This window comes from Bos indicus x Bos taurus, chromosome 7 (assembly GCF_003369695.1).
Source record: "Bos indicus x Bos taurus breed Angus x Brahman F1 hybrid chromosome 7, Bos_hybrid_MaternalHap_v2.0, whole genome shotgun sequence".
NCBI lineage: Eukaryota > Metazoa > Chordata > Mammalia > Artiodactyla > Bovidae > Bos > Bos indicus x Bos taurus.
In genome coordinates, this window is record NC_040082.1 from 48462893 (window position 1) to 48532863 (window position 69971).

At 50.0% G+C, this 69971-nt stretch overlaps 2 protein-coding genes and 1 long non-coding RNA gene across 10 annotated transcripts; 1 reads left to right on the plus strand and 2 right to left on the minus strand.

Annotated features, from left to right (window-relative positions):
• Positions 1–1347: 1347 nt before the first annotated feature.
• TNIP1 (TNFAIP3 interacting protein 1) lies at positions 1348–45669 on the plus strand. 8 transcript variants are annotated; one of them, XM_027545924.1, is made up of 19 exons: positions 1381–1515; positions 17061–17232; positions 18455–18589; positions 20000–20085; positions 21651–21731; positions 24690–24881; positions 27598–27692; positions 29197–29317; positions 31954–32013; positions 33122–33211; positions 34870–34935; positions 35097–35228; positions 37509–37637; positions 40054–40182; positions 41527–41652; positions 42188–42253; positions 42900–43091; positions 43874–43964; positions 45118–45669. In XM_027545924.1, exons 2-19 carry the CDS (start codon positions 17097–17099, stop codon positions 45123–45125), a joined length of 1935 nt encoding a protein of 644 aa, XP_027401725.1. In that variant the 5' UTR covers positions 1381–1515; positions 17061–17096; the 3' UTR covers positions 45126–45669. The 8 variants fall into 8 exon arrangements, with proteins under 8 accessions (XP_027401726.1, XP_027401729.1, XP_027401725.1 ...); XM_027545922.1 differs by having other exon boundaries at positions 45173–45669; XM_027545927.1 differs by having other exon boundaries at positions 43878–43964.
• On the minus strand, positions 41659–42917 carry LOC113895144. The gene is made up of 3 exons (XR_003511763.1): positions 42731–42917; positions 42296–42389; positions 41659–41854 (listed from the first exon to the last, which is right to left on the minus strand). It is a non-coding gene; the product is annotated as an uncharacterized LOC113895144 (long non-coding RNA).
• Positions 45670–46215: 546 nt separating the features above from the next.
• Positions 46216–54396, minus strand: GPX3 (glutathione peroxidase 3). Its single transcript, XM_027545930.1, has 5 exons — positions 54236–54396; positions 49557–49710; positions 48229–48346; positions 47683–47782; positions 46216–47259 (listed from the first exon to the last, which is right to left on the minus strand). Exons 1-5 carry the CDS (start codon positions 54320–54322, stop codon positions 47038–47040), a joined length of 681 nt encoding a protein of 226 aa, XP_027401731.1. The 5' UTR covers positions 54323–54396; the 3' UTR covers positions 46216–47037.
• Positions 54397–69971: the final 15575 nt, after the last annotated feature.

Genomic DNA, 69971 nt, shown 5'->3' on the forward strand with positions numbered 1-69971 from the left:
CTGTAAAATGAGGGCCTATATGGAATAGGTCCCCAGATCCTTTCCGAGGATGAGGGCCTGTCAATCACTAAATTTTCTATAGTTCCAGTGAAATGAATCTTTTAGAATAAGTTTTTCATAAAGCTGTATTACCTCAATTTAAAGAGCTGTTCTTTATTCCTGTTATAAAGCTGTTCTTTATCCAAGCTGTTCTTTATTACAAGGCCTTTCCACTTTTTTTTTTTTTTTTAATTTTACTTAAAAATTTTTTTTTTTGGCCAGTGTGTGAGATCTCAATTCCCCTACCAGGGATGGAACCTGTGCCCCCTGCAATGGAAGCTCTGAGTCTTAACCATTGGACTGCCAGGGAAGTCCAGGCCCTTCCACTTTTTGAAATTAAAATTTACCCTCTTTTCTTTTTTCTAATTTTATTTTATTTTTAAACTTTACATAATTGTATTAGTTTTGCCAAATATCAAAATGAATCCGCCACAGGTATACATGTGTTCCCCATCCTGAACCCTCCTCCCTCCTACCCTCTTTTAAATAAAATGATGGGCTTAAAAAAACAAGTGTTCCCAACCTTCACCATGTTACTGCTCCTGCCAGGTCTGGGGACTCTCACAACCTGTCTGCATGATCTGACCCAGGTATAGGTAGACGGTAGGAGGTGGGCTCCGGATTTGCCCACTTGGGTTTGAATTTTCGTTCAGCCACTTACTGAGGTCTTCTAATCTCCCTGTCCCTTGTATCTTAATTTATGGTTAAAAATAAAAGTGGGGGCTGGGGATAGAAAACCATCTCACTAGGGTGGCTGAGCAAATTAAATAAAGCTTACCAAGTCTGGAGCAGTAAGGGCGCAAAAAACGTCAACTGTGACAATAAGATTCTTTAAGGGTACTTTCAGCTCAGAATTTCCGTGAGCTCTGTAAGAAGTCTCGGGATCGCCCTGGACCGCACTCTAGGACCCGGAGCTCTAGCTTTGGCTCAGCTACAAATGCTTACTGCCTTTTGGCAAATCCCCTCCCCGCGCTCTGGTCCGCGTGCCCCTCGGCCCAAGGAAGGGGTGGGTGGTCTCTGCGGCTCCTCTCTGCTCTGAAATTCCGGCTTTCGGGGTGGCCCCTTTCTGGCGCCCGGAGTTTCCGCAGCTGGGAGTGCCGCGAGGGGTGGCCCGGAGGCTACCTAGGGGCCGGCCTGCGGGACGGGACTCTTTGCGGCCAATCTGCAGACTGTCTCCGGCCCCCTGACCTCCGGTGGCTGCTGTTTACTTCGCTGCGTCCCACCCCGGCGGCTGCGGGCCAGCCCAGACGGCGCCGCGTGATTGGGCAAGCGGCCTGTCAATCGCTGGGGACTTTCCCAGGGGTGGGGCGGCCCGGCCCCCAGCACTTCCTAGTCCCTGGCCAGGTCCCCCAGCCAGGAGCTGGGATCCTGCTGAGTGCTGTGAGGCCAGAGCCTGGCGCGGGCCTCTACCCTGTCCCTGGACTCGGGACTGGACGCCGAGAACGGGGCGCTGTCTCTCAGGGTCCCCACCCTCAGGTAAGCCGGTTGGGCGGAGCGGGAATGGAACGGAAGGGAACCCGAGACCCGGCCGTTCCGAGTCTCGGCAGTGACCGGGCGTGGCGCGGGGAGGTCAGGCCCGGCCTGGTGGCCTGGCTTCTTGGCTCAAGGGCTAGCCTCGAGGCACGCGGCGCCTCCGAGGGTGGCGAGGTCCGGCCGAGTGGGGAATCCCTGACCCGCGCGGAGGGTGGTGGGCGCGCGTGCGCACTGAGTGGGCGACCGTGTCTGGGACCAGCGTGCAGTCCGTGTGCAAGGCGTGCAGACCGTCGGGGTGTGTGTGTGCGGGCGTGGATCTGTTTACAGTATGGGAGACCAGTTTTGGAAGCAGTGTGCACACGTAATGAAGAGGAAAATAGCTCATTGGGCGCTTTCCAAGTGCTGATTTTAACTCGTTACATGTATTAAACTCATTTGTCACTGTCACCCTCAAAGTGAATTTGATTATTATTATCCGTATTTTACAGTTTAGGAAACTGAGGCATTTGGAGATTGGGGTCATACAGTTAGAGAGTTGCACAATTAGGATTTGAACTCTAGCGTTTGATTCCAGATTTCGTTCTGTACTTACTGTTTCTGTTGAAAATATTTTGCCCTCTGTTGGAGGCAACATTTGGGTGCATTTGCAGGGCAGCTGTAGTGAGTTTGGGGGAGGGATTTTTGGGTGTGGTGTTTCTACATGTGTGAGTTTTGCGCTGTAGAATATTTATCTGCAGGAGAGTGCGAGGTTGTGTGTACATGAAAGTGATTGTATTATACATTCATTAATTGTATGGGAATTTTGTGGTTGGGAATTTTGTGCGACTGCGTGAGACTGTTTTGGTTGAGGGGGGACTTTTATGGGTGATGCAGAAAAATCAGCAATGTTTATCCCCACCCCCTTGCAGAATGACAGTACAGAGAAATCTGTGGATTCCTAATGCATCATTTTTATTTCACAGTATTGTCAAAATGTAATTTAATCAGCTCTTACTCATTTTCCAAACAATGTGGTATGGTAGAGGGGAATTCAGCACCTGATGAGAGATCCGGAAAGAGAACTGTCTCTTTTTTTTTTCCCCCATTCCTGACAATGTATACTGCATTAGGAGGCTGGAATATTTATTAGCACAGGCTCATAGCAATCCTATGATGTATTAATATCCTTGTTTTACAGCAGAGAGAACTAAAGTAGTGAAAAACCAATAATGGTGATAGTAACAGCTTACATTTATCAGCACTTACCATGTGCCAGGCACAGTGCTTTACGTTTAGTATCTCTTTTAAGCTTTCAACAACCCTCGGAGAGAGTCACTCTTAGTAGCCTTAATTTTCAGATGAGGAAACGGAGTCCCCAAAAGGTTAAGACTTGCCCGATACTAGTAAGCCTTGAACCCTGAGCACTATTTCCTTTCCACTATCCTGGCTGTGTCCTGGAAAAATAATATGATCAGGGTCTGGCACTTCATGGAAGCACCTGATCATGTCCCTCTGGAGACAGCAGCCCTGAGTGTCCTGTGTTCTACATACTTAGGTGAATCTGTTTCCCCCACCCATGGGCATCCGTGGGTATGGCATGGGACTCCTGCTGAGGGTTGCTGCCTGCCCTTATTCCCACACCAGGGCCTTTGGGGCCCCAGGAAGCCATGGGGTCTGACTCATACCCTTACCCCCCAGTCCTGCCTGTGACTTGGGCCCGGATGTCCTGGGTTGGGTTGGCCGACCTGATTTGAACACCTCAGAATTGTAAGAGGTTGGCTATTGGCCTCCCTCTCTGGGTGCTCCTGGGTACTGTTTTACTCTCACACTCACTGTGATTTAACCACAGCAGCCTGCTTTTTTCTCCGCGTTCAACATGGCAAGTTTATTCTTGCTTGAGGCCTTTGTGGATATTGTTGCTTCTGCCTGGAACACCTTTCCCCAGCTCTTTCCACGCTGGTTCTTCCTTATCTGTCAAGTCTCGGCTCAAATGTCACCTCCTCAGAGGGGCCTTCCCTGACCTTTCTATGCAAAGTAACTCATTTTTTCACTTTCTGTCATATTACTATTATATATATTTTTGATACATTCATCATGCCTTGAAATGACCGTGCTTATCTGCAAATGAGAAAGTGTGTGTAGAGACACTGTATATGTCTGGGAAACAGTAATTTTTAGTGTTTGCTTGTTTGTTGTCTTTCTCTTTTCCTGGAGTGAAAGGGTGAGAGCAACGACCTCTTTAGTGTTCACATGTGCATTTCTGTTACTAGATAAGAGTGTCTGGGGTAAGACTGCTGGGTTTGTTCAAAGGATGAGTAGAGTAGAAGAAACTAGAATAATGGTGCATTTCACAGATAAGAAAATTGAGACCTAGAGATGGGAAGGAAGGCCCATGTCCCAGAGAATTAGTGGCAGAGTTGGGGTGAGAGCCAGAAGTTGCTTCCCACAACATTATTTTTCCCTCCTGATAGTCAGGAAACGGATCCTGCCAGTCCTCTGGTGTGGTGCTGTGTGGAGCGGCATGGTGCTCATGGTTCTCTGTCCTCCAGGAACATGTTGTAGACTGGGCAGAAATGTGCCCTGAGTGCTAGCTGGAAGGCATAGTGTGCCAGCAGTTGCCTGGCACTGAGTCTGGGTGGGGTGTGATGCAATTTTGGGGGTGCCAGGTGGTCAGGGGGCTTCTGTAGGGAAGTGACTTCAAGGCCAGGCCCAGCCAAGATGAGGAGGTACAGAGCTAGGCCTGAGCTCCTTCTGGAACTTAGGAAACTGGGCAGAGGATTTGGGGTAAGGCTCTCCTGGGTTGGGGGAGCTGACCAGCTGGGCTAGGAAAAACCCTAAAGTCTTGACTGCCAGGCAGAGAAGTGTCAGTTTTTCCCTGCTCCGTCGGCAACACTGGGAAGTGATCAGAGCAGCTGGTTGGTAAACCTGAGCATGCATCAGAATCCCCTGGGTGGCTTGTTAGACAGACTGCAGGGCTGCGTCCCCATAGCGGCTCAGCCAGCTGGTGGCAGCGGTGCTGGGGCCGCGAGACCAGCTGCTCTTTGAGAACCCATGGTGTGGCGTGCCTGATTTAGAGTTAGCACACCAGGACGGGGGCTGCGCCTGCTTCCTCATCTGTAAGATTCTGTGACGTAAGTGCTGCCTCCAGAGGGGTGCACATGAATGAGACAGTGCCTGTCAAGCACTCAGCGCAGGGCTGGCGTGGGGCTGGTGTGGTGTAAGTGACCCGTCGCTGCCGGCTGCTGAGCCTCATTCAGTCTTATTAACAATGCTGATCTTGAGGATGTTGAAGGGATTTCAGGAGGAGATGATGAGGAAGGTCAGATGTTCCAGGCTTGGGCATAACTTGCCCTTCATCCTCTGCCACCTCTGGACCATTCTGTGTCCTCTCTGGATGGATCGTCCTTTGTGGTATCTCAGACGTCCTTCCATCCCTGTTTGGAACAGTGGAACTGTATACGTGGGCGGGCCACAGGGATGAGCCAGCCTCCCCTGGACCGCAGCACAGCATCAGGGAGCGCTCTGTGGGCGGCCCCTTCCAGTGCTGTTACAGGTGGCTCGCTGCGGCAGGCCCACCTCCTCTCTTGCCCCCTTGTTTTCCTCTCTGCTCATGGCTCACTTGACCCCTTGGAGGGAGAGGAGGGAGCGGGGGAGAGGGAGGAGTAGGATGTATGGCAAAAAGAGTGGACAGCTGGCCAACAGAGGATCCGGGTTTCCTCGCCTCTCTGTCTCCACTGTCCCCTGCAGCCGTGGGCGAGTCTCCCTCCCTTGGCCGGCTTTGGTGTCCCAGCTGGAGAGCGAGGGACTTGCACTGACAGGTGTCTCAGGGCTGTGGCCCAGTGACCGGGCTGCCTTCTCTTCCCCGGCGATTTCTGAGTTCTGCTGCTGGGCCAGGCCTTTCTGTGCCCCACCTCCTGGCTTCTTGCTGCTGCCCCCCTGCCCTTCCCTCCTTTATCCTACTCCTCTTTGGAGAGTGTCAGCAGCTCTGTGAAGTGTTGCCAGAAGGAAGGTACAGCCACCACGGCCTGGCCGCTGGCAGGAAGTTTTTATCTGCGCTCCCCCCATGATCAGCCCAGGACAGTCAGTCACTCTTCTGATAGGAACGGATGACTGGGCTGAGGAACGGTGGCTTTTTGTCCAAGGGCTGTCCCCAGGCAGGGCTGAACTCTTGTCTTCCCAGGGACCTCACCCTGAGGCTGTTCCTTGTGTCCCTGAGCACCTGCTGGTGGACAGGCCGGTGGCCCAGGCAGGGGTGTGTGTGTGGGGGGGAGGGGGTAGTGAGGGAGGGCTGGGGATGCTATAGGAGTCATGTCACCCAAGGCGTCCTACTCAGCGGTCAGAGCTGGTATTTTTAGGGCGGGCGTGGGGGTGTCCCATGAGTCAGGGGCCCTTGGTTTGGTCTCCACCCACAGTGGAGGAGGCTTACACCACTCTTGGCTGGCTAGCAGACCATGATCCTGGTCAGCTTCATCTCTGTGGTCTGAGGAACGCTGGTCTTGCCACAGCCCCACTTCTGCCTCTGGGGTGCAGCCCCCCACCCTGATCCCAATCTCTGGGAAGAGGAACAGGGGTCTGAAGATGGCAGCATTAACTTTTAGAAAATGCAAAGGAATCTTTCAGACGCAGAGAGTAACATGCAGACACTTGGGAGAGCCACCATTCACATTAAGGAATAACATATTCTGTTCATTTGAAATTTCTCCCTGATCATCTCCTTCCCCACTCTTCCAGAAGTAGCAAGGGTTATAAATTTAGAGTTTATTCTCTTGTATTTCTCTACAGTTTTATTGATATTATAAATATATACATCCCTAAACAATATGTAATATTGTTTTGTATGTTTTAAGATGTTACTTAAATGTTTCCAACTGTGTTCTTCTGCAGCTTGCTTGTTTTGTTTCTTATTATGCCTGAGAGATTCATTCCTGTTTGGATCTCTAGCTCTGGCCTATTTGTTTCTCACAACTGTATAGTATTAATAGGGGCTTCCCTAGTGGCTCAGTGGGAAAGAATCTGCCTGTCAAACAGGAGATGTGGATTTGATCCCTGGGTTGGGAAGATACCTAGGAGAAGGAAATGGCACCCCACTCCAACATTCTTGCCTGAAAAGTCTCATGGACAGAGGAGCCTGGAAGACTAAAGTCCATGGGGTCACAAAGAGTCAGACACGACTTAGTGCCTAAACAGCATGGTACTAACATTCACTGGTATGAAGTGGCCCCGATGCCTTTATTCATTTTCTTCTTCGTTAGCTTATTTCCAGTCTTCACTGTTGAAACGGGACATCTATGGCTTTTATCTGGTTGGTGGTCCCTGGAAGCTATTCCCTTCCTAGCCATTGTGGCTCCTGTTGGGTTAGCCCTTCAAGGTCTTCAGGGAGATCTGGGGATCCTCGTTGGTCCTCACAGCATTTCCTTGGGGAGAAGAAACCAGGAAAGTGAGGTCTGCTCAGGGTCACTTGGTGAGGGAGCGGAACCAGGATCTGAACCCTGGTTTCACAGAAACCCTCTTTTCACCATATTTGGTATGAGGGGAATTCTCAAAAGTTGTCATTTTCCCCCATGGAGAAAAGTTACAGGGTTGGAGAAAGCCTTTGTTGGAACCAGCTTTGGGCATTTGGGGCACCAGTACATAGGAGGACAGTTGAGTCTCCCTTCCCTTTAGGCCCAGGGTTGGCCTAGTGCCCTTTGACCCTATAGCTGATAGGCGAGGGGCTCCTCCTGGGTCAATGGTGCCAGCTGCTGGGTTGGGGGGTGGGTGGGTGGGGAGGCCAGGCTTCTAGGCACGGCACAGGTGCACCAGTGGATCCCAGGAGCTGTGAGGAGGCGAAGGCTAGCAGGCTGGAGGTGCCTGGGCTGCCTTCTCAGCCCTTCTTAGGGGGCATTGGCAGTGGTGAATACAGGCTGGGGACTGATGATCAAGAGGGGGCATTCTGCTTGGTCCTTGGGAACTGGGCCACCTCGAGCCCAGCTCTGCACCTGTCTGGACTCGGCTTCCTCTCCAGCAAAGCAGGTATAAGGCCCCATGGGAGGGCCCACGGGCAGTGGATGGGAAGCTTCACCTTTGTTCCCACACCAAAGTCTGGTGCTTTTCCTCCCACCTTTGTCGCCTCAGACCCAGCCTTGACCTTCCTTAAGCTAGATCCTTTCTGGAAGGTTCCAGGTTGAAACAATCTACAGTTGCCAACTCTTCATCTGCAAAATTCCTTGACTAGAAAACTCAACCCTGGAGTTTACCTCTTGATTTTTTTTTTTAAACATTCTGTTCACTGCTTTTTAAGTCTTTATATGATAACTAGTCATCTACATTTTTTTCTCTATTAATTTCACTTGGGTCAAATATTTCCCAGAATGAAATTAGAGGACAGGAATTTCCTGCATATATGTAAATTATTTATCATGAAACAATATACATCACAGACTGTTAGAATTGAGAAAGACCATAGAAATATTGATTTTACTAATGAATAAGTTCTTTGGTTCAGGTGATGAAGTCCCTCCTGATTTGTGAACTAGTCCCTACAGCCTGTCTGTGCATAGGAAGCAGATTCATAATAAGGAGGCTCTCATCCCTGCCCTCTGCCAACCAGCCTCATTTGGTGCTAGAACAATAGCCCTTCCTTATTGTTCTGACTTTGTCAAGCAACTTAAAAACAAAGTCAACTCCCCCTTTAAAAGAGTTACAAAATAACATGTGCTCATTGGAGGAAAAAAACTCCAAAAACTCAAGGGATGCCAAAGGTATAAAGTAGAAAATGAAAGTTGTCTTTTTTTCTCCTTCTTCTCTTCCACCTGTTTTTTAAAATCAATTTTAAAAATAGAACAGGCTAGATTTCTCTTGTAAAGAGTTAAAAAATCTGTTTTAAAATAAAGGTTTCCTTTGATTCCAATCCCCTAGCCCAAGTCCTTCTCTAGAGCTGACTACTAGCGCGGTTTGGTGTGTATCTTTCCACCTTTTCTTATGCATATGTAAGATTTTATTGTATATGTATATGTTTATGCACACATACAGGGCTTCCCTTGGTGGATGAAATGGTGAAGCTCTCTGGCTGCAATGAAGGAGACCTGGTTTTGATCCCTGGGTCGGGAAGATCCCCCGGAGAAGGGAATAGCTACCCACTCCATTATTCTTGCCTGGGAAATACCATAGACAGAGGAGCCTGGCGGGCTACAGTCCATGGGTTTGCAAAGAGTCAGACTCGACTGAGCAACTAACACACACACACACACACACACATACACGCATACACTCACACACATAGTTGTGTGTGTACAAATGTGTGTAACAGGATAAATAATACCTTATTATACATCAATACTTTGCTTTTTTACTTAACAGTATTTTATGGGCACCTTTCTGTCATTGCAAAGCAGGCTGCCCATTCTTTTTGATGTCTGTGTACTATTCCATTGAATGAATGCACCACAGTTTATTAAACTAGCCCCGTCTTGATGAACGTTCAGGACATTTTTGCTATTAGAAACCGTGTGTCAGTGCGCATCTTTGTCCAGTCTCTGTACAGTGATACAGAGATTTCTAGCTTCTTAAATAGGTGGTCACTGAATGAGTTACCTCTGGCCCTTTAAATAATTGAAACTTCGTCAAGCATACTTTTTTACAAGATAACTTTCATCTCAGCCATACAAACCTGATTTTTTTAAATTAATTTTTATTGAAGTATACTTGCTTTACCGAGCCTGATTGTTGACATAATTGAGAAAGGACATTCTTTACCGTGGGTGACTCAGGTATAAGAAAAGCAAATGTTCACTACATCAGTAGAAACATAATACCTAAAAGGGTGGAGATGAAAGTTCCTCTGTTTGGTCAGGCAAGCCACATCTGGAGTGTTGTCCATTTTCAAGGTCAGATACAGATAGGGTGGGAGTGGAGGGGACGGGGTGGGGAGGGGTCCAGAAACCTGTCCCTGCGGAGAACAGTGCAGGGAACAAGGGCTAGTCTGCTTCTTGAGTGCTGCAGGTTCCGAATCTGCTCAGGGCTGAGATGGAGGAGAGGGGCATCTTGTTCCTTATTCTCAGGGACCCCAGAGGGCAGAGCAGGGGCAGTGGAAGCAGAACTGGGAGTAGCTTCACTGCAGTTAGTGCTGGCTGCCCGGGGGTGCTCCTTGGGGAGGAAGTTGGTCTGGGTCACTAAAGATGGTCAACCAGAGTCCCCCTGGCTCTCCTGCGGACTGGATAAGCATGGGTCTGAATCTCCCCTGAGCTTCCATTCAACCTGAGGCGCTAAGCCCTGGTGACTGCTGGCAGTCAAGGGCAGACTGACACCTGATCTCATGCAAAGTTAGTGACACACAGAGGCAGCGGCTGGGAACCTGGGCGTGTTTCAGGTAGTGGAACGACAGGACTGGTGTCCTCCCCCTGAGCTTCAGCCTGTGCCTCTCCGTCAGCGCAGGCCAGTGGAAAGGCACTGGTGTGGAGTCTGATAGAATGAGGTTGGGTTCTTTGTTCTGCCACTAACCAGCTGTGTTTCCTCAAGCAAGTGACTTATCTGAGTCTGCCTCCTCATCTGAAAAATAGAGATGATGCCATCCAGCCAAGAGGATTGGTTTCCTTGCTGGAAAATAGGGATAAGAATGTTCATCTCTGTGTGGTAAGAAGAAAATAAGGGAATCCTGTGCATAATGACGCAGCACAGTGCCTGGCATGTGGGAGCACAGAGCTGTCAGGGCCTATCCCAGCTTTAGTTAGATGCTCCTTGGTCCTCTTATGCAGTTTTCAGCCAACTAAGGGCCTGGTCCTCCCCACTGTACCTAGGCTGGTAGTGTAGAGCTTGGATCTTGGAGGCTAAGTAGGGACAGTGGGGCTCTTTCTGGGGGTGAGTCAGTGGATGGGAGTGGGGAGGGACATGGGAGATGCCAGCTGTGCTTGAGAGACATGACACTCAGGCTGACCTGGAGCCTGGATGCAGACCACGGAGGAGGGCAGGACCCGGGGAAGGGCTGCAGACATCGTCTGGGGGTTTCCAACTGCTCTTGGGAAGGCGACACACCCCTGAGAGCACTGCAGGAGGGTTCGTGAGGCAGGACATCCACTTGGGCATTGGGAGGGATGGGAGCTAGGGTGCATGTGTGTGCGTGCTCAGTCATGCCCTACTCTTTGCAACCCCATGGACTGTAACCCATCAGGCTCCTCTGTGCATGGGATTTTCCAGGCAAGAATACTGAAATGGGTTGCCATTTCCTACTCCAGCGATCGAATCCCTGTCTCCTGCATCTCCTGCATTGACAGGTGGATTCTTTACCACAGAACCACCTGGGAAGCTTCTGAGCTGGGGAGAGTAGCCTTTTTAAGATCAGAAGACTTTAGAAACAGATGGCAATATATTGTAAGTTCTGGAATGTTAGAACTAGAAGAGGCCTTAAAAATTGTCTAGTCTGCCCCCTTATATTGTATTATTGCTATTATCAACAACCCCTCCTTTTAGAAAACTGAGGCCAGGTGATGGAAAATGTTTGCCATGGTGTATCTAGACTAGAAGGCTTCCCTGGTGGGTCAGTGGTAAAGAATCTGCCTGCCAATGCAGGAGACGTGGGTTCGATCCCTGGGTTGGGAAGATCCCTTGGAGGAAATGACAACCCACTCCAGGATTCTTGCCTGGGAAATCCCATGGACAGAGGAGCCTGGAGGGCTATAGTCCATGGGTTCACAAAGAGTCAGACATGACTTAGCGACTACAACAGCAGCCTCCACTAGATCCCATGATTCCTGAGCCCCACCCATTCCTCATATTACACTGTGTGCCTGTAGCCTCTTTCTTACTGAATTGTTTGGAAAGACTGATTAAATCCTTGGCTTCTCACTGGTGAGATGCTGGGGTGGGCTCCTTGGGTACACCCTGTCTAAAGTAGGTGCAGTGTCTCTGCTGACAGTCATCAGGAGGACTCGGCCCGCTCTTTGATGGATGGACCTGGAGCCACAGTTTCCCTGATTGTGAAATGGGTGGAGTGGTCTGGAGGTCATCGTGAAGTGTGGAAGTGGGAAGATTTTTGTTTTAGTTTGCAAGATGTTTCATAATGCCTCACTTCCTGTCAGCCCTTGGGGGACTTGCAGGATATTCCCATTTACTGTTGAGGAAATTGAGGCTCAGATGATTCCTGATCTTTCGTGAATGTGGCCTTGGTCCAAGGGCTTCTCATAGCTTCAGTTTCACCAGCTATGGTGTTGTCCCAGTGTTCCTGCTTACAGTTACTTGCAATTCACAAGAACCAAGTGGATGCTACAACCCATCAGCTGGGCTGTTAGGGGCTGCCTCAGCCTTTTAGTAAGAACCTACTAAGTGCCAGGTACTTTGTGAGGTATTATAATTATTATCATTTAGGAAATCTTATTACAAAATGAATACATTTCTTTATTAAATAAATCAAATAATTAGGAAATAAGTGAGAACGCCCTTCCAATTGTACGCATATTGTTTCATTTAGTTTCTTTAATCTGACGTCCATGGCTTCTGGTTTTTTTTTCTGTTTTGCAGATGAGGTTCAGAAAAGGTGAGGGGATGGTCAGTGTCACCCAGCCTGCAGGGGTGGGCAAAGCTGGGACCAGGGCAAGGCCCTGGGGCAACGTGTGAGAAGGCTTCCGGCTCAGGGTCTCATCCTGCTCTTGGGCTCCCCCTTCTTTGTTGCACCCTGCCTGCCCCATCTGCTTCCGTCTCTGATCCTGCCCTGTTGGGACCCTTTCTTCCTGATCCAGGGCTGTACTATCTTCTGTGTGTGTGCTGGGTCCCCTCCTCTTTCTTGCCTTGTGGCTGGCTGCCAGAGTTTGGGTCTCCGTGGATCCTTAGGCCAGCATGAAGACGTCACCCAGTTTCTCTCTAGTCCAGGCTCCTCTTCTGTGCCCATGAGGGAGTTGAGGTCCACAGAATGGACAGCTTGCCCATGGCCATCAGAGTGTGCAGTAGAGTAGGTGCCAGGACTTCTGACTTTCTGTCCTTGCCTTCTTTCTGGAGACCCTTCCCTTTGCCACACTGTCCCCTGCACCCACCAGCATCCCTGGCAGCCCCTGCCGTTCCCTGGGGAGGTCGCTTGTGGCCGCTGTGTCCTCCCAGTTCCCAGTGCCAGAGATCTACTCAGGCTGTCTTCTCTGGGCTAGCGAGAACTTCACTTCCCCCAGAGCCGCAGGGTCTGGCTGGCCTCAGGATGCAGCCATTGCCCAGTGGCATTAGATCAGGCGAAGCTCCCAAGTGGGCCTTAGTTTCCTCACCTGTGGAACAGATGTCAGCCCTGCCTCCTTCCCAGGTTCTCGTGACAATCCAGTGGAAAAACATGCTTGAGAAATCATAGCGATTTTGCAAATGTTACTAAGCAAATTCATATCATTTGGGGACTCTGGGAGCCCCTACTCCTAGCAGCAGCACACAGCTAATTGAAAGACAGCCTCTAATGGGCTGAAGTGTCTCAGTGCAGAGGCTTCATTTTCAATTTAGTCTTTTTCAACCTTTGTCTTGGGTGGAGCTTACCATCTGGGCCCATGCTCCCTCACGTCTCCTCACCCACCCTCCCCACCCCGACTCCTTCCCATCCTCCCATCCCCACCCTCTGACCCCTACCCACCCCTCCCTCCTCACCCCACCTCCATCCCCTCGATGCTGTCTCCTCCTTCTCTTCTGGCTCCTTCAGTTTCAATAGCATCATCTCCATCTTTACACTCTGTGGTCACTGCCTGACCTGTCATCTGTCTGGGCCCTTTTCTGCCCGCAAACCAGGCCTTTCTGGTTCCAGTGGGTGCCCCCAGGTTTTTCGGGGTGGGCTGTGGGGACTTAAACCAGGATCTTGTTTTGGAAGAAGATCTGAGCTGCCTGTGTCTTCACCCCCAGCTGTTTCTGTTTTTGCACAGTGGGTTGGTAACTCCTGCTGGTGGGTCACCTGATCTGTAGCTGCTACACCCAGGCCCATGTGGACACAGAGTCCATGCTGGACTTGGCAAGAACCCGGAGAGGGGGGTCTGCAGTGCAGTGAGTAAGTGCAGGAGCAGAAATGGAGATGGGGCAGTGGCAGACTGGAGAGAGAGCAGGGGCCCTTCCAGCTCCATCCTGACATCGTGTGTGACCTTGGTCTTCATGCTCCAGGGCCTGCCTGCTGCCCTCACACCCTGAGTGAGGGTCAAATGAGCTCGTGTCCCAGGATGCCTAGGTGCTGAGCTCCAGTACTGCCCCAAATGAGGCGTGGGGGTGGGGTCAGTGCCTCTTTTCCCCTGTCCACACCCATCCCTTGGTCTGTGATGCAGGGAAATGTACCATCAGCGTGGGAGACAGGATGGTGACGCAGGCCCTCATTCCAGGAGCCTTGGGGCGCCTGGTAATGGACTTGGCCTCGTTGTCCTTGGAAATTCCTGTCCAGCTCTGTCATCCGGGGAATGAGTCCCCTCTCTAAGAAAGATCTCAGAACCACACAGACCAGGAGGAGAGTTCCCATCTGCCCGAAAGTCATCCTGAAACTGCCGCTGACCATCTGGGCATGAGGTCAGCGGGATATGGAAATTCCCTGTTCCCCTCTTTGTGTTTCTTGCCTCCAGAAGTCCAAGCCATCCTTTGGGTAGCTCTTCTGGTCTCCAGAGAGGACTTTCTCACAGTAGGCTATTTGGTCTGGGCTCCCGCAGCCTGTACTCTCCCCCTGCGCCCAGCTCTGCCGACCCAGGCTGGAGTCGAGAGAATAAGCCTGCTTGCCCCTCAGCTGCTTCCCCTGAGCCCCCTTCCCTGGAGGCTCCCCAGTGCTGAGGGAGAGCATGCATGGTTTGGAGAATGTGAAGGTGGGATTTCAGTTCCTGGGTCCTGCATCCTGCTCTGTTGCTTGGTGTTAGATCTGGGCATCTCCAAGGGAGCTTAGTTGTGCCAGGCTCACTTCTAGATGTGTATGGCTGTCCCGGTGTCTCTGGTCAGTGGATCACAGTTAGGCTCTCAGGATGTTTGCACATGGCTTCTCAGGAGGCAGGTGTAGGATTAAGGGTGCCTCTGGTCCTTTCCGTCTCTCTGCTCTGATTAGAGATTTCCTGGGGCTCTGTTTTGGACCACTCTGACAATACCTTGGTAGACCAGTTGGACTCAGCGCCTGCTCTCCTGGAGCTTCTAATCTATTGGGCAAGCCAGATGTGGAGTAAAAATATTCCCAAATTATCACCTATTGTCAACTGTGAGTTCCATGTAGGGTGAGTGTGGAGTGGTGAGCAGGAATCCAGACACCTGCTGTCACTTATCACCAGAGGTGCTTAGGGTTCCTTTCAGGTCTCAGTCTTCCCATCTGTGGACTCCATGCAGTGTCAGTCACCTCTCGCTTTCCAAGTGCCAGGCCTGCACTGGCACCACAGATGAGGAGAGCATGCTCCCGCCTCCAGGAGATTTTCAGTCAGATACATAAAGACTTACCCCAGTCATACGTATCCCATTCTGGGCGTAAGGGCCTGCTGGAGAGGCACACAGGAGAACAGGGAGTGCAGAAGTAGGAACCCCCCAACATCTGCCAACGTTTGGAGCTCCTTGCTCCATGCCAGTCACTGCCAGGTGCCTCACCCACACTGTCTTCTAATTCAGTGAACACTTCAGAGCTTTCTTTGCTCTGCTGTGTAATGTTGATCTTTTGAGTTAAAAATAAGTCTCCCATAAGCTGGTGACTTCTATGTTGGGTGTGTGAGCAGCTGTCCTGTGCCTCTAGGCTCAGTGGGTGTGGGTGGCTCGCAAATGTGTGTTTCTCTTGTCAGTCTTTGGGGGACGGGGGTCTCACTCACCAGAACTTTGTTTTTCTTTCTGGCTCGTGGCATCCCAGGGTAATGGGGACCCTGTGGCCAAAATCCTTGTTATGTCTTGTGCTGTAGGGCAAGGGAAACAGCCCAGAGTGACTGTAGATAGCTCCATGTTATCTTGCAAACAGGCTTGAACTTGCCTGTTGCCCCTCTGGCCTGAGTCTTGTTGGAGGGAGCTGTGTGAGAATAGCAGGCGTTCGACTCAGCTTTCTTAGGTGGAACTGGATCTGCATCTCGCCTCACTTGCTGGCTGTGTAATCCTGGCTGAGTTTCCTAACCTCACTGAGCCTCCATTATAAAGTGAGGATAATACTATGTATTTTCGGGCTGTTGTACAGCTTAACTGAGATAATGCAGCCGAAGGATTTAATGCAGTGCCTGGCAAGTAGGTTAATGAATGAGCTGTTATTATTAGTCTTTTTTTTTTTTTTATACTCTTTTAGCAAAGCACTTGTGGGTGCTCAAAGGATCTTTGAGGACTTGTGACTGGAATCATTTTGGCCCTGGGGGTGGTGATCTTGGGAGGGAGGTATCGGGGCTCCAAGTCCTTCTGGAGCCCCTGGTGGTGGAAACCTTTGGAGCTCTCCTGTGGTTGGTAAGCTCTTTGTAGGGCTGGAGGCTGAATCAGGTTTTCAGCCTCAGGGCCTTTGCACTTACTGTTCTCTCTGCCTGAAATGATATTCCCCCAGATATCTGCATGGCTAGTTCCCTTACCTCCTTCAGGTGAGCCCTGAAGGCGAGCCCTCCTTCCCTGTGAGCCCTTTCCTGACACCTTCATTTAAAATTAAGGCCCTACCTCATACTTCCTGCTTAATTTTTGTCCGTAGATATTTCCATTGCCCCTAATATTGTGCTCATCTCTCTCATTGTCTGGCTTCTTCCACCACTACCATGTAAGCTCCAAAAGGATTTTTTTTTTTTTTTTGGTCTGTTTTGTTTGCTGATAATTACCTAGCACCTAGACTAGCATCCAGCACAGAACAGATGCTCAACTAAGTCACAAAAGTCAGATTCCTGAAATCATTTTGCACAGAGGTTTCAGATGAAATAAAGCCAGTGAAATTGAACAGAGTAATGCAGAGCACTTGCTGCGCAAGCAGATGGTGCTTTGATGGAAAGTACATCTGTTCATTAGAACTGGAAGGAGGAAGGTGACAGTGTCAGTTTGTATATTAAATATTAGTCAGGGGGTTTTCTTTTTCTTCTTTCTTTTAGAAAGCTAGCGTACATATAAATGGAACTTCGGATTGGATGACTTGCTTATCCCTTTGGGCACAACATTTCACTTTAAAGATCACTGATTTAGTGTAAGACTTTCATTTCCCCTCCGCAGAGAGGGGAAGGGACTGCCCACGATCCCACAGTGAGTTAATAGTTAGACTATTTATTCATTTGATAAGTGTTTACTGGACATTCCCATCAGAGCTAATACCCTGCTGGGCGCTGGGGATGCAATGATTCAGGGTCCCGCTTCTTCTGGACCCCATCAGTAGGACATGAAGCTCATGTGTTTTGACTCCCAGGCCAGTGCTTTTTCTTATACTCTACATTGCACCTCACAGTTGACTGCTGTTCCAAATGAACTGGTGGCGCAATGAGGCTGCTAAAAGAAACTGACGGTGTTCTTAGGTCACATGCATAGAGGCAGAGTGTCCAGACCAAAGGAAGTGACTGTCCTGCCCTGCTGTACCATGGGCAGACCAGCCTGTGATGCTGTGTCCTCTTCTGGGTTCTGGGGACTGCCTTCCAGGGCTTTGATTGTCTAGGATGCTTCAGTGGCTCGGCCAGCCCCCTGACCTACTGCTGTTGTCCTTCCAGCCAGGCGGGTACCACGGCAGGGGCTGAGCCACACTCATGGAAGGGCGAGGACCATACCGGATCTACGACCCTGGGGGCGGCGTGCCTCTGGGAGAGGCGTCCTCAGCTTTTGAGCGCCTAGTGGAGGAGAATTCCCGACTGAAGGAAAAAATGCAAGGGATAAAGATGTTAGGTAAAGCAGACCCTGCCCTCTCCCTGCAGAGCTCCTCCCTCAGCCTGCAGTGCTGACTGGCGCATGCTTCTGCCCAGGCCCCCTCTCTCCTTCCCGGCCCAGCATCGGCTCCTGCCTTACAGCTGTGTCTCTGTGCACTCCTCTAGCAAGGTGGCAGTCTTCCCAGCCCTGCGTCCCCAGCACCCCAGGACCCTGATGACCAGACTCAGAACACTGTGAGGGACTGAGAAGGAGGCGTGGGGTGGCGGAGAGGGAGCCGGCAGGCTCAGTTGGCAGACAAGGGGAATAGCCATGAATAGGCCATCTACCAGAAGTACCAAAAGTGGGGAGAACTGGCATCACCAGGGCAACCACGGGCCAGTCCCCAAGTGTTAGAGCAGGGAGTCCAGCTTGGCTTGAAGCAGGGCAGGAGGAGACCCCTTGCTTCCTGGCTCTCACCCAAGCTGTCACCACTGCCCAGGACCAGCCCGCTTCCCTCCACATGGCTGACCGGTCCCCGTCTGTCAGCACCCAGCTCAGATGCTGACTCTTCCTCCATGCGAGATGTTCACTGATTTCCCCATGCAGAGGGGACCCTTTCCTCCAGATTCCTAAAGCTCTTCCTTCACCTCACTGTCCCCTTCTCTGGCCTTGGGCTTTGGGAGTTTAGTATAGCTCCCACTTTCCCAAATGCTTTCTCCCTGCTTGGCAGATCTCTCCTAGGAATGGCAGATCTCTCCTAGGAATGGCAGATTGGTGAAGGAGGGATGGTGTTTCCCTGTCTCCACTTATACAAGAAGGCAAACAAGGCCCAGAGGGGTGGTGGGTGGTTGATGTTATGGAAGGTCTCCTCTCTTCAGGGAGCCCCTGACTGCAGTCTGTAGGCTGTGGGTAGCCCCCCTTGGGACCATGATGGTGGGCCTGAAAGAGCCCCTGGCTTTGTGGAGTCCTCAGTCAGGTGTGGCAGGAATGGGGCAGGAAGAGGGTGCTGGAGGCCAGAAGTTTGTTCCAGATTCCCCTCTGCTCCTTTCCCCCTGGTTGCAGGGCCTCTTCCTTATCAGGCTATTTCTGGCCATGAGCTGGAATGATATGTGTCCCACTGAGCCCACGAGGTGATGTAGGGAGTGAAGCCCAGGACCTGGAGCACCAAACCCAGGCAGAAGCAGGCATAGGGGATCAGGGTGGGAGAGCCGGCATGCTTAACTGAGTAATATTGCTCCTCCTTCCCCCGTTGTCTCCCCAGGGGAACTTTTGGAAGAGTCCCAGATGGAAGCGTCCAGGCTGCGGCAGAAAGCAGAGGAGCTGGTCAAGGACAGTGAGCCACTGCCACCATCATCTCCCTCTTTGGCCTCCTTCAATGACCTGGCTGAGCTCGCAGGTACGAGGGGAGCCCAGGCAGTCCTCTGCCCATAACCTCACTCTCTAGGCCCTTAACCGAGCACTCCCTTCTGTGTCAGAAATCCGCCGCTCCTTCGTTTATCCTTAGGCTGCAGGCTGTCCTCCCAATCATGTTCTGGCTACAGCATCCCCCAGAAGGTCAGATTTGGAAAGGACCTCAAAATAATCTTGTCCAAAAATGGCTGGTGACTCAGCAGTCCTGAGACCCTGGCAGATATTAGAAATGGATAGCAACAATCTGCTCCTTCCAGGATGTGGGCTCAGGATCTTTATCAATATAACTTACTTAGCGCATATTTGATGAGCAGTTACTATATGCCAGGATCGCGCTCCAGGCAACACCTTCGGGTCTCTAGACTTGGCATCTGAGTCAGAAGCTTTCTGGTCTGCCTTGCCCCGCTTCCATTTTACAGGTGGGGAGGCTGAGGCAGAACCGGCTTTGCCTCTCGGCCTGCAGCAGCACCTTTCAGATGTCAGGTCCACAGACCACCTATAAGGGAAAGCGCCGACTGTGACTTAGGGTTAAAGTCCTGTGTGTGATCACGTGCATTCCTCCGGGATGTCTCTGTATCCAGGGCACGGTCTGAAATTAGGGAAGAAAAGGACTCAGATGGTTCCTGCTGCAGCCCAACCTGCGGCCTCAGCCCAGGCCAGTATGCCAACCTTCCGTTCTGCTGCTGGTGACATTTACTGAATGGACACGTGGAGGAGATGGTGATTTCAGAGTCGGCTGTGCTGCAGGCAGTGGGCATTGCCAGCTTCCACTTGTCCATTCAATAGTATTTTCTTTTTTTAAAAAATTATGAAAGTATGATAACACATTTACAGGAGACTAGGAAAATACAAAACAAGGTTACATATAATTCTACTATATTCAGTAGTATTTTCTGAGTCCTGGATGGATGCCAGGCTCACCTCAGGAAGGAACCATGCAGCTACCCTCAAGGGGCTCCCTGGGGCAAGAGCCCTAGGAATTCAGGGAGGGAGATCTCAGTTCTGCAGTTGCCAGCGGGGTCAATGGGTGACCTTTCTGTGCCTGTTTTCTTACCTTTAAAATGGGGATACAAAGCTGTCTTGAGAATTGGCCAGGATAGTAAATATAAAAACACTTTGTTAATTGTAAATTGTCATCTGTGTCATTATTGAGGTAGGTCCAAAGTAGCAAGGAGCAATGATCACCTTGGGATTTTCCCAGTGAGAGCAGGCAAGATGGTCTCTGCCCAGGTTCTGCCCTGTTGTTCCAGGGCCATCATCCCAGGACCACCTCCCATCTCCCCAGACTCATGGAAGGAACTCTGAGAACTCTCCGTGCCAAGGCCATTCTTAAGGGGGTGGCATCTGGGCTTTTCCTCTTTCTCTGCTTCTCACACATGTTTTCTCATTTCTCCAGGAAAAGACACAGCTGTCCCAGCAACTCCTGCTGACCCGGCACACCCAAGCGACAAGCCAGAGCCAGTCCCCAAACCTCCATCCAGTGTAAGTTGCATTTGGAGTCATGACAGAAAGTTGCATAGATCTCAAGTTCCCGTTGGCAGAATAGGAAGAGAGATGTTTGGGGTCAGGATACCTCCAACTTGCTGGGTGATATTGACGAGTTGATTTCAGTCTCTCTGGGGCCTTGGTTTCCTCATTTGCAAATGAAGGTCAGAGTTCAGTCTGACCAGGAAAACCCTGATATGCACAAGGAGTTCCTCCCATCTGCCTGGTTGTGTAATGTTAAGCACGTATCGACTGCACAGTGCTCGGAAAGTAGGCAGATGTGACAGGTAGCTCACCTTCTCAACAGGGGCTCCAAAACTGTCTTCTGCAGATTTGCCTTGAGAAGGTCGACTTGGTATCCTAGGACTGGAAGGCACTCAGGTGGTCATATCATTTAGAGTCTCCATCCCACAGAGGAGATTCAAAGAGAGAAGAATGTTTTCCTAGGTCATATAGGACAGCTGAGGAAGAGTAGAAGGGAAAGGGAAACTTTCTGGGGCAGTGCCGAGGCCCAGAAAGTTGGAGGCTGGGGGCTCAGCAGAAGCTGAGCACAGAGATCCCTCGATCCCTGCCCTTTCCTGGGACAAGGGAAGGCTGAATTAACCTTTGTTCAACCAGGTTTAGCAGCAGTCCCAGAGCCAGCTATTGGTCCAGCAGCCCATCGGTTGGTTGCACAACCAGTATCTGCTACTTGGAGTGGCTGAGAGACATGGCAAAGTCTGGAGTCCTGGTTCACCCTAGATTTGCATGTGTCCTGCAAAAGTCTCTCTAAGTTTGCCAGTTTCTCATAAGACTTACCTCCCCTGGGATCTCTGGAACTGGGTTGGCAAGGCGGGCACAGGACTGCTGTGGCCGTGGCCACGCTGACTGCTGCCTGTGTTTCCCAGATGACCAGTTGGAGACTCCCGGGTCTGGGACATGGCTCAGGTGCCATCACAGGGATGTTGGATTTGTGGTCCTTGAAATGCAGTCCTACTTTTGCATTTATTGGTGGGAGGCTCTCAATTTTCTCCTCTGTCCAATGGGGATATAAACTTCTGACCACTCTCGCAGGTTGCTTGGAGAAAAAATGGAGTTCATGAAAGAATTTTATTTTTATTCTTTTTTGGCTGTGCTGCACAGCATGTGGGATGTTAGTTCCCAAGAACCTGTGCCCCCTGCACAGAGTCCTGACCACTGGACCACCAGGGAAGTCATGAAAACACTTTATAAGTGCATGGCCATTTAAAAAAGATAAGATCCTAAAATGCTAAGTACTTTGAAGGTCAGCTAGCCCAGTATCCCTGTTTTACACATGAGGAAACTGGCCATGGAGGATGTGACCTCAAGTCACACAGTGGGCTGCCCAGCAGACTTGCTGGGATTTATTCCTGCTTCGTGGTTTGTAAGCTCAGCCTGGGCTGGCTCCTCCCACAAGGAGGGGCTGCCCAGAGGACTTGGATGTGAGAAGGGATTTTTGTCCCTCCATTCTCTGCCCCTTCCATAGTCTCAGCTATAAGGTCCATAGAGGAGGGGCGAGGGGTTTTCTCCCAGGCGTCCCCTGACTCCCTTTTTCTATACAGAACACCTCCTCTGAATTTGAAGTGGTCCCCACCGAGGGGCCTTTTTCACCGGAGAGCAGCGGCCACACCAGAAATACGATGGTGAGTGGATGGCAGGTCCCTGGGAACATCCCGCATCTCCTCTCTGTTTCAGTCACCTGGCCCCGGGTGAGAGGCACAGGACACGCTCACATCCCCTGGGCAACTCGGAGTCACTTGGGATAGGCTCGAGCGGCCAGCGCTGGGGGGTGTTTCTCGCTCACATATGCAAATACGTGACTGGTGACTTCCCCGTGGGCCACACGAGTACCAACCATTGTGAAAGTCCAGGCACGTTGCCAGCCCTGCTGCCTCCGCCAAGCGCCCAGCACCTCTGCACACTATGACTCAGCCTTTGGGCCTGTAGGCTTGTAGCCCGGGTAGAGTAGAAAGGGTCAGAGGAACCCAGAGCAGCTTGAGGCAGGTGATTGGCATTTTGTGCAGGCTCTTGGGTCCCCCCAGGCTCCCCTTTGGGGCATGTAGGTAGGAGGTTAAACCTTGCGCTCACACACACACAAGCATACACAGTCCACCAGCTCTGAGGTGTCTACCTGGTCCCCACTTTACCCTACTTTGCTGCCTTTATTCCAACTATGTCGCCCTGCTCTCTCTCAAAATGGCAGACTTACTGGAGAACCATTGAGAAAGGCATGGAACATTCTTTAGAAATCTTCCACTTCTCACCCTCTCCTCCTTCTCCCTCCCTCCTCCCTTGGAGATATTTTGATTGTTACACAGGCAGCAGGTCGTCTAACCCTTCACTGATGCCTTGGTTTCCGCTGCCTTATTTTGGGCACGAATGTTGCTCTTTAAAGTGAAAGGCTTTGGGAAGTGGGAACTGGAGAGCGGAGGGAAGTGAGGCAGAAACTACGGTTCCCATTACAAACCTTGGAGAACAATGTGACTCTTTAAGCTGTGAACAGTTGATTAAAATGTTAAAATTTCAAGTTAAATGCCGGAAAATACATTAACATATAAAAATTAAAAATATTGAATTAGCAAGGCAAGATACAAAAAGGTTGCTCTTTGGTTCACTGATTGTCTCTTGTATGTGTCAGTCCCCGGGGTGAGGTCTCCATCAGGCCCACACAGCTTACACTAGCGAGGCTTTGGGGACACAGGGCAGCTCTGGGTCTCGGGAAGGTTCTGTGTTTCATCCTCTGGGAATGTCAGCCCCTGGTCCTGTTGTGTCCCTGAGGGTTCTGAAAAGCTGGCCAAGGAGGCACGATTCCCCTGCCCCTACCCCGCCCCCTACCGCCTGCTCTGGAAGCATTTCACTCTATGACCCTGAACTTCATCTCCTCAGTAGGTTCGTCCTTCGCCCCACCGTGAGCTTAGTCTGTGCTGAGCAAAGACAAGACAGCCTCCCTGTCCTCTGGGAGCTTGCAGGCTAGTCGGAGAGGTCTGAGAGATAACACAGGTCACCAGCTTTAAAAAGAGTACCATTGGCCGCCTCAGACCCTGTGTGGAAAGAGGCAGTGCGGGAATGAAGGCAGAATTGAAGCAGCAGCAGCACCTGTTAGAGTGAGGTGCTGACGGTATGAGGGAGCCATTCACTGGACACCGTGCTGTGGCCCTCAGGGCATTTCCACTGCTGCAGAGTTCAGACGAGGGAAGTCACTGCAGATGGAGTATCAGGAAGCCCACGGTCTGGCCCTGGCTCTGCCACTGACTCATGAGCAGCCTTCTTTGGGCAGCCTTCTTCTCCCCACACTTTGGTTTCTAGACCCGAACCTTGAGGCTTCATGTAGCTCTGACGTCCTGTGACTCGCATCAGTGTGATGGAGGGCCTGCTAGAGCCGCTTACAGCAGGCAGGGCCAGGAAGGATGAACAGAGGGGACACCAGGGGAATGAAGGCTGAGGAGACGTGGGGCCTGGGGGCTCAGGCAGGGGAAGGTGGGCACTCAGGTGCCTGGCTGGGGAGCTGGGAGCTTAAGACACTCAGCTGTCAGGTACCCCTGTGGATCCTTGGACATGGTGTTGGCATAGCTAAGGCAGTCTGTGTTCTAGACAGAGGAGAGAGAGAGAGTGACCGGTTCTGAGAATGGACTATCTTGCCCATAGTTTCCTTCCTATCTTAATTCTCTCCTAGACTGGGTATCTTTGAACTATATAGAGCTATGATTCTCTCTTTTTTAAATTAATTAATAATTTTTGGCTGTGCTGGGTCTTTGTCGCTGTGCATGGGCTTTTCTAGTTGTGGTTAGCAGGAACTAAGCGCTTGTTGTGGTGCTAAGCGCTTGTTGTGGTGCACAGACTTCTTATTGCTGTAGCTTCTCGTTGCACAGCATGGGCTGTCAGCATGCAGTCTTCAATAGATGCGGCTAATGGGGTCTAGAGTATGGGCTCAGATGGATTTAGTTGCCCTGCAACGTGTGGGGTCTTCCCAGACCAGGGACCAAACCTGAGTCCTGTGTATTGGCAGATGGGCTCTTAACCACTGGACCACCAGGGAGGTTCTAGAGCTATGCTTCTTAGTGTGTTTTGAGTCTCGGGTCCTTTGAGAAGTTGGTGAATGCTTGGACCATTGCCCAGAAGACGCTGGTACAGACATGACGGACAGTCTCGATGTCTGCTGGCCAAGCCTTACTGAGTGGAAGCAGCAGTGCTGTAGACAGAGGGATATTGTTCCCTGGGCTTGCTGCTTTCATGTGTCAGTCAGTTCACCTCCAGGGGACCCTGTGGGGCAGAAGGGGAGAAAGGGTGTGTGTGCGTGCAGGAGATGAGGATTCTGAGGCCCCATAAACACGTGACTGACCCAGAGGCCCTTGGCGAGGCCAGAGTGTGGGAGGAAGGTGGCTCCATTACTGGTGAGACAGCCAGTGGCCCGGGAGTCCTGGGGCCTGCCCTGTGAGTCAGCCCCAGACAGGGAACCTGGGTAACTGGAGAATTTCCCTAGGCTGAGCTGGGATCAGAGGGGGAAACTGAGTCATGAGGAATGGGGAAGCAGAGGGAGAAAGGCTGGAGAGGCCTGCTCAGACCGTGGTGAAGAGCGGTCCGCCCCCACCCTCCACCCCCAGGAGCTGGGCCCCCTGCCCCAGGAGGACAGCACCCTGATGCTGCACCTGCAGCGCCTGGAGACCACCCTCAGCGTGTGTGCCGAGGAGCCCGACCACAGCCAGCTCTTCACGCACCTGGGCCGCATGGCCCTCGAGTTCAACCGGCTGGCCTCCAAGGTGCACAAGAACGAGCAGCGCACCTCCATCCTGCAGGTGAGGCCGGGCCCGGGGCGGGCGGCCCGGGATTGGCCGTGTGGTCCCCCTCTGCTTCCTCCAGCTCTCCTGGGGCATCCAGGGGACCACAGGGACTTCCGAGGGCATGGCTGGGGACCCGTCTCGGGCTTCTTGTTCAAGGTGGTGAGCGGGGTAAGGAACTTGTGTGAGGGGACGAGGAAGGAAATTGGGAAATGGTGGGGTGGGTGATGCACATTTCATGGTGGGGGTGACTGTGGAGGCGGTGGATGCGGCAGGTTGGCAGCATCCTTGCTTTTGTTCTTCACGTACAGGTGTGGACAGGGAGGGGACGGGCCCCTTGTATGTTACTGCCCTGCCCCCTGAAGCAGGAGCATCATTATCCCCACCTCACAGGGCGGGCTGTAGCCCTTGAGAGGTGATTTTTTTTTTTTTTTTGCCTAAGATCCCCCAGTTAGTAGATGGTACAGCTAGAATTTGAACCTCTATGTCTTATTCCAAAGTCCATGCTCTTAACTACCATCCCAGCCTGCCTCCCCAGTGGAGGAGGCTTCCCCTTCATAACCTTCCCTGTGCTGTGAGAATGAAGTTATATTTCCTTCCTAGGCCAGGTGTACAGCAGAGTGATTGTCACACACACAGACCCACACACATATTCTTTTTCAGATTTTTTTTTGGCCATGCTGTGCGGCATGCAGGATCTTAGTTCCCCGACCAGTTATCAAACCCATGCCCCTGCGCTGGAAGCACAGAGTCTTACTCACTGGGCCTCCAGGAAGCCCCATCCCTTATTTTCCTGTCAGGTTCCTGTTTGTTTCCTTCTTAGCTCTTAGCATAGTTTGTAATAGTTTTATTAAGTGGTTTCTTTGTATTTGTTTTCCCTATGCTCCCTGCTAGAATGTAGGCCTCACAAAAGGGGCAGCGCCTTGGATATGTCCACCACTGCTCCTGTCTGGCACTTCCTGGTGCAGGATGTGCATTTGGTAAATGAATGAATGAACGAACAGATGGACTCGCACATGAGCTCTCTTAGCCACTTTGAGGGAAGATAGTGACCTTCATGATGACCTCTCTCGATCTTCTTTGTGCCCAGGGTATTTGCCTCTTGCCCAGAAGGATAGCACGTGAGGCCTCGTCCTGACCTCTTAGTGCCCAAAGCAGGATGTTCTGTTCCCTGGAGGCCCCACCCAGGGCCGTGGCATCCTGTGTATTTTCCCAGCCTGTGGGTGGAGGTAGATTAATCAGGTCCCTCCTCATTCTTTCATTGATTCGTTTCTTGGTTCCCTCAGCATTTCCAAGGCCAGGCATGGCATGAGGCCTCTGCTGGGCATTGCAGTCAGGCATAATGGTTTTCTGCTCCTTCACGTCTGATCACCGTCGAGTTCCAGGCTGTCACAGGGGCTGGATTTGGCTGTGGAAACAAGCAGCTCTGAAATCTCCCTGCACACTATAAACATTTTCCCTCCTGTTCTGTGTGGCAGGGGCTTGTTTCTGCTTTGTAAGCTGAATTGTGTAGCTTTGGGAAAGCTGTGAGGCTCCACTGAGGTGGTGAGTGGCAGAGCACCCCACTGTGTATGGGTCACAGGTTAGGTGCTCACTAGATATCTGTTGAAAGATTGAGTCGTTTCATCCTGACCTGGTGTGTCACCGTTACTCGTTAGCCACTCCCTTCCTTCCGTCTGTGAGGCCCTGAATCTGGCTGCCTGTCTTCCACGTCCCCCACCTCACAGCACTTCAAACACGCATCCTCAAAGGTTATCGAGGGCCTGGCAGCTGACGAGGCTGTTGTGTTCTCCCAGTCTTGTAGGTCCTCATAGCAGCCCTGTAAGGGAGGCAGGAGAGGTGCAGTTTCTCCACTTTGTAAGGGAAGGAAATGTGCCTCAAAAGTGAGGGAATCCTGAGCCACACTGGAAATTGGTGAGGTCTTGACCCGATACCCTGTCTTCCCACTTGCCAGCTGACAACCTCACAACCGGCCCCCCTCTGATGCCTCATTCATTCTCCAAATCGCCTAAGCTCTAGGTCTCTTAGGACTCAGATCTTCACGGTCCTTCATTAATTTGGCAGTTCAGTCATTCGGTTGTATGTTCCTTCAGCGGGATTGAGTGTTGAGCTGAGCTGGACCCTGGGCTAGGTGGGTGTCCTGCAGGGGACAAGAGAGTGGTGAGGGGACCCCAGCCTTCTGGAAGCTTGTGGACTAGTAGGGGTGGGGTGGGTGGACACAAAGAAAGTAGTGACACTGATGATTCTGTGGCTGTAATTGTCACAGGTACCAGGAGGGTGAGGGCAGGAGACTGTGGGCAAGGATAACGGAGGTGACCTGGCTTACCTGAGATGTGGGAGTCAAGGAGGACTTCTCGGAGGAGGTTTGACATCTAGGCCAAGGCCGGAAGCAGGAGTAGAAGTCAGCCAGGGGACAGCTGGTGTGGAAGAGCATTTTAGGCTGTGGGAACAGAGGGGGAGGGATGACCTTGGAGGACCAGAAGGCCTTGTGGCTGACTCTTGGTCAGGCCTCCTCATGGCTGGCTCCTGAGGGAGCTGATGCCAAGAGGAGCCTGGGTGGGACTTTGGCTTGACTCCTGCTGTCCCAAGAGGAATTGGGTGAGGCCATGCAATGGGGATATCGTGTTGGGACGTGGTGTGGTTATAGTGCCTCCCCCGACCTCCAGCATCATTCTGCATTTGGGGTGCACTCCTTCCCTTACTTTGCCCCCATCTCCCTCTCTCTGCCTTGCAGACGCTCTGTGAGCAGCTTCGGAAAGAGAACGAGGCCCTGAAGTCCAAGCTGGATAAGGGCCTGGAACAGCGGGATCAGGCTGCTGAGAGGCTGCGGTAAGTCCAGGCCCCACAGAGAAGGTGTGAGGAGCTGGGTGGGAGAGGCGGGCAGTGGTGTGTGGAACTGATTTCTGGGTTGAGAGCGCTGAGCCCTGTGCCCAGCTCTGCTTTGGATGTCAGGTGTCTTGGTCCTCCTCGTCAAGTATTTCCTCTCTGGTCCATTTAATACCGTGAGTAGTGTTTGTGTATAAAGTGCCTTCAGAGCTTCAGAAGGTCTGGACGAAAGTGCACTCCTACCTTGGGAACCTGCCTGTTAGCAACAGCTTGCTGGCTGTTGGAGACGGAGCTCTGGACTTTGCTGCCCTCTGCTGGTCACCATCCTGTCCTGCTCTGTTTCCTGAGAACTGTCAGGGAATGCTCTTCTGGGCTGGCTCCTGGTCTCAGACTTAGTTGTGCGTCAGAATCACCAAGGGTCAGGAAAGGCATTGAAAGTTTGCACTCTCCACCCTCTCTCCTGTGCTGAGATTCTGATTCAGTGGGTCTGGGGCGAGACCTAGGTGTCTGCATTTTCCAGTGGGCCCATAAGCACATTTTCTGTAGTTGGAGTATATAAGTGGGTCAAGGATCACCCCAGAGAAACACTGGTCTTGACCATCAGAGCTCAGCCCTTTGAGATCATGTGGGCCAAACCCCTCACCCTGCAGAGGGAAACTGAGGCTATTTTCACATGAAACCCAGCTGGCAAACAGAATACGAAGAAATCCATATTTCAGTCATGCGTGAATCCACATCACCGTTTGTCTTGTATCTTTTATCACCTACTTTATTATTTACTTAATAATTTAATTTGCATCATGTTTTTACTGAAGATTATTATAAAGAAAACTTACACTAGAGTAACTGGAAAACAACATTACTTGGAATAAATAGAAGATGCCTCCAACAATAAATACAACAAAAATGGAAAGATGATTAATTCTGGTGAATTGCCCACTAAAGGCTCTGAACCTTGAAGGCTGCTCTTTCTCAGTCAACACGGGACATTTGCAAGCGCTGGAGAGGCGCTCAGGACCTGAGCACCAAACTGAGACTTACCCTGTGCAGGATGTCTGAGGATAATTGGAAAGGGTGGAAGTTTCTCAGGGAGTGTGATCCAGAATTATTTCTTTATTTGGCCACACCATGCAGCATGCAGGATCTTAAGTTCCTTGACCAGGGATCAAGCCCACACCCCGCAGTGGAAGCCTGGAGTCTTAACCACTGGACCACCAGGATGTCCCAGTCCAGGGTTATTTAATGCAGTGTGGGTGTATCCTGAAGATCTCACGTATACAGACATCCCATAGTTGGGGATGGATTGTTGGTGACGATCAGAGAATTCCAGAGAGGTCCTGCAGAGTGGCGTGAGGATGCCATTTGTAGTTCCACCTGAGGGCAGGTCTCAAGGACTCTCCTTACTCCCCAGGACTCAGCTTCAATTCAGACAAGTGAGATGTCTGAGACGCCCTGTCTCCTCTACCTGGGGCCGGCAGTATGACCTCTCTGTTTGCCTCCAACCCAGGGAGGAAAACCTGGAACTTAGGAAGTTGTTGATGAGCAGCAGTAAAGACGGTGCCTCCGGGCGGCCAGGCTCACCAAAGATGGAAGGCGCAGGCAAGAAGGGGGCGGCGGCACCGCAGCAGGTATGTGGTCAGAAACTCCTTCCCCAGAGCCCGATGGCCAGTGCCCAGCCTCCGGGGCAGCGAGCCAGTCCCACTGCTGGAAGGTTCTAGTTGTTAGACAGCATTTCCTTGGCTTGTTCTGACAGTCCACCTCCCTGGAGCTTCCACTTCTCAGCCCATATTCTGCTGCCAGCCACAGGGAGCGTCCCATTCCCTGGAACATACGCTTGGCCTGTGGGCTGTGACTGTGGTTCTGTGGGGTCCCCATACCTTCTCCAGGCTGAATAGCTGCAACTCCTTCAGTCATTTGTGCTGTCTGGGCATCTCCCCTAAACTCATTCCAGTTTGTCAGTCTCTCTTATAGGGTGGCTCCCAGAATCAGTTTAATGTCTCAGATACTCCTAGTGGAATTAGGAGGTTAGGTTGAGAGACCCCCTGAGGGGACTGTGTTAAGCTCCTGTGGTCGTGCTCCGGGAGCCTCTGACATGCAGAGAAGAGGGTGTGGGCTGACTCAACAAGGCCTTCAAATACCCTGGGCCCACTTGCCTCCTCCCCACTGCTGCTCCCAGTGCTGGGTCACATCCAGTTCCTGCATGGGAGCTGGCTGGCCCCTCGCCTGGTCTGTGTCTTCCTGCAGAGCTGAGTAGCAGCTTTTTACTGACATATTTTTCTTCTCTAATGAGGTTTAATGGCTGCACAGCCATCAGTGTCTTTAACAATCCCCACACTTGTATAATAGCAATAATTATCCTAATAACTTAATTCCTTATTACTATGTGACAAGGTAGAATTAACCCAGGATTTGCAAATTCATTATCTGGTTTGGACTTCCTCTCTACATGTCAGGGAGGCAAGGCAGGGACTCTTAATCCATGAGACTGCCATGGCTGTTTATGGCAGGAGGTTTGGAGAGGCCGTGTGACATCACACTGTCCAGATTCCTGTATCCACCTGCTGCTATCAGGCAGACGTGGGGTGACAGGATGACATGCTGATGAATGAATGGCCTTCTGATTCACAGCTCATGAAGCCCCTCTCTTCTTCTGCTTATGCCTCACATCAGGGCCTGCCTTGTCTGTCCTCCTGTGGGAGTGCCTTGTGGATTCTCCTGATCTCCTCTGTATTCACAGTGGTGTATAGGCAGCCCTCTTCACTTTTCCAAAGCCCTTGACATCACTGGTGTCTAGGAAGGCCAGATGCTCTTACTGCCTTGCCAGGGAGGAAGGTACCATAAGAGGCTTGCATAGCAGGTGTTGGTGAAGCCTGTGCCTTGCAGTTACATGTGGGTTAAATGCAGGTTCAACCCACCTCTTGTCAGCGCTGCCACCTTGGACAGGTTACATGAACTTTCTGACCTCGGTTTCCTCCTCTGTGAGATGGAGATAATAACACCTACCTCAGAGGATGATTGGAGAGTTCAGTGATGTGATGCCTGTGAAGTAGATTTAGCACTTGGCAAGTGGTAAACTGAACACTGACGGTCACTTTTAGTGACAGATTTGGTCTCTCTTCTCTGTGGACAGGGGCTTCCCTGGTGGCTCAGCTAGTAAAGAATCCACCTCCAATGCCAGAGACCTGGGTTTGACCCCTGGGTTGGGGAGATCCCCTGGAGAAGGGGACCCACACAGTATTCTGGCCTGGAGTCCAGTCCATGATGTCACAAAGAGTCGGACACGACAGAGCGACTTTCATTCACACTCACTCATTCTCTGTGTAGCTTAAGGGTGCATCTCCAGGAGCACCCCCCTCTTCTTCCTTCCCCGGTAATGTTAAGCACAGCTCCCCTCCAGGAGGCATCAGGCTTCTAGGGGCAGGCCCATCTCTCACTTTTCTTAAAGGAGGTGGCGTTCCTGGAGGACTCCCCTAGCCCTCTCCCCTTCCTTCTGGGTTCTGTGGTGTACTTATAGACCTTAGCCTGCAGGAGCGCTTGAGCCTCACCAGTTCATTCGGGACAACCCTGCCAAGTCACAGGGGAGTGTGTGTGTGTGTGTGTGTGTGTGCGTGTGTGTGTGATGGGGGGCAGTGGGAGGGCAAGGAGTGGAGAGAATGTGGACAGTGACTCCAGGACAAATGCTGTCAGGCCTACAGGATGTCAGAGGTTGGGGCCTGTCCTGTTTGATCTTGTACTGAGAGTGTGGACCTTGGCCTACATCATGCAGGGCCTTAGAGGTAGAACTGCTGTTCAGTTTCTTTCCTTTTCTTTTTTTTTGGTGTTCAATTTCTGAATTGATGACATCCTCCTGCTGTTTCACCTCAACGCTTCATATTTTTAAAAAGTTTTTTTTTAAACTTTTTATTTTGGTGTAACTGTAGATGTGCAGAAGAGTAGCAGAATAGTGCAGAGAGTGCCCATCTCCCGATTGCCTTGACATCTTACGTACCCATGGTTCAGTGATCAACACCAGGAAATGACCATTGCCATGATACTATTAGCTAAACTGCAGACTTGGTTCAGATTTCACCTGTTTCTCATTCGTGCCCTTTTTCTGTACTAGGATCAAATCCAGGATCTCACATTGTATTTAGTTGTACCAACTCTTCAGTCTCCTCTGCCTGTGACAGCTCCAGTGGTTCTTGTCTTTCATGAGCTTGAGGCTTTCAGCTATTTTGTAGAATGTCCCTCAATTTGGGCTCCTCTGGTGTTTTCTTATAATTAGACTGATGTTGTGGATTTGGACAAGAAGACCACAGGAGTGACATCTTGTAACACGTCAAGGGTACGTGACATCAGTATGTCCATTTACACCCAGTCTTGACCATTTGGCTGAGGGTCTGTCTGTCAGGTTTCTCCATAATAAAGAGACTAATTTTTCTTTTGTAATTAATATTTATTTTCCAGGGTATACTTGAGACTGCAAATGGCGCTGTTTCTCTTTATACTTATTTTAGTAAACACTGGCAGATCTTGACTGCCGTGATTATCACTACAGCCTTCTTATGGTGATTTTGGATTTCCCTCATTCCTTCTCTGTTTACTAATTGGAATTCTTCTTGTCCCTTCTCCCCCATTTATTTTTTTATTCATCTGTTTCTATTAATGTGGACTCAAGGATATTTTATCCTTTGGCTTATAACCCAACACCGCCGTGATTTATTTTCTTGTTCAAATTCTTCCTGCTTTGGTCATAGGAAGTTCTTCCAAGTTGTCTCCTATGCCCATTTGACATGCCTTTCTTCTTCTTCTGATGATTGAAAACTTCCTTACTTTCTATAGTGTCACAAGTTGCTCCATACTCACCTTATATTTTCTCTGCCCCAGCCATGACGTTAACCACTTCTCCAAGGAGCCCTGTTTATTTTTGTTGGAGAATGCTATTTAGAAACCAAGATCTGTGCTCATTGTTACCTGAGTGACACTGCTTTAGGCCCTCAGAGGCCAGAGCAAGGAAATACATGTACTGATCACACATGCACACGTGTTTTTACTTGTATATTTTTTAATAAAACATTTTAAAAATAAACACTTTATAAAGTATTTTTAAAAATAGTTAACTCTTGCCTTCAGAGGACTTTTGGCTGATGCGTGGAGGAGGGGAGGGCAGCTGGCAGTGCCATAGAGATAGAGCCTGAACAGGGAAAGAAGTGTCTATGGGGAGGAGGGTGGGGGTAAAAAGGGCCTCGGAGCCACTGAGGATTGGGGAAGGGGAATAATGGTCTGTGTGGATGTAAGAGGCTCAGTTATGGTTGGGACTGGTGGGTGAGAGGGTAGAGGGGCAGGAGACAGGAGGCTGGGTCTCAGGGGTGAGTAGCCTTGGAGGAGCACTGAGTGGGCGAGAGAATTGCTGTGTGAGGCTCTGCTGTAGGCCCCTCTGTGTTCCTCCTCAGGCTGGTGTGACGACAAGTAAAATCCCAGAGGTGGGGTCCCTGGGTGCGGCTGAGAAGAAGGTGAGGATGCTGGAGCAGCAGCGCACAGAGGTAAGTGGCTGGAGGGGGTGGTGGGGGTCAGGGAAGATCCTTTCCCCCTTCCGGGGCCAGCAGGACAAAGGCCCTTCCTGGCCCCTGGCTCTGACTGGTCTCTGTGATGAGCTGTCATGGTGACCACTGAACCATCTGCCCAAGGATGAGACATGCTGCCTTGCTCTGGGCTCTTGTCTCGTAATCAGTCCCCCTGCCCATAGGAGTCGCTCTGAGCACATGGCATTCAGGGCATGGCCTATCATTGTTGAAGGGGGCTTAGTTTAGAAAGGCTCCCATGGTGAACCTTGAGTGGTGGCGAGAGGTTGTGATAGGAGGCAAGTGCAGCATCAGGAATGGGGAGCCTGTCACCTGTCACCATGCAGCTGGTTCAGGAAGGGTCTGTCACAGAAGGAGAGACCCCTTACCTGCTTGTAGCACTGCTCCCAATCAGCCGAGAGTCTCCAGAAATGGAGGCTCTTCCTTGTGTCTCATGCGTGTTCCGCCCTGATGTCTCTGGACCAGAGGTGGGAGCCTGATCTTCTCCGTTGACTGAGCCTCTCCTTTCCACGCAGTTCAGGCCCTTGTCTCAATCCCTGGGCCTCTCTGCCCTCCCTTGTCCTCCAGCACATTTGAAAGTTAGGCTCCACTGGTCTTTTGTTTAGGCGCATATTCATTTTAGTTTTCTTTCTGTATTGCTGTAAGATATATATATTTTTTATTACAAAGATAATATAAAAAAATACTCATTATGAAAAGATGGAGTGTCTCACCTCCTGGAAATGACCACAGTTGATAACAGTTCTTTGCATATTCCTGAATTTTGTCTGTGTACTTACTGATGTATGATGTTTTTAAAAATGATATCAAAATACCACATTGCAGATTGCTTTTTTCCTTTCTTAAAATTAGCTGTATCTTTGAGGGTATTTATTATATTTATATATAAAAGTATACTCTGTGATTCTCTAATTCTGAGTACTTTTTATCATATTTTAATGTTTTTGGAATTGGAAGGATGCCCTTTCCATTGTTTTATTAATTTAATGATGGATTGTTTTCCTTCACTGAAGAATTGTTGATATATCAAAATTATGGCAAGTAATTAGTGTCATCTCAGAACATAGGCAATGTATCAGGCACCCAGCTTTCTGAGTAGCTGTGCTGTGCTCCATTTTCTGTTTAATTCTACCATTTCCTTAGCCTACTTCCCATGCTCAGGTTTGCCTCGATCTTTTTTTTTGCAATATAAATGCTGTTGAGATGATCACTAATACACATATTTTTTACACACTTGAGCAAGTGCTTCTCTTGGCTACCTCTTTCAGAGTGGAATTATGTGGCTAAAGAGAACTTGAAGTTAATACATAGTCCCGAATTGCCCTCTGCATGGGTGTGGGTCCCACACCCATGGTATAATTCTGGTATAATTCTAAACCAGAATTATGTACTGTTTCTGTGTCTTGGTGTTAGTCTTGCTTTCCTGGTGAGGGTAAAATGTGGCAGTTGATAAAGCTGACTCACTTTGAGGAAAAGTTGTGAGAAGCACAGGATCAAGGCAGCATGTGGACCCACCACCCACACACGCTGCACGATGTGCCTGCAAAGCTGGTGGTGGTGGCGTTGGCTCTCTTTGGTCCTCTGCTAATCTCCTGATAACCCCAGTCTCTCCCCCACAGCTGCTGGAAGTGAACAAGCAATGGGACCAGCATTTCCGGTCCATGAAGCAGCAGTACGAGCAGAAGGTATTGTGAGGGTGATGGGAACTCCAGGCCGCACCCCTGCTTCTCCACTGGTCTCTCAGGGCATCCTCAGCGCCACGCATGCTGCTGCCTCGCCACAGCCTTGGTCTGTATGTGTCCACCCTGGCCCTCATACCCTCCCTCTCTCCTGCCTCTGCTCCCAGATCACGGAGTTGCGACAGAAGCTGGCGGACCTGCAGAAGCAGGTGACTGACCTGGAGGCTGAGCGGGAGCAGAAGCAGCGTGACTTTGACCGCAAGCTGCTCCTGGCCAAGTCCAAGATAGAAATGGAGGAGGCAAGTATGACTGTGGGTCTCGCAAACTCAGCTCCAGAGGCCTGCTCTCCTCCCCATCAGCCAGGAGCTGGGGGTGGGGGTTGGGAGACCCAGTTCCCTCTCTGACTCTGGTACTCAAGGACTGTGTGGCCTGAGGCAAAAGCGCTTTCCTGAGCTCTGCCTCAGTTTCCCATCTGAAAATTGAGATTGGATTAGGTATGTTTTTCATTTTTTTATTTTTTCATACGGAGAGCTTTTTGTTAAAGTCTCATGGTCTAGGGAACTGTACAGGGAAGCACAAAACGTGAAAAGATTCCCCAGGCCTGCTAGTACACTCGATGGGGGTGGGTGCCGTGGAACCTGCACAGTGGTGATGGCTGTTGTCGGGGAGGGGCTCCAGCATTAGAGCTTCCTTTAGTCCTTCATCCGGTCACTATTCAACAGCGACGCGCCAGGCGCAGCTGGGTAAACGGAGTCAGCAGTGAACGGCCAACCCCGCCCCTGGGGGAAGAGACGTAGAACATCTAATTACAGAAGTGAATGAGTAAACGTGTGTTAAGTACAACACAGAAGGTACAGGGAGAGAACATGAAGGGAGATCAGGTTCATTCGGGGGGTGTGTGCTGGGGAGCAGGAACAGTCCCCTGAAGAAGGAGCATCTGACCCGTGTGTGTGTGACTGACACCAGCCAAGGCCTTGATCCTAGGGCATCTTCAAGAGGAAAGGCCATTTGACACCCAGGCTCCTTGGAGATTTTGTATCACCATGTTTTCAACTTCATGAGAACTAGGCAGAGGCTGCTTTTGCCTGACTTAGAAATGGCCATTTCCAACATGGTTTGCATTTCAGAGTTCTCTCCCATCAGCAGGGGCCTTCTCCAAGCAGTCAGCCTGCCCTGGTGACCGCCCTGTCCCTGGGGATGTGTGTTATGGGGGACACTGCCAGTCTTTTCTCATGAGAGCACAGTCACAGCTGGGGCAGTCGGCCTGGCCCTGGCTCCCGTCAGTGGGTGGGCTAAGTTCCTGGCATCTGATGCTCTTCCTGGTCAGCTGGGGGAAAGGTGGAATTTTCAGAACAAAGCTTCTGTGGCCCTGTGGATAGGGACACGGGGCCATACAGGCCATGTGGACCCAGAGCCTCTTACATGGGAGCCTGTAACAGTTCCCACAAGACCCAGCCAAGGCTGGTCTCTGTCATTGCCGGCTGAAAGCATCTCACCAGCTAGTTTGTAGAATATTGGCATGTTCACACAACAGTTATAGTTGGGCGTTTCCCCAGACCATCTGTCCTTACCACCCCACCCCCAATTCCAGGCCCTCCCCAGTGGTCATCACTGTTTCCACTTAGGTGTATTTTTCCAGGCCTCTTAGTACACATAAACACAGAGAAATAGTTTCATGTGGGTATGCCTGGCCTTTGCTCCATACTGCCTTCTTCTATTTTAAACCCTCCCCTTGGCTTGCAAGGGGATGAAGAACACCAGAATTAGGAGACCTGGATTCTTGTCTAGCTCTAGCTCAGTGTAGTCTTGGGTAAGTCCCCTCTGGATAGTCCTATAAAGGAGCTAGGACTTGCTCTCTGAGGGCCTTTCCAGCTGTGACTGTTTGTGGTAAAGAACCTGGATTGTTCCATAGTATGTATGGAAGCAGGGCTTCTACCTTAAAGCCTTCCCTGGTTTCTTTTCGGCAGGAGTGTTCTTTCTTTAACCTCACAGAACTTTATTTCTCTGTGGAGGACGCCTTTCCGCCTCATGCTGTATTTATCTCTTTGAGGGTCTTTTCTCCACTAGACTTAGAGACTGTAAGAGCTGAGAGGTCCTTTGGAGACTCTGAATCACATCACTTTCTGTGCGTTGTGGAAGACCCCTGTGTGAGCCTGGTAGAAACTGTGGCTTTTCTCTCTATAAATTGAAGTCAAAATTTTGCACTCAGTGTGGGGGCTCATGGACCTCCTGAAGCCCATCTGTGACTCCTGTTATGAACCCCTTATCCATGGTGGATAGATGAGCTTAGACCAGAGAAGGCTGTGACAATGCCCAAGGGTTCACCTCGCTGTTGGAGGAGGTAGTGATGGAACCCGGGGCCTTCCACTCAACTGGGCTGCTCTATCCTTGAGGACAGGACCATGTGGACATTACTACTCTCACAGGGGTGTCTTGCACAGGGCTTGTGCATGAGCATCGTGGGGCTGTGGAGTGAGAGCGAGGGAGGGAGGTGCGGTCACCCGGGGACGAGGCAGGCAGTCAGGGGGTCCGGGCCTCCTGCAGAGGCTCCCTGCTCACCAGCCCTGTGTCCCCTGCAGACCGACAGGGAGCATCTGACAGCAGAGGCCAAGGAGCTGCGCCAGAAGGTCAAGTACCTGCAGGACCAGCTGAGCCCACTCACCCGGCAGCGGGAGTACCAGGAAAAGGAGATCCAGCGGCTCAACAAGGTGGGTGCAGCCAAGGTCCGGGGGTGGGCAGGGCTTCCCGGAGCCCTGCTGCAGAGCCCACCCCATGGCCGGTACCCTCAATCCTCAGCTCAGGAGGGGTGACTCCTGGGTCAGGGTAAGGGTGCTGAGGGCCTAGGTGCTGCCCCAGGGTTTCTACTGCCTCTGCCCCACTCCCCGCATGCTGAGTGCCCTGCTGGATGAGCTGGGCAGGCCCTGGGATGTGCTGACTGCTCACACAGTGCACTCACTCATCGTTCAGGTTTAGCTCTAACACTGCTTCCCAGGAAGGCCTTCCCGAGTCTCCTTCGAGTTTCCCTGTTCTATAGCTAAAGCCTTTGGAGTTTCTCTGTTCTATAGCTAAAGCACCAGCAGCTTCTTTCAAACCCTTCTGGCATTTTCTTGTGATTACTTACTGACAGCCACCCTCCTATCCAGTGTTGGGAGGTGTGCGTCTTCACCAGGGCACATACCCCCAGCACCTGGCACCAAACATGTGTTCAGGAAAAACTCACTGAAGGGAGTGAGCTCTGGCCTGAGTTCCTACCCTCGAGAAGGGGGATCCAGGGAGATGCGGCCTGGGGCAGGGGTTGGGCTAGGGCTAGGGGAGCCCAGGTAAAGGGATCCCTCTGCTCTGAGCCAAGGTGAGGGGCAGTGGCCTGGGCTGGGGGATGGTTCTAGTCCCAGTTATAGCCCCTGTAACCTATCCGAGTCTCAGTTTTGCCATCTGAACCCTGGCTGGAATCATGCTAGCCCTGTCCACCTTCTAGTGCAGGAGTTAAAGGAGTGAGCTGATGGAGAGGCTTTGAAAGGAAACTTTCTCGAAGGCTCAGATTTTCCTCCTGTTCTGTCTGCCTGCTCTTTCTGCTCACAGTAGACTCTGTTGTGAGTTTGTATTCACTGGGTCTCAGCCCTGCTGGGGTGACTCTACTTGGTTTTGGTGTTGGATAAGCATTGATGATGCCAAGTGTGGGGCTTTGGGACTTGCTCTCATTAAAAAGAATGATCTAGCCCAAGCTGGGGGACTTGGGGCTCTAAATCCAGGCAGAATGTTATATGTGGTACTGGTTGTAGAGATGACCCAGGCAGGATCACTGCCCTCCAGGTTTTTGTGCGGTAGCTGGGGACAGAAACTTGTAAGGATGACTAACGCAAGGCTCTCCCTGTCCCTGGACCTCAGTCTGCTCATCTGAAAAATGGGACAGATGGAGGAGGAGGTGCAGTCATAGCCTTCCCTCGAGCATTCTGAATTTACGCTTTAAATACATGTACGTCAATTTTATTTTCTTTGCCTGCATGTCTTAGTTGCAGCATGTGGGATCTTTAGTTGTGGCATATGAACTCTGAGTTGCAGCATGTGGGATCTAGTTTCCTGACTAGGGATCGAACCCAGGCCCCCTGCATTGGGAGCTTGGAGTCTTGGCTGCTGGACCAGGAAAGTCCCTTGAATTTACTCCTAGCTTTGCAATTTCCTCTTGTTTCTGGGGGGAGTCAAGGAGACAAAGAGGGGCCTGAGTCCAAGTTGGGCAAGGTTTCCCCAGGGTCCAGGGAGGCGCTGTGAGCAGTGCTGTCACATGGCCAACAGAGGCCCTGCTGTCCAGGGCGCTAAAGTCTAGCCTGTGATGAGGATGGCCAGTCTTGAGAGGTGTTCCAAAGTTCTCAAGCAACATGTTAACAGGGTGGAAGGAGAAAACCAGTTAATGCGTAACTTTCAAGAGAATGTGAGCACACTGTTTATGCAAGGAAAAGTATTCTGTGAAGGTAGTAAAACAGGGCTTTTACAAAAAAAATCTCAAAATATTATTTGGTGATGTTTCAGCCCATTTTCAGGGTTGGAAAGGTAAAATATTAGTTACATCAAAATTAAAATCCAGGCTAATCTAACTACAGAAGACTTGGGGATGGAGGAATTGGCTTGGTGGGAATGGGTTATGGAAGCTGGAGAATCTCTGGGCAGGTCCAGGAGATTGAGCTTCTTCCCCTAAAGGACTTCGTGTTCTTTCTAGGTCTGGGTGCTAAGAATTGAGCCACTTAACCTCAGGGAAAGAGAGATTTCTCCCTTCTACATAAAGACCACAGTTTAGGCTGCTGGTTAAGAGCACATACTGGCTTTGAATACCTGCTTTGCCACTTACTAGCTGTCTGATTTTGGACAAATCCCTTCAAGTCTCTGAACCTCAGTTTTCACATCCATGAAATGAGGGTGAAGGTCACAATTTTTCTTCATAGGACTATGGAGAGGATTCAGTAAAATGTGTGTATAGTGTTCATCTATAAGATGGCATTTATTAAATAGTGGTGGTTATTATTATTATCCTTATCATGATCGGGGTCTTTCAGTGGGGCCTGACCCTTTCAATGGGACCTGACTTCCCAGGGCTTTTGCTGATGGACCCATCTCCTTTCTTCCTGATTCCAGGCCCTGGAGGAAGCACTGAGCATTCAGGCCTCCCCGTCCTCTCCAACAGCATTCGGGAGCCCAGAAGGAGCTGGAGGCCTGCTAAGGAAACAGGAGCTGCTCACGCAGAACGAATTGCTGAAACAGCAGGTGAGGTTGAGCGGAACGGGTTTGGTAGGTGGTGCCCAGTTGGAGCTGGGGAGTTGGAGAATCCCTGAGGGCCTAGGACGGACCTTGAGTCACGCAAGCTGTAATCTGCAGGCCCCTGTCTGGCCGTTGGCCAGGACTCCTGTCTGCTATAGGTTTATCCTTGCCAGCAGTGTATCCCTATCTAGGTCATTCCTCTACCACTGTCATGATTGAAACGTTTCTATGCCCCAGCTCTGCTATTATTTCCCCAATATTTTGAAAACAAAATTTTTAAATTTATGTTTTAAAAATGAACTGTTACTGGACTATATTTGATTTACTATATTCTGTTAATTTCTGTTGTACAGAAAAGTGAATCAGTTATACATATATCCACTCTTTTTCAGGTTCTTTTCCATATAGGTCATTGTGTAGTATTGAGTAGAGTTCCCTGTGCTGTACAGTAGATCCTTATTAGTTATCTCTTTATGTACAATAGTGTGTATGTCATGAAAGCATATGTTTAAATAAACTCAATAAACATATTTAAAAGGGAACTTTAGATTTCTCCTGCAAATGGGAAAACCATTTTTTATTTGTCATAATTAGAAAGTAACTATAAGCAATCAATACAGTAAAGGCAAAACTGTGTTGTTAAACTTTAGCTAGATACTTCTGCCTGATCATGGCTTTGTGCTTGAGTCCTCTGTCCCTTTATTTAAGGGAAATTAATACTAATTAATACTAAAGAACGTTGAGAAGGCTTTGGTTCTCGCACATGCTTCTGTGCTATTTGCTGTCGTGCTTCGGATCCTTCTAAAGCGTCCCGAGCCTGGTCAGCTTCTCACTGATGTGCAGTGAGGATGTGACACTGCAGAGACAGGGCCCCGCACGCCCCTGCCCTGCCAGGGTGCCAGCTCCCACCCCAGAGCCTCGGGAGACGTTTGTAGGCCCCCTGCTCTTGGCACCAGGAGGCCTGAACTCCACTCCTCCACTCAGACTGTTTCTGTGGCCTCCACCTCTCTATGGGTCTCGGCAGAATGGAAGGATGGGACTAGTTTTGATGGCCGTTGACCAGTTTTGTGTTTTTTAGCCATGGGTCCTTTTTTCAAATAAAGCCCTAGGTTGAAGCCCAAAATATAAGATCGAGGGACCCAGAACTATACTCTGTTTGTAGTTGGGGTTGGGGCCAGAGGTACACCTTTTCCTCTCCCCATAGGCATTTTCAAGACAGGGTAAAACCAGCTCTGATGTCTGACTCCTATCAGAGGCCCAGGATTCTGGGTCTGAGCAGGTCTGAGCCCCCACTCAGAGCTGTCCCTCCTCCCTCACCCCCTCCTCCCTTCCCTTCCACCTCCCCTCTAGGTGAAGATCTTTGAGGAGGACTTCCAGAGGGAGCGTAGTGACCGGGAGCGCATGAATGAAGAGAAGGAAGAGCTGAAGAAGCAGGTGGAGAAACTGCAAGCCCAGGTCACCCTGTCCCATGCCCAGGTGAGAAGAGTGGGACCCAGGAGAGGGCAGCTGGCTGTGCCCATGGGGAGGGTGCATGGGTTGGAGGGCCCTGGCGACTCTGGCTGGCAGGACACTCACCGATTCTCCTTCCAGCTCTGCTGATACATTTCTGTGGCCCTCAGAAAGTCCTCTCCCTTCTCTACTTCTCCTAGCCCTGATTTTCCACAATCAGTTTTGATGCCTGTAAAGAGCATAAGTAGGAATTAGCTCTGAGCCATGCACTCTTTGCCACACTGAAGCTAAAAGGTGTGAATGCCGAAGCACAGCAGCGGTGAGGCTTCTGCCGCCGTCCTGACCTGTGTTCAGACCACCCATGGTGAGCAGGCCTCACCCGCGGTCCCTGTCCTGGGCCACGCTCTGCCCCCTAGGGCCCTTTCCCACCGCTGGGCCAGGCAGGACGACCCAGAGTGGCAGCCTCATGTGTTGGCCAGTCCACCCTGCTTAGGCCCTGGATCCAGGCCTGGCCAGGAAGCACCTCTGCTGACAGACTTCTCTCCCTCCCTCTTTCTCTCAGCTAAAAGCCTTCAAAGATGAGGAAAAGGCGAAAGATGCCCTGAGACAGCAGAAGAGGAAAGCAAAGGTGAGCAGGCTTGAGGGAGGAGGCAGTACTTATACATTTTACCTCCTTCAGGGAGCCGCAGTCTGACACGGGAGGCATTGGTTGCTCAGGTGTCCAGCTAACGAGGCCCCAGGTGGCACAGTGGGGAAGAATCTGTCTGCCAATGCAGGAGACACAAGAGACTCGGGATCGATCCCTGGGTCGGGAAGATCCCCTGGAGAAGGAAATGGCAACCTGATCCAGTATTCTTGCCTGGAAAATTCCGTGGACAGAGGAGGCTGGGCCACAGTCCATGGGGTCACAAAAAGTCGGACATGATTGAGTGACTGAGCACACACACACCCAGCAAATAACAGAATGAATTATGAGCTCGACTACACGTTAGGTCCTCTGTCCCTTTATTTAGGGCGTGGTGCTAAGTGCTTTACAAACAAAACAAAAAACGCAACTAGAGCATTTAGAACAGTATATGGCAGAGAACAAGTGCTCAGGGCATACCAGCTGTCATGATAGGTGATATTCTGGGCCCAAGTGTAGCCTTCCATGGCCACGTGCCAGTCTTCAGAGAGCTGAGACTCTAAGTAGAGAATGGGGGATGGGATGAATGTCACTGAGGTGGCCCATGCAGCCTGCCACAGACCAGAGCCAGATGCCACCTTTCTTGCAGACCTCGGCAGACCGCTACCACCTGGAGCCACACCCGGAGCACCTCTGTGGGGCCTGCCCCTATGCCTACCCACCCATGCCCCCCATTGGGCCACCCCCTGGCTTTGAGGACTGGTCCCAGATCCGCTACCCACCACCCCCCACGGCCATGGAGCACCCGCCCCCACTTCCCAACTCACGCCTCTTCCGTCTGGTGAGTCTGTGCCTCCTCCCTCACTCCAGGACACACACACAGGCCAGCCAGACACATGCCAAGGGCAAGGTCAACAGAGAGGGTCAGAAGCTGCATCCTTGGCCCCTTGAGAACAGACTGATGTGCAGCCTGCCATCCCCGGGGCAGGACCTTCCAGCTCAGGGTTGCTCAAGGGCCCCAGTATGGGACAGAAAAGGCTGGGTAAGGAAGCAGGGCCAGCAGGAGGGCTCTCTCCTGCCAGCCAGGCCAGAAGTTTGACCTTTTTCATGACCTCCACATGTCAGCAGGTATAAAGTCTTCACCATGCTTTCTCTCCCTTCGCTTTTTCTTCTCTTTTCCTTCTCAGTTTACCTTTTCTGTTTTCCTCCTTTTTTTTCCTTATCATTCTGTCTCCAGAGTTGCTGACTGCTTTCTCATTCTCTGCAGTGCCCCTGCCACAGCCCCTCAGGCATCCCTCCCTCAACCTGGTCAGTGCCAGCTGCCCCCTATCCCACGCACTTCTCCCCCATGACCATTCCTTACATGCATCTTTAAACCCTGGAGTGTACTGTGGGACTGTAGAGCCTTGGATTCAAATCAAAGCTTGACCACTTGCCAAGATGGATGACCTTTGACAAGGTACTCCACCCCTTTGAGCCTCAGTTTGCCAACCTGTAAAATGGAGTTGGTAACCTGGGTTGTTGTAAGGATTCAGTTACAGTTGATTAATATGAACTTAGTACTATTCTGGCACAGTAGCTGCTACTATGGTTATTGATTACTAAGCACCAGTTTTGTTGCAGCCAGAATACACCTGGCGGCTGCCCTGTGGAGGGGTACGTAATCAGAGCTCCCAAGTGATGGACTTACCTACTGCCAGGCCTACGGAACCAGGTAAGTGTGACTCCTGGTAATGGGTCTTGATTTATAAAAAGATAATTTTTTAATCTGCCAGGATTGTCCCAGTTTGGGGGCAGTCTTGCTACCTGCTGATCTCAGTGGAGGAGAGGCCCAAGTTTCTCCAATAGTGTTGTGAAGAAAGGGGTGGTGACTGCATCATGAAGGAGTTGAAACCATTCCTTCCATTGATTATAGTTTAATGTTCTAAGTGCCATGCTCTGTGTAAGATGCTGGGGAGGCCAAGACAAGTGCAAAGGCCTTGGTGGGAGGGAGTGAAGAACTGTGGCTGACTTGAGGATCGACAGAAGTCTGGCTTGGCTAGAGCCAGGAACAAGATGGAAAAGGGAGGCAGGCAAGGCAAGGTCAGCAAGGTTGGTAGGTCCCACCACAAGGGCCTTGTAAGCCCCAGCAGGAGGGCTGGTCTTTATCCTAAGGATAGCCTGCAGGCCTTGGACATTTTAAAATGGTCTGTTTGCTGGTTGCCAAAGGACTCTGGGCCCTTAGTCTCTCCCTTGCTTTCTGTGAGGCTTTCTTGGGATCTTGCCTGTGGGGGCTTCTGGGAATAGAATCGCAACTAGTGGGAGCCATGGGGAGGCCAAGTCCATCTCAGCACAAAGGGGAGTTTTCTAAAGGTCGCAGCTGTGCAGAAATGGAGCCTGCCATGCCTGGTGGTCGAGGGCCCCCCTGCAATAGTGTGGGCAGAGGCTGCAGGGCAACTCGGAGGGAGTGTGGTTTGGAGGATCTCGTGGTTGGGAGGAGGAGGCGTTGAGCTGGTCAGTCACTTTCTCATGTTTTCCCGTGGAGCCCTAGGGGTTCTGTGGAGCCATAGGAGTCTGTTTTGATGAGGGCAGAGGGTGGCCAAATGGACAGGACTGTCCCTTCTCCCAGAACTACTCCATTTCTGGGATCTGGAACCAGACTGACTGGGTGCCAACACTTCCTAGACCTGGGACCTTGAGCAAGTTTTTAAAAACTCCCCTGTGCCCCATTTCTCTCCCCCATAAAGGGGTAATAATCTGCCTGCTTCCTAGGTCTGGGCAAGGATTGAATGACAAATATACTTAAGGTGCTTCGACCATGGCCTGGCACTCATTAACACCCAACAACCCTGGTTTTTTCCCCACTCTCACTGTATTTGTTTCTATAGGACTTTGAAACCTACTGAACCACCTCATCTTTAAGTCCTAAATTTGTTTATTTAGAGTCCACCAAAAATGACCGTGAAGGACCTCAGTGAAACCAGTCCCTTGGCTCCACCTCGTCTCACAGAGCCAGCTGACTTCAGATGACTGGAAAGCTAGAGGCCACAGGCTCTGTGTGGCCAGAGCTGCAGCCACTCGGGAGGCTGAGATGGATGGCCAGCTTGAGCCCTGGCCCAAACCTGGACAGTCTGCAAACTGGAGAGGCTCCATCCAGAAGGCGTCCATCTGGGCCTCTCCTTTGGAGTGACTGGGAAAAGCCTACTACTGTGCCCTCAAGTGGAGAGAGGTGCCATCGGCCTGGACCTGCCATCCTCTGCGGACACTGCTGGCAGATGCCGATCTCCAGTTGAGAGACGCCCATCGGCCGAGGGGCCCCAGCCTGGAGCCGCCAGGCCCTCAGCTGGAGCCTTGTGGTGTGGAGGCCTGGACTGGGGTGGCTCTTGATCCCTGGACAGCTGTTTGCACGAATCTTGGACATAAATCCAAGCTAGAGATGAGCATTTTGTGACCGGATTTCTTTTATGCCCTGGCTAATGTGCTCCTCCTTGTCAACCAGAGTGCTGCTTTCCTGGCCCCCCTTCCGTCTGTGCCCTTTGCCTCCCAGACGCAACCCCCCATCCGCCCCCACAAGAGCACCACCATTACTCTTGGCAGGTATCCCCTGGGATCCTGCTCAGAGCTTCTATGAGGGTGGAGCATCCAGGAGCTGGGGGTCAGGTGACCTGAGTTTACACTCCAGTCCTGCCCCTCACTTGTCAGGAGACACTGGGCAAGGCCTGGCCCTTCCGTGAGCCTTAGTTTCCTCATCTGTCAAATGGAACAGCTCATCTCAGCGCTAGCTGCCTTAGAGAGAACTGTGGGGTGACCGTAGATGTGAGCTGGTTTTATAGACTCCAGATGCTGAGTGAGGCACCAGAGCGGGCCTAGGTGGAAACCAAAAAGCAAGGACCTGAAGCCCTCAGTTCATTCCTTCCTCCCACCTCCAGCTTTCCTGCCCCCGTGCTGGGGCAGCCCCATGGAAGAAGCATGACAGTAGGCTCAGCTGCTGCAGAAAGGCCTTTACTAGGCAGACAGGGGTGAGTCTCATGCCAGTGGGTCAGGGTGAGGGGAGAGGACACACCCCCCGAGGGAGTGGGGTGGCATCCCTGGCCGGGGGCCTCAGCCTGAATGCACTAAAGGCTGGCCCCTCAGACAGGCTCAAGGGAGGCCCGCCCACGCGGGCTTCGGGCCCCTCCTTCATGGCGATGCCGCCCCCTCACATGGGGAACGTGGCCCCTGCTCTCACATCTGCCTTGGCGACTCTCAGGGAACGCTGTGGGGGTGGTGGGGTGGGGGGCAGGGGAGGGCCCTCAGGAAGGAGCGAGGCTGTGTGGTGGAGAAGGAGGGGGTCAGGCAGTGCGGCGGACCCAGAAACTTCCAGGCACTTCTGGGTGGTGTTTGGAGGCAGTAAGAGATGCCAGCCCGGTAGGGTGAGGTCCTGGTTAAAGCAGAACAATTGAATCTAGAGCTGGTTTTTCAGTTTGGACTCAGCTGAAAGTGGATGGTTATCACTGGAACAGAGAACTAGAAGGAAAGGGAAGTTCCTCTCTGGCATTCTTCACGGCACACAGCTGTTGCCACATATACACTTGTGCAGGTTGACACATGTGGCCCTGTACTCGTGTGTACACACGCCTGTAGGCATGTGTGCAAACGCCCATGTGCAGAGCAGTACGGACACAAACGTTCATCTCAGGCTGGGGCCTTGTGTAACAGTAAAGGGTCTAGCATGGGAGTGTGGTGTAGTTGGAGAAATGGGTTCCTTCCTGAACAGAGTCCTCCCTAGCCCGTGTGGTGGACTTGGGGGGAGGGGCGGTGGGCCTCAGTTACTTCCCCTTGGCCTCCCAGACCGCCCGCCGCCGCATGTAGGTCAGGATGTCCATCTTGACAGAGTTGACCGTGGTGCGGTGGTACCAGCGCATGATGGGGATGCCGTCTGGCCCCACCAGGAACTTCTCAAAGTTCCACCGGATGTCATGGACCTTCATGGGTTCCCAGAAAAGGCGGTCAGGTGAGCCTAGGAGCTCCGAGGTAGGAGGACAGGAGTTCTGGAGCACAGACGAGAGAAGTGTCAACTCTGCCTGGGGCCCTTCCCACCCTCTTATCCCTCCTCCTTCCCAGGACTTCTCGGGGGAAGGAGAATAGCCGGGCATTGAGAAAAGAGCACCAGGTTGGGAGTTAGAAAACTGAATCCCAGCACCAGCTTTGGTTCTAGCAGTTTGTGAGACCCTAAGCTTGTCCCTTCTGGGGCCTATCTGTAAAATGAGTTGGTGAGCCCCTAGGGTCTACAAAGCCCTCTAGTTGGAATAATAATCAGATGCCAGGAAACTCCGCAAGAGCCCAGGAATAAAGGAGGGTGGCACGGGCCTAGTCTACGTGGCCTGGGGCCAGGAGCGGCTGCAGCCCCGTCCGGAGCCAGCATCAGCCAGGGAGAGAGGCTCTTCAGGAATGTGGCTTGGCTGTGTACTCACCTTCAGGAACGTGTAGAACTTCTGCTCTTTCTCCCCATTCACATCGCCTTTCTCAAACAGTTGGAAATTGGGGGTGAAGCCCCCACCTGGTCGAACATACCTAAGAGGAATATTTTTGTGTGGGTCCCAGATACATGGGCTCAGAAATAAGACGAGGGGACAGAACTGGGGAAGGGGGGTTGGGAATCTGGATTTTATGCTATAATGGGCAGTGGGAGCCAGTGACTGTTAAATGGGCACAGGTATAATGTGGGTCAGCAGTCTTCCTTCAATTTGGTAACTGCTCAATAACCGCTGCCCTCAACCTGTCCTTCCCTTACCCCAACATGGCTGACAGCCACCATCCCTGACCCTGTCTCTCTCCTGGTACCTCTTCCACTTGTTCCACTAAACAGAGTTCCTGGAAGGAGAGAGTAGTTCTTGGTGGCTGATGAATATCCATCGTGAGTAGGGGCCAGCATAAAAGATGCCTGGAGCCTGGGCTGGGGCACAGGGTGGGAGGGATGTGTTAGAGGAGCTTTCTCAGGACACTGAGTCAGCACTCACTTGAGGGTGGCTAGGATCTCCGAGTTCTCTCCTGGTTCTTGTTTTCCAAATTGGTTGCAGGGGAAGCCCAGAATGACCAGACCAAATGGTTCAAGCTCTTCCTGCAGTGCATTCAGTTCTGGAACAGGGAGAGAGCAGAGATGGAGATAGCCCTGGTGAGGAGTCCCACCTCCTGTGTACCATCCACCTCCCCACCCCATTGTATAGCTGAAATCACTGAGGCCTGATGGGAAGGGACTTGCCCAAGATAATTCATTGAGTGTGGCATTGCTGGCATTCAAGCCCCGTCCTATGGAGTCCAACCTGGATGGGTTGGAGGTCTGGGGGAGAAGAGAGCAATGTGCTTTCTCAAATTAGTAAACAGACACCCACTGCCTAAACCCACCACCTGGGCCTGTAGGCTGTGGGCTCCTTCAGGACTCTCAGGACTGAGTTTCCTGGAGTGAGAACCATCCATCCCTGGGCAGAAGGCAGATGACTTCCCTGGGGTGGGATCGAGCCCTCACACCCCTCCTATACTTTGGGTATTCAGGGGCCCAGGGGAAAGCCTGGCCCAGCTCTCACTCCTCTCGGTGCCTCCTGGTCTCTTGTGCAGCATCCATGGTCAGCCCACCTCTTGCCCAAATGCACTGTGCTCTATTCCAAGGGCTACATGGAAGCATTCTAGACAGAGCACTCACTACCCACTGGGCCATCCAGTTCACTGTCATTGCACTTCCAGGAATCTGCCCTGACTCTCAGGCAGAACATTCTAAGTTAGATTGTCCTTGCCTCCCTCCCACACCCCCAAAGCATTTTCTGGTGGGTGTTGTCAGATGCCTTTGGCTTGCCTGTGCCCTGGCTTTTGACTCTGACCCAGCTAAGGAGAAAGAAGTAGGGGGTACCAGGGATCATGAAACCAGTTCTGTCACTAACACACAAACTCTGGGGACTCAGGCCAGGGGCCAAGAGAAGCACTGAGGCAGATGGGCTGAGGACAGGGGAGAATTTCTCAGCAAGAGGAAGCTACTGTTTCTTACTCCAATGAAAGGAAGTTCCAGGCACAAACCCAGTCTCCTCCATCCTTCTTCTTTTAGGGCAGTTGAGATACCCAGGGATGAAGGACAACTGAGAATCTTCTAGAACGTGTTTATAGGGGGTCAGACCTCAGGTTATATAATTATTTTCACAGAACCACAGAACACAGTAGGATTCAGGTACAGGGTTTGAAATCTCATGATGACCATCACCCCCATTCTCCTTGCACCAGAAAAGCTCCTGTGATTGGAATGTGCCCAACTGGCAAAAACATCCCCAAACACATCAGGGGAAGAGCGGGTGGCTCTTACCAACGTACTGGCCCGTCAGGCCTCAGTAGCTGGCCACGTTGACGAAGAGGATGTATTTGCCAGCGTACTGCTTAAAGGGGATGTACTCCTCCCCATCGATGGTGAGGGCCCCGTACTCATAGATGGTGCCACCCACACCAGCGTGGCAGTCCGTCTGCAAGAAAAGACCAGCACCAGGGAGCGGTTAGAGCCTGAAGGGAACTTGGACTCCACCATTTTCAAGATACCAGGGAGTGGCGGAACACATTTGCCCACGTGGTCTTGACTTGCCCAAGAATTCAAACTGGACTAGAACTGAAGTCTCCTAATGCATTGCACAAGATAATAATATTAAAAGCATTGAACAAGCTGGTGAGTGCTATGGAAACTTGGAGAAATAACTATGGTCATTACTTCTGCATCACTTGTCAGTTTAGACAGCCACCAGGCAGGCTGTGAGGGAGACTACCGCCATGCCGGTGTTACTGGATGGGATGGTGGAGACTGGAAGCTGTTAGAATAACGCAGGCAAGTGGTGATGAGAGCCAGAAGTAGACCGTCGTGAAGGAAGAGCTGAACAGAAACAAGGAAACGACAGTGTGGAAAATGGTGATTCAGACGTTTCCAATCTGGAGAACTGGAAAGCTGAGGCTGTTGTTCAAAAATAGGGAAGTAGGATAGGGGCCAGAAATGGGGCCAGGCCTGCTGGGAGGATTAAATGGGATGGTCAGGATAAAGCCCAGTGCCTGGCATAGATCCGATGTTCCCTGCATTGAGCAGTGTGACAACAACCTTGAGGCCTTCCTCTTTGCCCAACTGTTGCTCCACAGTCCGCCTCCAGACTAGTAGAGTCAGTGAACAATGGGCTGTGAGTTGGGGAACCAGCTCTGCCTCTAATTCCCTGTGTGGTCTTGGACTTGTCCTTTCTCTTCTCTGGGCCTCAGTTTCCTCATTTATAAAGTGAGAACCTTGAACTGGACCAGCTGTTCTGAACCATGATGGCTTGACAGCATTGCTTTCGGTGGGAGAAGAGGGAATGGATTACTGCCAGCAAGTGGGATGTGGAATTTACACCCACCCCACCCCCAACTCTATCCTCATCTCATCTCTACCATTTTTTGATGCAGACTACAAAAATCTGGGTTTAGTCTTGAGAGAGCATCATGGCATCACTACCACAATTAGCAGGTGGGCTGGCAGTCCTGGCCTGGACATCTGAGGAGAGGCAGGAAGACAATAAACAAACTGAATGCAAGCTAGCATTATAGACCAGAGACAGGTGGTTGGAGTTAAGAGAAGCAGATTCACGCACTCTGTTCTGGCCAGTCCTGGAAGACTTGCTGTTAAGGTGAGGTGCACCTGGGCCCAGCCGAGTGAAGAGAGCCGTCTGGGCTGGCAGGGCGTAGCCCTGGGTGGGTGTAAGAAAGCCACTCTGTCTTGGAGACTCCGTAGGCCTGTGAGCTGGGGGAGCTGGACTCCTTCCACATGGTCATTTCCTGACTGCTGCAAGTGTTCTTGGCTCTGGTACGAATTCCCTGCTTCACGTGAGTCTAATATTCCGTGCCCCGTGACTTCTGGTGGGTGCCAGAGACAGGCCTGAGACCTAAGCTTGACATTCCTCCAGCCCCTGGGTCTCAGCTCCAGCTCAGCTCCAGCTCCAAGTGCAAACAGCCAGGACACAACAAACACACCCTAGCCAGGCCTCCTGCCTGCCTCTCTACTTCACCCTGGCCAAAAAACAAACTGTGAAATGGGGAGGAAAAAAAAAAGCCAAGAAGTTGTCTAAATAAGGGAAGCTTGAAAACAGCAGGAGGATCAGCTTTTAAGCCCATTTTCAGGGTGGGGTGGGGCAAGGGGAATCTCCTCTCATTAGATTTGAGTCTTGCTGGCTGTGTGTCCCTGAGCAAGTCACTTTCAATCTGAGTTTCCATCTGTTGATGGGCGAAGGAAAAACCACCTGTCTCCCAAAATGGCTGTGGGAATTTGCTAGTAGATTAAAACCATCTTGAAAGCCCCTTGGAAAGAAACCCAGCCCCTGTCCCCTCATCAAGGGGTAGGGTAAAGGGCACTGACATTGCTGTGTTACTGTGAAGAAGACTGGAATGTTCCCCAGTCGGTATGAGGAAGCTGATGCACTGGGCAGAGTATTTGCAGGAAAAGGGACCTGTGACAAAACCTCCTGCTTTCTACTGGGCCTGCAACACTGGTGCTGTGGGTTCAGATGGAGAGGGGTCAGAGAGTGACAATGGTAGGGGAAAGAGCCACAGCCGGCTCTCAATACTAAGCATGCGCCCCACCTCCTTATAGGCCCCACCCCTTTTCTTGTGGGTCCCTGAAGTCCCAGACCCCTGCACCTTAACCAGGAGGTCAGAGGAGATGGGGGTGGGGCGGGGGGGAAGTTAGCTCAATCCTCCCACAATTGCACAAGACAGGAGAGTTCAGACGGCTTGAGAGTGGGAGGGGAGACCCTGCCAGGACCCCGGCTGGCTTGCATTGCTGGTCCTGTGTCTCTCTCCTCACTCATCTTACCACTCCCAACAGTGTGAAGGTATGAGAGGAGAGCTGGACTGGGGGCAGGAGACCTGAGTTCTAGGCCTGGCCAGGCCTCCCATGCAACTACATGTGACTACTCCTGTCTCTTCTCTGGGGCTCTGGCTCCTTGATTATGAGATGGGGTCAGATTCAGGGCTGTCTAGAGGGCTCTTCAGCTCTGACTGTCAGCCAGTGCTTCCTTCATTCTATCTGCCTGATTTAGTCACCTAGAAACCAGCGGTTACTAGGAGCCCATGCACGTCAACAGCTGTTATTCTTTCTAGCCTCTGTAAAGTCCTTTTGTAGGGGAAGGACAGGAAGCCTGGGCAGCCTTAAGATGGACTGGAGAGGTGACAGCGAGAAAAGGCTTTGTTCCCCAGCCCCTCCCTTTGAATTGAGTGGAGGCAAATATCCCTCTGGGGCTGTCACATCCTTTCCTCTACTTGCCCCTGGCCCCCTGCCTTGGCCCTGGAGCTGGGGGTAAGATAAGCAGTGATTGAGTCCTAGAAACGGAGGCTATGACATTTCAACCCTCTCAAGACCTGGGAGGAAAGATGGGGCAGGACCAGACTGTCATGGGCTAGCAAATCCTAGCTGGTGGCATCTGATATGATCGCACCCCACTCTAAGGCTTTTCTAGACCATACCCATCCCGTTTTCTCTGAATCCATCTATTCCTCCCCAGAGTTCTACAGAGAACTCATGGCTATGATGAGCTATTCATGGGATCCATGTTCTTACCTCCACCTTCTTGAAACAGGGCCCCATCTTCCCGTCTCTGCTTCTCCCCAAACTGAGGTTATAGGACTGACTCCATGATGCTGCCCTACCCATGGCCTGCCCTCACTTCAGTTCCACACCCTAATATCAAAACTCAGACCCATCCCTGCCCTGGAAAATACCTTCTGAATTGGAGGTTATGAACAAGACTGGATACAAAGCCAGAGGCTAGGAGGAAGTGGCCCCATAACCATCCAGTCTCTAGGCTGACTCCCAGGAGAGGCAGACTGATTAGAATTTAGGCTGACAGGACGGGATAGAAACAAGCAGAAGTAACCTTGCATTTTTAATGAGCTTCCTGAACAATAGATAGGATTACGGAAATGGAATTGTGGAGTCATAAGACCTTAGAATGGAAGATTTGAGAAACACAGACGCACAAAGCTTCTTGATTTTATACAGGTGAGGGGTGTGTGCTGGTGTGTGTGCCAGTGTGTGTGTGCCAGTGTGTGTGTGTCGGTGTGTGTATGTATTGGGAGGCTGGAAACAAAATCTCTCTCTTTGGGTCTATGCCTGGCTCCTGACTCCCCACCCCGGGGAAGAGGAGAGGTCTAAGCATGTCAGGTCACCCCTGCTCCTGACCTCAGCATCCCCACTCTAGCTAAGGACCACACGCTCTACTGAGGGTAGACTAAGGCTCAAGAGAATTCTGCCTCTCCTACGGAGCTGGCAGGCCAATAAGGGCTGTGGCTGATGGGTACTGAGGCTGCCCCAAACAGGAAACCCTCCAGAGAATGGTGTGTGGATTTTGTAGCTTCTCCAAGCATCCCCTCTGAAGTCTTCAGCCTCTCTGTGCCCTGTGCTCTTACCTCCAGTGGATGGAGAAATTGAGGTCCGCAAAGGATGAGAGGTCTAGTCAGCGTCCTGGGCGTTCTTTGCTGCCAACCCAGAGCTCGTTCTGTCAGCCCCTTTTACCAGTATCCCAGCATCCTGCCTGCATTTATGCTTGGGCCATTTGGGCACCACACATTGCCTGCCAGTCTCCCTGGGAACTCTGCAGCCACCCAGACCCCGAGTCTCCACGCCATTTTCTGGGCCCCCCTCCCCCTTCAGGGTCCACTGGAAGGGAAGGGTCTCAGAAACAGACGGTGGTTTGGATGTAGCAAGGCGGCCCGGATGTAGCGGTGGGGGAAGAAAGTGTGAACTCTGGAGAGACAAACCTTCGTCCCTAATTCATTCCGCCCACCAGGAGCACCCAGGTCTCCAGCAGATGAAACTGCGAAGAGTCTGACGACAGTCTGAGTGCGCCAAAGACGGAGGCAACGGGAGTTAAGGGCGTCTCTCGCACCTAGGTTATCACCCTTCTAGAGGGAAGCCCTCACTGAGAGATGGTGACACCTGCGGGCTGTGTTCTTTCCCCTGGCCCCCCACCCCCGAGGCTCACTCACCTTCGACTTCTCCTGTCCCTGGCTCGGGGGAATGAAGCCGGCCAGGAGCAGGGAGAGAAGGCAGGATGCCCGGAAGAGCCGGGCCATGATGGGCTGGGGGCGCGTCTCGGCTCGCCGCAGACGCTGTCTGATCCCGGGCCACGGTCCGTCTGAGGTGTCATCTGCTCTCATCTACCTTTCAAGCCCTCAGCGATGACCAATCCGCGGCCGGGCCTGAGTCTTTGTAGCCAATTGCAAGGCGCCTGGCATTTCAGGGGCGGGCATGACTTCCCCTCCGCTTCCCCCGCTGGGCGACAGTGACATAAGCAAGTCTGGGCCGAGAGACGGGAGCCAGGTGCTTGTGAACGTGAGGCAGCCCCCTCTTCTTTCGACTCCAAAGTGCTGGAAGTGGCAAGCACCGTGTCCTCAGCCCAGCTAGAGAAAGGACTTTAAAAGGCACCGAAGAACTGATGGAACTTCCCTTGGTGTTCCCTGTTTCCTCCTGCCTCCAATCTGGTAGAAGGGATATCAAGGACTTAAAATGTCAGCAAGATCTGGAGTGAGACCTCCAGGAATATTTACTCTATGTAGGCTTAGTGCTTAAAAAGCAACGAGTTGACTGCTCTAGAATTTTTGAATGCAGCCCCGTTCCCTAGAAGAACATTGGGATTCCTCAGCTGGTTTGAGAGCAGAAAATACATTTATTCCCTCTGTAGTCTTGAACAAATTGCTTTCCCTCTCTGGGTCTCAGTTTCCCAGAACGGCATGATGGGATTGGTTGATGCTGTCTAAGGCCCTTCTTAGGCTAGATGACTTGCTTCTAAAAATAAGTGACGGACCTAGACCAGGAGTCCCTTGAGAGTAGGGACCATAATCACCAGCTGGCACAGGGTCTAGGACACATCAGGTGCTTAGTATTTGTGGCATTAGTCAACGGATTTGGGGGTTTCCCTGATAGTTCAGTGGTTTAAGGCTTCCCTGGTGGCTCAGATGGTAAAGAATCTGCCTGCAATTCGAGAGACTCAGGTTCGATCCTGGGTTGGGAAGATCCCCTGGAGAAGGAAATGGCAACAATCCAGTATTCTGACCTGGAAAATTCCATGGGCAGAGGAGCCTGGTGGGCCACAGTGCATGGGGTCGCAAAGAGTCGGACATGAGTAAGTGACTACAGTTTCTTTTTCAGTGGTTTAAACTCTGTGTGTCCAGTGCAGGGGGCGCAGGTTCAATCCCTGGTCAGGGAACTAAGACCCACATGAAAAAAAAATCAATGAATTTGTTTCTCTGCTTTGAGATGCTGATGACCAGGTCAGGCAGTTCAAGGTCCATGCATGATTCTATCCACAGACAGCGATATGTGTCGGAGTCAGTGCTTCACAAATCAGACTAAAAAAGTCATCTGAGAAGCTTTTCATACAGATACCTATGTCCCCTTTCAGAATCACTGCATTACAATCTCTAGGGGCAAAGGCTGAGATTCCACCTTCAGCCATGTTCCAGAGCTGACTCTGAGGCAGGTGATTCTGTGTCTTCTGATGGACAAGTGCCTTGAGATACCATGCCTTTATCATGATTTAAGATGGTATGATCCCCGTGGGAATTTGGAAGGGCTGTCTTGATCCCGCATTCTCTGTGAAGCCTTCCTTACCTCAAACCACAGCCTATTGAAGTGAAGGGAGTCTTGAAGGCCTTTAACTTTAAATGAGTTAAAGCACAAAAGCATTTGAACAGTGTCTGACACAGAGTATGTAGTCAACAAATATTATTTATTCAATTGTCTCATTTTGCTGAAGCCTAGAGATGGGGAACAATTCACCCACAGCAAATTGGTGGCGAAGAGGGGACCAGAATCCAAGCCTAGAGTACATTCTTGGGCCCTCTGGACTTTGTTCTGTTGTATCTTGAAGGTCATATTTACCCAAAGATACAAACATCTGTATACATAGTTTGTCAGAAATCCATTATTCATTTGCATCAGTAGGTATCTAGAATTCCTCATAATATGTGCCTAGCACCTTGTCAACACCATGAAAGAGGGGACTTTCCTGGTGGTCCAGTGGTTAAGACTTCACCTTCTAATGCAGAAGGCATGGGTTCGATCCCTGGTCAGGGAGCTAAGATCCCACATGCCTCACAGCCACAAACCAGAAGATAAACAACAGAAGCAGTACTGTAACAAGTTCAATAAAGTCTTTAAAAATGGTCCACATCAAAACAAAAAATGTTAAACAAACAAAAACCATGAAAGATGCCAGAGAGTTTTCTGGAAGTTACAATCCCTGCCTTCAAAGTGAGTCCAACAGAGCCAGGACTAGGGTGAGGCGAGTGCAGAGATGGCACCCGTGAGTGAGTGCCTGCTTATACGGTGCACCCAGAGTGCCTGAATTGCCTTACCCTAATCCTAGCCCTCGTGTTCAATTTCTTTGGGGAAAACAAGGAGTCAGAACCTTAGGCTTGCAGTAGGGCCACAGACAAATGACTTTCCTTCTCTGGCCCATCTGTTAAACAAGGGTCCTTGACAATCTCTCCATGGTGGGCTCTGCAGCTCCAAGGGTCTAAGGAAAACCTGGGCTGAACCAGACTTAGAAGTACTGATCTCATGAACAGTGGGTGGGAGGTTAGGGAGCATAGCCTGCCAGTGGACTGGGCCTTCCTGTTGTGTACTACTTTCAAAGACAGTTCGAGCCTCAGTACAAAGACCTTGAAGACAAGAATGAATATCATACTTGCTAACTTTTTCACCATCAGCCTTTTTAGCACATTTGGTTGATTTGTTCCCTGGAATTCTGTTTTGAAAGATGTTATTCTGCACCAGGCTGTTTCCCCTGGCCTTCAGGTTAAAGTCCAAATTCCTTAGCCCTTAGGACAATATCCTCCAAATCTGGCTGCTTCCTTGTCTCTGCCACTCTCCTCTTGCTCTCAGTACCCAGCTGTACTGGGCTGTTCTCCAGTTGTTCCAACAGGCCATTCTCTCTTACCTCCAGCTATGTTGTTGCCTCTACCTGGAACTCTCTGTGCTCTCTTTCACTGGTTCTCGCCTACCATTTTCAGGTCTCAGTGCAGATGTCATTTCTTAAGGAAAGAGTTTTGTTCAGGTCCCCTTGATTTATTATAACTCCTAGAGCATTTGACATTTTATACATTAACCTTTTGTTTACCACTTACTTTACCATTATTTCTTATTTGTCACCTTTTCACACTAAATCTTAAGGTCCACGAAGGTCTCATTCTCACCACTTTGCAGAGGGCTTAATACACAGTAGATGCTCAGTAAACATTAAATAAATGAATGCCAAATAACACTATTTGGCAAATTGAATAAGTAGAATTTTAGTCTAGCTCTGAGCCCACAAAACTGGTCTGATTCCAGCTGCTGGGAAGATTTGAGATACGTGAGTTATGCTGAGTGAAGTTGTCAGAGGAGAGTAGATGATTTGCATTTGGGTTTCAGGAAAGGAAGGGTGGAGACAGATGTTGCAGAGGAATCATAAGCCAGTTTTGTTTCCAGCCTGAGGAGCTGCTCTACTGCATCTCAGATAAGTGAGCACCAAGTCCCTCTTCACTTTCTCTTTTTTAGGCACATTCACTACTGACCTGCTTGGTGGGTGAAGAGGGACTGTAGATGATTAAAAAGAGGTTTTTAAAAAGTGCTGATGCTCTGTGTCTTAGAAGGAGATAGAACATGAGTTAATAAACAAGAAGGGCAGTGAAAAGTGAAAACAATGGAAGCCAACCCTATCAGTGCTGAGCAATAGCTGGAGTCAGTGATGAGGTCAGCCAGCCCAACCCAGATCGGGGCGGGTAGCAGAAGGGAGGCCCAGGCCCCACCACTTTGTGCCAACTCCAATGGTGGCCCTTTTTTATAATTAAGAAGGGATGGCAGAATCCAGGTAGGGCCCCAAAGCTGTTGGATTCCTAAATATTGGCAGATGCAATCTTTAGAGCTAGCCAGGGGACAGGAAAAGAGGTGGCTGGAGCCTCTGCTTTTGAAATCAGTGCCTTCCAAACTCTGGGCCTCAGTTTATCTGTGGAATGAGGAGTTGAACAAATTAACCTCAAAGGCCAACCTTTTGGATGATAAGAGTAACAGTCAGCATTCACCCAACATCCTATACATACTAGGCACTCAGTTAAGTTCAGTTCAGTCGCTCAGTCGTGTCCAGCTCTTTGCGATCCCATACTTTTGGAATTCCTATAACTTCATGAGGTAGCTAACATTATCCCCATTTTAGAGAAGAAGAAACTAATATATTAATTAAATGGCTTTGCTTAAGGCCATCCAGTTGGTAGGTGGCAAAACTAAGATTCTGACAAGATCTTGATCTCTGGAGTCCTTGTCATTAATCTCTAACTCTGTGCTTTTCCACTTGTCAGCCATTAGCTGAGTGTGACTAGTGAGCACTTGGAATGTGGCTAGTCCAAACGGAGATGTGCTGTGAGTATAAAGTACACACTGGTTTTTGAAGACTTAAAAAGAAAAAAAAAGAATTAAAATTTCTCAATAAATTTTTATATCATTACAAGGTAACATTTAATATTTTTATATTTGGGTTAAAGAAATTATATTGAAATTAATTTCACTTGTTTCTTTTTACTTTGTAAAATGTGACTGATAGAAAAATTTGAATTACACATGCAACTGATACTATATTTCTGTTGGATAGTGCTAGTTTTAAGCTGTATATTCCTAAAAGATTGCTAGGATTATGGTTGTTTCTGTGAGATCTAGGCTTATCCCCTGTCTGAGGTTCCCAAGACCACCTACCAGTTCAATGATTTGCTATCAGGACTCACAGAACTCAGCATATAATCATACTCACACTCTGATTTATTACAGCAAAAGGTTACAGAATAAATCAGCAAAAGGAAAAGGTGCATGGGAAAAAGACTGAGGGAAACCAGGCACAAACTTCCGAGAGGCCTCTCCCAGTTGAATCACACAGGATGCACTTAATTCTCTAGCAGCAGACTACGACAATACCTGTAAAGCGTCTTCTGAGGAACCCCATTAGACTCAGTGATCGGTTTTATTTATTTTTGGTGGCGCTGGGTCTTGGTTGCTGTGCACAGGCTTTCTCTAGTTGCGGTGAGCAGGGGCTACTCTCAAGTTGCGGTGCGTGGGCTTCTCACTGTGGTGGCTTTCTTGTTGCAGAGCATGCGCTCTAGGTGCTGAGCATCAATAGCTGCAGCTCGTGGGCTCTAGAGTGCTGGCTCAATAGTTGGGGCGTGTGGGCTCAGTTGCCCCTCATCGTGGGCAGTCCTCCTAGACTACGGCTTGAACACATGTTCTCTGCATTAGCAGGCAGATACCCAACCACTGGACTACCAGGGAAGTCCAGGGCTCAGTTTTTATTGGGGGCTGGGCTTGTAGGCATCCTCCGCCTAGCATGTACCAAAATGCCAGACTCCCAGAAGAAAAACAGGTGTTCATCAGGAGCCACATTGTTTATCCAAATAGTCTAGGCTTAAGTGAGCCACCGTTATCAGTTCTGGGAATTGTGGAAATCCTTTGACATCAAAGTTCCGGAATGCCAACCCAGGGCCAATTGTGCAAACATCTTTCTAAGGATAGCAGTCTCAGGCCTGCTGTGTTAACTCTATTCCTCAGATCTCCCAATTAAACTTCAACAGGACCTGGCCTGACAAATACTAGGTTTATTGAGTTTATCTGAAATGGAGTTACTGACTCTCACTTCCTTTAAAACTCACTTCATTTGTGGGGAGAGTTATGGAAAAGAGTCCCTAAAAACCATCTCATTCAACCCTCTCATTTGAGAGGCTGAGGTTCTGAAAGGCCGAATGATTTGTCCAGGATCCCATAGTAAATAAAGAGTCACACCTGGGCTGGATACAGTCTGAAACTTTCAAAATGTCGTTTCCCTTCTCTGGGAAGTTCTTATATGTTGGTGGAACCTAATACATATAGCCTTTTCCCTGATTCTTAGTAGCAGGGAGCCCTACCTATGCTATCTGCTGGCCTCATTCCTCCTGCCCTCCATCCTCTCTGTTATTGTTTGTCTGGGAGACTATTTCCTGGAGGAATAATGATCTTCATAAACAGCCACTAAACAGTGGACAACCCATATTCTACTTCCTCTGGTTAACTGACAATGCATAAAACCAATGAGGACTACTGGGGGAATGAATAAACTCTAGAGTGGGACAACTGGATGGGGTGGGTAGCCCATCACCCCTCCTGCCTCTCTTTCCCCACCGTGACCACAGCTAACAAATGGCTAGGTCAGGTCCACAGCACCGTCACCCCTTTCCCAACACAGAGGGTCATGTCAAGGGGATACTTGAGAAAGTTTTGGACCAATAATCTGGACTCCTGATCCTACATTTATCCATGCCAGAGACTAATCACATCTCTCTGAACCCTGACTCTCCCAACTCTGAAATGAGGAAGTTAAAATTTTGACTAGAATTTCCATCCTAGTCAGTCGATGAGTGTACAGTGCCTCATGAACTGACCCCAGGGAGGAGTCCCTAAGAACAAATGGAATGGTGGCCCGGAGAACCTGCCTAGTTGGAGTTGCGTTACAGAATGAGGGTAGACTGTGGGTCAATCTCATTGTCTCCTCCTTGTGGCAACCGTCATTGCCACCCTGAAGCAGTTATTTTGAGTTTTAGATGAGCCAGGATACTTAGTTCGGAGTCTGTCTATGAGCACCTCCATCCACATTCCCTCCATGATGCAGAGATCGGGTATGATGTCTCTGGGGCCCCGACCTTATCCAGATATACTCTACCACCACCTGGCTGGAAGTGCATTCACCCTTCTTGGACATGACCTTCCCTGGCTGTTAAGTAGGGTCAATAATTTCTGTCCTCCTGCTTGGTCAGCCTTTTAGGAGGCTCTAGTAAAGTATTTGAGCTGAAAGAGGCTGGAATATGAACTCAAGAAAGGACTGAGGAATTGTTATATTTTTTCCCCAATTAATTCTTTGTCTCCAAAGCCACACTTCATCGATGCCTTTTCATCATATTGCTGAGCTTTTAAACATTCTAAGGGTTTCCCTGGTGGCTCAGCGGTAAAGAATCCTGCTGCCAATACAGAAGGTCTGGGTTCAATCTCTGGGTCAGAAAGATCCCCTGGCAAAGGAAATGGCAATCCACTCTAGTATTCTTGCCTGGGAAATCCCATGGACAGAGGAGCCTGTTAGCTATAGTCCATGGGGTCGCAAAAGAGTCAGACACGACTTAGCAACTAAACAACAATAACAAAATGTACTAAACGAAGTGTTGATTAATTCAACAGATGTTTCTTAAGCATCTGCTATGTACTGTGCACTGTGCCAACTGTTGAGGCTTCTATGATTCAGGGAGAGTAAAATATGATTCCTGCCCTCTAGGAGCTCACAGTCTGGTGTGGAGAAAGCAGCAAACTGGCTGCAGAGGTCGATGGATGCTCTTGAAGGAGAGAGTGCAGCACAGAGAGAGGCACTGCACCTGGATTCGTGGGAGTAGGACCAGCTTCCAGCTGGAAGTAGCTCATAAGCCAAGAAGGAGCAGGAGTTAGCTGGGTGAGAGACATGAGAGAGGCAGTGAAAAGAGACAGTGTTTGAAGCTAAAAGAACTACCAGATCAAGGGGCTACTTTGCCCCTTCCAACTTTGATATGCTGGTTCCTCATGGCTGAAACAGAGAGCTCAAGATGAAAACAGACAAGAGGTAAAAGGCTAGAGAGGTAAACAGGGGCAGATGGAGATGGGCTTTCCAGCCTTGGACTTTATTTTGAGGACAGTAGACAGAAGAAAGCTCCCTGCTGCATCATGTTTTGCTATTCTTTTATTCCTTTTCACAATTTTAAATGCTCTCACTGGTTTATTTGTCTACCTACTTATGGTCTATCCCATTCTTCTTCCACCTAGCATGTAAACAGCATGATATCAGAGACTATGTCTTATTCTCTACGATAACTTCAGCCCTAGAAAAGTACCAGGCACACACAGAGGGTATTTAATTAATAATTGTTTATGAGTGAATGAACAAATGAGTGAATGAATGAACTAATGAGAAAAAGGAAAGGGGAGACATAGATTTGGGAGTGTCCTTTGTACTTTGCCTTTATTTAGGGGAAAGCTTCCCCTCCCCACCCTCCACAGGAGAGAGGTGCAGCTCAACAAGTTTTGTCTTTTCAGGAAGTGAAGTGCAGGTGAGCGTGAGAAAAGGGCTAGGGAGAAGGATCAGGGTGAGTTGACCCAGAAACTGAAAGCCTAACTGAGGTCTGGACACCAAGTTCCTTTTCCTTAAGGCTCTGTGATCCATGGGAAATAACCTGGCCTTCACATTGAACTCCAAAAGATTTTAGGGCATCTGGGTCAGAATCAGGTCTTGTCCTACTTCCCAGGCTTTGATCTCTCAACCTCATGAGACTATCAGCCCAGAAGGATCCTTGGGGATCACCTAGTTCCTTGGACTCCAAGTGTCTTAGGTCCTTAGACTCTACTAACAGACATTCCCACTGCCACCTACCCTGCTCTTGTGCTTCTTAATGTTAAATTGACAAATTCATGTCAGCTACTGTATAGACTTTATGTTTTTGAGAGGTAGAAGTTCTTTTTCAGGCTACCCACTGCCTGCTTCTCCTCCCACTTTCCATCTGTTTGTAATCCTGCCCTGGATGAAGCCTGGGCGAGTCAGGTCCTGATGCTTCACTCCACGTTCTAAGCCCTATTTTCTCACCTCTTCCAAAACCAGCTACTGCTTCTCCCCATCATGTTCAAGGATGTCAAGCCTGGCATGCAGCAGAAACTTCCTGGAGAAGAGCTCTTTCTCCCCCAAATGTCCAAGAAATGTGGGAGACTCGTGGTTGAGTTTGAAGTGATCTGCCCTCAAAATTCTCCAGGTATCAGGAACTTTAATTGAGCAGGGTTTTCCTCTATCTACCTGTGTTCCCTCAGGACCAACCAGGGACCTTTCCAGAGGTCTAGAATTTCTGAATCATTCAACCAGTGATGGACCTCTGACAGAGTAGGAGGGCTTAGGGAGGGCTTTTGTACTGCTGAATGTTTTCCAGAGAATATATTATAATCTTTCAAAGTTGTAAAAAAAAAATTAGTGGGAACAGACAGCATCAAGGCAGGGCCCCTGAAAGAAAGGATCCACCTCTCTCACACAGGGTTTGGGCTCTCTTGTGGCTTGTGGATCAGGGGCTGAAAAGATGGCTGGTAGTTCAGGCTCATCCACTTCTGTTATTTGCTTGGCCAGCTCTGTCAGACAAATCAAAGATCCTTGTCTTTGGGAGCTGTGGGTTCAAGCTCCCAATTAGGCACTGGGAAGCATAGAAGAATCTTGCTGATTTGGGCATCAGAGAAATGCATATTCAAACCCCAGATCTGCCCTTTTCTAACTATTTGAGAAAGACATCTTTCCTCATTTGTAAAATGGAGATTTTATGTGGATGAGAGAATACATGAGAAAACATTTGGTGCAGGGTGTGGGATCCATTCCCATGGTTATCATCATTATTAAAGATGCCAGTGATGACCCCAAGTATCCCAGCCATGCAGTGCATGCCTGAACCAAGCATCCTTGAGGGCATGGAGGCTGGGGTTCTGACCCTCAGCATCCGACCACCCCATTGCCCCCTCAAATCACCATCCACAATTCTACAACTCAGCACGGCTCTGTGATCTCAGACCAGTCCCTGTAGTCTCCCTGGTCCTCCCTACCTGTTCAGAACCATTAGAAGCTGGACCACATGATCTCTAAGGGCTCCATCTGGCTTTGAAATTCTTTGTCCAGTTTCCTAGGGTCTCTCTGGGACAGTTAAGTACTTTGTGTACAAGCTCCTGAAATGTTCTTATTCAGAGGTCAACACAGAGGCGGACTGTGGGGTTTCAGGACTTTGGAATACCCTGAGAGGGTGTCCTGCTCTTCCCACATGCACACAGCCCTGTTTTACTTCCCCATTTACACAGAATCGCTGAGCTAAGATTAACTGAGTGCCTGCTATGGGCTAGGCTCTGCTCTAAGTGTTTTAAACAGACTAACTTATTTAATCCTCATAACAACCCTATACAACACATATAATATAAATTCCATTTTAAAATCGAGGAAAGTGAGGGATAGAGAGGTTAGTAACCCAAGCCAGTAAGTGATGGAGATGAGGGTCCAGCTCAGACAATCTGGCTTCAGGGCCTGATACTCTCCTCTTTTATCCCAACACTGCACTGACTCCAGAGAGTGAATGGGAACTTCAAAGTCACACAGCAGCTTACTCAATGATCTCTGACCATTAAGCCACTGGAAGAGTCTACCAAGGGCAATAAATAATAAACTGAAGAGGAAAATATCTTGGCCTCTCCTTTTCTACATCCTCCTTCCACCCCCAAATCCTGTGGGCTATTTACTAAAAGTAGAGAAGCTAGGGTGTGGCCTTGTGGTAAGTGCCAAGGCTGGCCTGGCCAGACTGGCCCCACAGTGGTCAGCCCTCCTCAGGGCTAAGCTTGGCTGCCTCTCCCATCTACCCAGAAGCACAGTCAGAGGGGGTGGAAGTGCCTGGGGTGGAGGTGAGGGCAGGACCGAATCAGGAAAATATATTAGAAAGGGAAAAGGGCAGGGGCCAGGATTAGGGGAAAGGATGGGGTGCAGGGGGAAAAATACCCACTGTGTGTGCCAGACACAGGGCTGGGGACCTTCCCGTACCTCTTACATGGAAGGCCCTGTCATTACCCTCATATTACATGGGAGGAAATTGGGACTCAGAGGGATGGATTACCTGCCCCAAGTTATGGGGTGTGTTCTCTCTATTACAGAAGACAGGAAAGAGGAAGAGAGGGAGGATAAAGGAGGAGGGAGTGAGGTGTGGGGACCTTGGTACTCTACAAGGGCAATGAGCCCAGAGCTGTTCTTGCATCTCAGAAGGCTCACTGGGAGAATGTTTATCAGAATCCTCCACGTTGACCCGGAGCATGACCTTCCAGCCTGTCTGTGCCTGCCCCGTGACTGCCTCTAGATATAAACAGCCTATTTATTAACCCCAGGAAACTGGCTCTTCTGCCACTTAGCCTTATCTCCTGGGATGGGCGGGCTTGGAGAGCAGAGGATGCCTGGCCAAATGTTTCCAGACTAGGAGGAGCAGCTGCTAGAAACCTGATGATCAGTGAAGAGCTGTACCAAAAGAAGCCACGGAGAACCCCCATTCGGTCTGCATCCACCCCCTTGCAGACTCACTCAAGGCAGCATGATGGGTTAATAAGCCCCCAAAGGCTTCGACCCAATGATTGCCACTTTGAGGGAATTAAAGCTTGACTCATTATTTCCCCTAATGATCCCCATCATTAGATCACTGTGATGACACCAAATGAAATCATGGCTATAAATGCACTTGGTAAATTGAACTCCCTCCAACTGAACTCCAACTCCCACTCTAGCACCTAAGAAGGTATCCTCTCATCCAGTCCCTTCCACTCCAGCCCCCCAAACTCTATGCCCCCCATTCAACTAGTTTGTCTTAACACTCACCCACCACATGCTTACCACCACACACTAAGGAGTTAGGGTTGTAATCATATATACCTATTAGATTGTTGGAGGAATTAAGTTTAGCACCTCTATATGTTCAGCTTCATCTATCACCAGGTGACTCTTAGTTCCATAAAAGGCCTCCCACAGTGTTCGTATAAGTAACCAGGAGTGGGAATATTTTGAATGGGAGACCAGAGATGAGGCAAGAATTGGCCAGGATCAGAAGGGGAGGAAGTGGATTTTACGGGCAGCTTGGAGGACTGGAATGACAACACCAAGAATGCTGGAATTTCTGGGAAAGGGAGGGCATGTGCAAACACAAGAATTGGATGAAAAGTCATAGGATATTTACAACTCCGGAAAGAACAGAACAAACACCATCTCATTCCAAGGCTAGTGGTGGGACATGGTGACCTTTCAGGGACACAGGAACTTGTGGTTATAATTGCGAGGTGTTGAAAACTCTCTGAGCTCACAGGTCTCATCCTGCCGGTTGCCTCTGCAGAGTCAGTGAGAATCGTGATCCCCTCTCCACTTTGCACTTTCAGAAACTTCTCCTGGTGTTTTCAATAATATTGCTTTATCCAGAGCCTTGGACTATGTCCTTGTTTCTTCCATTCTCTCTTATTCCCATTGAATCTATATATATTTTGTTTTCCTAGTTTGGGTATTTTTATTCATGTCATTATAACTGCATTCTTGTAAAATTAAAACTTGGCAACTAAGGCTGAAAATCCCATTTCACTCCTTTTGCTTTTCATTTTTATCATGACTCTTCCCCTACAGCTTAATTAACGGTATGTTTATCCTTCCAGAATTTTCTCTGTGTGCACACACACCCCCACACACCTTTTAAAATATATGTGGCAACATTTTTTGGTTTGGCTTCTTTTCTTCTTTTTTTCATAAGTAGAATTGCACATTATTATTGTGCTACAACTTGCTTTTCTCACCCACTGTATGTTCTAGAGATCTGTCCTTGTTAGCATTTTTTATCTACTTAATTTTTAACCACTGTACAATGTGGCTGTTTTATGGCTTATTTACTCATTCCTCCCCTCATTCCACATTTCACTGCTACAAGCAATGATGCTGTGAACATCCTTCATACACTTTCTTGTGCACATGTGATTTTATTTCTCTATGGCAGAAATCTGACAGTAGAAATGCAGGTTATCAGGGTATGAACATCCCCTGCTGAATCTTAAGTATGGATTTTCCCTGGCCACTCCCAGTCATTTCTTTTGGTCCATGGGCACCACATTTAAATCACCAGCTTCCTGCTCCTAACTCCCCTCTACCCAGAGGTCCCTCAGGTTCCTCAAACCTATACAGGAAGGGACCTTCCCTCCCCACAGCAGCCCCTGCTGGTGTACATGCTACATTCTCCCGGTTGTCCAAGGGTGGAAACTGTGTTCATGGTTCTCTCTTTCCTCCCCAGTGTCTAATAAGAGGTCAGATCTTGTGGAGTTAATCTCAGTAATGTCTTCTGGTTCTCATTTCTCCTCTGGTTACCTTTGGCCACGATTATTTAAAAATCCCCTAATAGTCTCCTTGTTCCCTTATGCAATACACCATATGTATCTTAATAAAGCACAGTTGATGTCATTCTCTTTTGGTTGGTTCCCCCCAGTATAAAACACAGTAGGATCTCCTTGGACTACTGAAGAAGTCTTCATGGACTTCTCCAACCTGGCTGTTTTCTCCCTCTAATTTTTATCTCTTCAGATCCCTCCTCTTTCACACTCTAGGCACACCGATCCTTTTGCATTCCCAAATGTGCTCGTATTTCTTGCCTCCAAGACTTGGTTTCTCTGTTTCCTCTCCTAGAAGTCTCTTTCCTAGCTCTGGCTATTAAGGGTCTATCAATCCTTCTAGGTCCTGCCAAATAAATATTAAGGATTTGGGTTGCAGGGGTCTGACACAAGTAGCCAATTTCTTAACCTCTCTAATCATCCATTTTCTTCCCTATAAAAAGAACATTAATGCTGTCCAGGTCCGTGGGGAACTTTTAGTTAGGTGATACATATGAAGCTCTAAGCACAGTGCGTTCTACCGAGTAAATACTAAATAAACCTTAGCTCTTACTGGCATCACACTTCTTTTACAAAGCTGTACTTGGTCTCACCGTCAAATGGACTTTCCCACCTTCCAGGGCTCTCCCTATTCGAGTGGACATTTAGCCATTCCATTTCTAAGTCTGTCTTCACACTTGATAATGACCTCCTGAGGGTCAGGGATCCTCTAATTTATTTCTGCATGCCTCAGAGTGTCCCCAGCACAGTGCCTAGAACTGAACTGAATGTAAGGAGAATAACACACTGTTCTCCATTTGGAGGTGCTGAGAAGGAAAGAGAGCCACTTATATGGAATTAGAAGACAGCTTTGGATTCTACCTTGGCACTCACTGGTTGGTGAGAATCCATACACATCCCCCAGTTTCCTTATGGATAAAATGAGGAAAATACTACTACCAGCCTCACAAGGTTGGGGTGAGCTTCTGTGTACCACATAACCACATCCCCCAACCCATCCCAAAAGCAAAATAGTAAGAACTTTCTAGTTGTTTTTTGAATCTTAGTTTGCCTTCTCAGAGTAGCTGGCCTCCCCCTTGTGGAAAAAATTCAGATTGCATTCTATGAGTCTGTAAAGAATCTGGGAGCCAGAGTTTATCTCAGCAATGTTTATATCGTTGAAAACCTGAAAACCAACCAGGCCTTCCAATAGGAGGTGGCCCTAGTGGTAAAGAACCCACCTCCCAATGCAGGAGATGTAAGAGACCCAAGTTTGACCCCTGGGTTGGGAAGATCCCATGGAGAAGGACATGGCAACCCACTCCAGTATTCTTGCCTGGAGAATCCCATAGACAGAGGAGCCTGGAAGGCTACAGTCCATAGGACTGCACAGAGTTGGACACGACTAAAGCAACTTAGCACGCACGCACACCATACAAAGGGAAATAATCTAGCCATTTGAATATAATGAAATAGATGTCTAGGGGACACTTCCAAGTAAAACTTAAATTATTAACATATAAACGTTGTACAATTTTGTGTCTACACACATACATTAAATGTTAATAGTGCTTATGTTGGATAGTGAAATTCAGTTGTTTTTCACTTGGGGTTCACCTGGAGTTAACCCCATGTTAACAAGTTAACAAGTTAACAAGTTAACCCCAAGTTAACAAGTATGTGAATCCCATTGAGAGGCAGTGAAAGTCCAAATCCTGCGACCCCATGGACTATACAGTCCATGGAATTCTCCTGGCCAGAATACTGGAGTGAGTAGCCAAACCCTTCTCCAGGGGATCTTCTCAACCAAGGGATCAAACTAAGTCTCCCACATTGCAGGCAGACTCTTTACCAGCTGAGCTACCAGAGAATCCCATTGATAAGGGGATCCCAAGATAAATGAAAACAGATCAATATGTGCTCCCTGGGCCTGCTGCGTGCAGACAGCCCAGACAGGAAAGGGTGGAATGGAAATCCAAGGGGAATAAAGGATCTTAGGCTGGAGTTCTGGGAGCCTCTCAGAAGTGGGCCGATGGGGGCTGTGTATCCACTGTTCTTGGCCAGGCTGATCTGAAGTCCTGAAACTGACCCTTTGTTCCCAGCACCAGCCAGACATACAGCCAAAGACAAAATGCCAAAACCATCCAGGCCTTGCTGGAGACACTGACTGGTGAGTAAGTGTATCCTCTGAGGCTCTAGTCTAGACTGGGGGAGCACCAGAGCGTGAAAGGGGACCAATGTGGTAAGTGTTGGAGACCAGGAGCACTTTTGGAGCTCCGGGGACAGAAAGAGCCTCCCAGGGGTTCAGGGGCGGGGAAGGTTCCTGGAAGAGGTTGCAAATAAGTTGCATACACATTTGTTCAGCATTTTACCCAGGAATTTTCAATGATTCAGCACCCAAGGACCACCTAATGGATAGCCAGAACATACGAAGACTGTACTTTTTAAGTTTTTTGTTAGTTAGTACTTAAAATGTAAACGATATAAGAAGTAATACTCTTATATCAGTGAAAGGGACAAAACTACTTTTAGTCTTCAACCAAAGTGTATATATCTGGCTCCATGGGGGAAGGTCAATTTTACTTCTGGTTGTTCTCTTTTCTTTTTCCTTCTGCTATATTAGAAAAATATGAACTTAAAACTGTAGGTCATCAGTTACTGTGGAAAACGGTATGGTGGTTCCTCAAAAAATGAAACGCAGAATTACCACATGATCCAACAATTCCACTGTTACACATACACCTGAAAAAATCTGAAGCAAGGACCAAACTT

Bases quoted from the DNA above. Each gene is read 5' to 3' on its own strand.
- TNIP1 (XM_027545922.1), top strand. From the start codon at position 17,097: ATGGAAGGGCGAGGACCATACCGGATCTACGACCCTGGGGGCGGCGTG. The intron at 33,212-34,869 runs GTAAGTGGCTGG...TCTCCCCCACAG, and splicing joins TGGAGCAGCAGCGCACAGAG to CTGCTGGAAGTGAACAAGCA. The intron at 37,638-40,053 runs GTGGGTGCAGCC...TCCTGATTCCAG, and splicing joins AGATCCAGCGGCTCAACAAG to GCCCTGGAGGAAGCACTGAG.